Source organism: Bufo bufo, chromosome 2, assembly GCF_905171765.1.
Source record: "Bufo bufo chromosome 2, aBufBuf1.1, whole genome shotgun sequence".
In the NCBI taxonomy this organism is placed as follows: Eukaryota; Metazoa; Chordata; class Amphibia; order Anura; family Bufonidae; genus Bufo; species Bufo bufo.
In genome coordinates, this window is record NC_053390.1 from 214,609,537 (window position 1) to 214,681,625 (window position 72,089).

Here is a 72,089-nt window from a genome sequence, read left to right on the forward strand (position 1 = left end):
TGAAATCATTGTGTAAAACTTACATAAATAAATAAAAAGTATACATATTAGGTATCGCCGCATCCGTGACAACTTGGTCTATAAAAATATCACATGATCTAACCTGTCAGATGAATGTTGTAAATAACAAAAAAAAAAAAAACGGTGCCAAAACAGCTATTTCTTGTTATCTTGCCTCACAAAAAGTGTAATATACAGCAACCAAAAATCATATGTACCCTAAACTAGTACAAACAATACTGCCACCCTATCCCGTAGTTTCTAAAATGGGGCCACTTTTTTGGAGTTTCTACTCTAGGGGTGCATCAGGGGGTCTTCAAATGGGACATGGTGTAAAAAAAAAACAAAAAAAAAAAACAGTCCAGCAAAATCTGCCTTCCAAAAACAGTATGGCATTCCTTTCCTTCTGCGCCCTGCCGTGTCCCCGTACAGCTGTTTACGACCACATATGGGGTGTTTCTGTAAACTATAGAATCAGGACCATAAATATTGAGTTTGGTTTGGCTGTTAACCCTTGCTTTGTAACTGGAAAAAAATTATTATAAAAAAAAATGGAAAATCTGCCAAAAAAAAAATTAAATTGTATCTCTATTTTCCATTAATTCTTGTGGAACACCTAAAGGGTTAACAAAGTTTGTAAAATCTGTTTTGAATACCTTGAGGGGTGTAGTTTATAGAATGGGGTCATTTTTGGGTGGTTTCTATTATGTAAGCCTCGCAAAGTGACTTCAGACCTGAACTGGTCCCTAAAAATTGGGTTTTTGAAAATTTCTGAAAAATGTCAAGATTTGCATCTAAACTTCTAAGCCTTGTAACATCCCCAAAAAATAAAATATCATTCCCAAAATGATCCAAACATGAAGTAGACATATGGGGAATGTAAAGTAATAACTATTTTTGGAGGTATTACTATGTATTATAGAAGTAGAGAAATTTTAATTAATTTCTTACAAATTTTTGGTAAATTTGGTATTTTTTTTAATAAATAAAAATGAACTTTTTTTTACTTCATTTTACCAGTGTCATGAAGTACAATATGTGACGAAAAAAAACTATCTCAGAATGGCCTGGATAAGTCAAAGCGTTTTAAAGTTATCAGCACTTAAAGTGACACTGGTCAGATTTGCAAAAAATGGCCTGGTCCTTAAGGTGAAATAGGGCTGAGTCCTTAAGGGGTTAGTGCGAATTTCACTCTTTTCAATACAACCGCATCAAATACCGCAAGTAGCGCATGGACAGGGCACATGGGGGAAGATTTATCAAGCCCACCTGTTTTTAGGTGTAAAATTAGACAGGTGTATTTGCTTAATCTGTCTTTTGGCAAGTATTTATAAAAACTCCCACAGCACTTTATGAATTAGACTAGGCGTATTATTAGTCTGACCTCTAGTGGTTCTTTTTCAGTACGACAGGTTCATATTCACCAAGACTGGTCTAATTCGTATATGCATGAAAATGTTGCGCAAGTGAGCTGAAAGCAGGTGTACGTCTCCATGAAAGGACGGCTTTTTAGGTAAAATGTTGCTCAACTCACCATTCAAAACAGATAAAGAAAAGTATGCAAGCCCTGGAGTGAAGTAGAAATTTGACTGTTTTTGAGACTAAACTAGGCACAAAAAAGGCGCACCTGCATAAAAAGGGACAGAAAATAAGCACATTTCAGAAAACTTCTGAATTAAAAAAAAAAAGAAAAACACAACAGTTGAACGAGATGCAAATACCTCCAAAAACAGGCACATTTTCAGTAGTAAATGCAACTAAAACAGCTAAGACACTACAGTATCATGGCCTCCTCTCTACTGGGGTTAGGGGGGGGGGGGCTGTCCTTGGTGCTGAACGAACAACCCCTGCTTCTTGATTGACAAGGCTGGGTATCTCACTCAGTCCTGACAATCTCACATCTGCACCACTGTTCCAAACAGCAGTGTAAGCGAGGTGGTGCTACTTCCAGAGCAGCAACTGTACATGTGCTGCTTACCAGTGGAGCCACTGCACTTGCACCACCACCCAGAGCAGTGGCACTGGCATAAGATTGTCAAGGCTAGGGTTGCACCAGGTATCAAATTATCGATACTTTTGTACCGGTATTTACCTTTTACCGATACTAGACTGTGTGCTATGCACAGCCTAGTATCAGAGAACATGGCGTGCACTGCTCTCAGTGTGCACCATGTTCTCCTCAGCAGCACAGGGGGCCACTGTGCCACTAATGAAGATAACTAACCAATGAATACAAATACAAGAGGCGGGTGCTGGCTACAGAATCACTTAGCTGGCACCCGGCCTCTATGACAGGGCGCTGTAATCTGTGGCAATTACCCCTCAGATGCCACATCTAGGTAACAATACTATTACCGGTATTTCCTTTGGTGTCTTGATTACAGAGGCAGCGTGAAGACAATTACTGTTAATATTGCTGTTACTATCTTACGTATTTTCGAAACCCTACAGCAAGTCCTATGCATCATGGTTTTATATATTTTTTTCCCCCCCATTTCAACCACTGGAAAAGATCATGGCATTCAAAACCAGTACAGTTTTCCATAAAACTGCTTGTTTTAGTAAACCACAGCTGTCCATCACTGAAAACTCAGCAAACATATTTACATGTGGATTTTGCAGAGGGGCTGTGGTAGCGCTCCTACTGTCGCTGTTACTTGCTTGGAGCTAAAAAGTAGTAAGAGAACTGTATAAGGTCTCTTTCACACCAGTGTCCTATATTTCCAGTCTTCTTGACCAGAACAAAGAAAATAATGGAAGTGCCAGATTCAGCACATAACTGACGGGACTAGTCAAACAGATCCATTGACTACAACAGAATCCATTCAGTTTCCATCTGGGAGGAAGTCTTTTATTTTTATTTTTTTAACACTCCGCTAAAAAAAAGTTCTGCATGCAGGACTTCTCTCCGCTGTTCACATCTGTTATGGAGGTCCTGAATAGAGGCCCCAATGCAGATGGGAACATAGCCCTAAGATCTTTTCATATTTTCAGGCATGCAGTAAAATGAATCATTCGTTACAATCATCAGCACAAGAAAATATTAATGAAATGAAAATAATCCACTCCACACTGACTGTACAGATTCTATAATAAGCTCTACAGATATTTCACATACACCGAGTATTACATATAATGGCTGGTCACATGAGGAGTACTCACAGGTACCTGTGAAACCGGCTAAATAACAGAATTACCAATTAAGGCCTCATGCACACGACCACATCCATTTTGAAGTCCGCAAAAAGACTGAACATATCCTATACTTGGCCACAAAATGCAGACCACAGATCCACTTAAATCAATGAGTCTGCAAGAAAACAATGTGGATGCAACACGGACGGTATCAGTGTTTTGTGGATCCGCAATTTGCAGACCACAAAATGCGTACAGTCGTGTGCGTAAGGCCTAAGAATAATGAAAGAGTATTATGACCGAAGACATTTATATCTTATCCACTGACGTGCCATAAATGTCTGACAGGTGAGAGTCCCAACCCTGGGATCCTCAACTCTCAGTAAGGCTGAATTCACAGTACAGTACAATAATACACTCGAGTGTATCACTGTACAGCAGCGGCGCCACAAAGCGCACCGCGTCATAGCAACCAATGACGCCGTGCGCTCCTGCACAAAGCAGGATGTCTGTCCGTGAGATACCGGACTGTGTTCCACGGACGTGTGAATTCAGCCTAACAGAGCAGTCCCGTGACTCATTTTGCTTTCATTGCTGACCACCTAGTATTGCAAAATGGGGGAACTGGACCCCCACCTATCAGACATTTATGGCATATACTATGGATTTGCCTTACAAAAGGTATCTAATATGTATTTTCCATGAATCTATAGTGCATGCAATGTTAAAAACTTTGATGTTTTGTTAAGAAAAAGGCTTTTTCTCATGAAACTCTGCACTCACTGAAAAATGTGAGGGGAAAGAGACCGTTCTACTGAACAGATTTACTTCTAGTAATGATCAGACCTCATACCAGAGTGTGATTGAGAGGAGCGCTATATAGTCTTTCCACTGTAAAATCTTATTTCTAATGTCATAAATAATGAAAGGGGCATAAAGAGCTCACCCAGGATACTAACCAGAACCATCAGCTAGTTTATTAGAAGCAGATGCATAATTGGACTAGTGGACTAGGTGCGGTGCTCTCGCATGTGCAAAGATATAGCAGATAGTGGCCACCCAGTTATCTTAAAGGGGCTATCCTGGAAAAGATAATGATGACTTATCCTCAAGGTATGGTCATCATTATCACATCGGTGGGGGGTCCAAGTCCCTGCATCTCAGCGGTTTCAGAGAGGTGCTTCACTCACAGGAGCTCTGGTGAGTGATGTAGGCTCCTGACTAGGGATGAGTGAACTTGTGTTTTCAAGTTCAGTGTCCAAGGTTAGGATTCGGGTTATGCAAGAATTCCGTTATGGAATGCGCTACCACGGACGATATCTTGTGGTCCATGGTAGCGGAATCCATAACAGAATTCTTAGATAACCCAAACCTTGGACGCCGAACTTAAAACACAAGTTCGCTCAACACTACTCCTGACAGCTTTCCGGATCACCTATCCTGAGGATAAGTCATAAATATCTGGATAACCCCTATAACAATTTGAGATAAGTCTACAGAATTGGAAAGGTGAAGAAAAGTTAGGGTATGACTACATGCAATTTTAGGAGCGACACTTGCCTCAAGCCCAAGTATTGCAGTGTAGCAGGGCAGCGATAGAAAAGAATTGGGTCAGACTTGCGTGTTTGCTGCGACCGTGACACTGAGCCCAAAATTGCCATACCTTAGGAGTCAAAAATACTGTTATTACTCAAGTACATACATGAGAATATATTCTGAAGGTTTATTTAAACTGATAGGCACTTTTTAAATGTCTTCGGTCTTAATGTCCTTTAACCCTTTCATGACTGGAGGAGCCATAATTTTTTTATTTTTCTGTTCACATATGAGAGCTTTTCTTTTGTGGGACAAATTGTACTTTCTAATGGCACCATTTCATATTGCAGACGATGTAGTGGGATGCTAGAAAAAAGAAATCCAAATGGGGTGGGAAAAAAAAATAATAATTCAATTCTGCCATAGTTTTATGGGTTTTGTTTTTATAGAATTCCCTACACGGTAAAATTGACCTGTTCTCTTCATTTGCCAGGTCAGCACAATTACAGCGATACCACATTTATATAGTTTTTTCTGGTGTATAATTTTTTACATCTGTGTTAAAGGGCTCATATTTTACGAGGCAGTCTGTACTGTTTACCATTTTGGAGTGTAGGTCACTTTTTGATAACTTTTTATTACAGTTTTTGGGATGTGAAATATTGGCCATTTCGATTTTGTTTTCCAGTACAGCATTCGCAGTATAGGATAAATAGGTTTATATTTAAACAGTTTGGTGTTTTGGGACTTGGCAGTGCAAATTATCTTTATTTTTAATGAGAAAAGTGAGCGATTTGAATGTAAATATTTTTTTTTTACTTTTTTTTCTTCCCCTAACAAACTTTAACATGCGATCATCTGATCACTTCTCCCATAGAGTGCAATGAATTACCATTACAGCCTAAGGCAGTTCCATTATGTTCCTAGGTAATATTGCTGTGGTAGCCTCTGATCCTTCAGAGGGACTGAGGCTACCAAAGCAAACCAATGGCTCCCCGATCAACGCTCTGGGGGAGCTGTTCAGGCCCAAGGAGTGTAGTGCTCCCAGAAAAAGTGGCATCTGATGCAGTGGTCACAACTATCCACTGCATCGGAGGGTTTAAATATCTGTGATCAGTTTTTTTTTTTTGCCAATCATATACATTAGCTCTAGGTTTCTGCTGTGTAAAATACCAGACGGTAATGACGCCCACGCTCCAGAGCGGGCTTCATCTTTAACCACCTGACCAGCACTGTACATGTACTGTACACCATCACAATATCTTTGTTTCTAAGTTTCACTGTAGGCTGTAGACAAGTTACAGGTTATTTACAGCATGGAATCGTGTGTAATCCACTTCTCCTACCATTGAGGCTACCACCTAAGATAACTTTTGCATCAGTCTTTGGAACCATTTCCAAATTTTAGCACTTTGTTTTAGTGGGATGTCCTGTTGCATTTCCCAGACAATGGGACTTGGATTTAAAAAGGTGGTGGCTCAAGCTTTTCCATTAGAGATTTAATCCATGTAGTTCCATTGATCAGTTTGGTAGTAGCAATTATGTATTCGGTTCCACCGTCCTCCAGTTGAGAAAGGAAACGCAAGGCAGCAATTTCTGCAAAGGTCACTCCACCAAGGAAAAAGATCAGCATCACCTTGTTCTCCCCTTGTTGACCTGGAAGCGTGAATAAATCTTTTTAAACAATTATCAAATTCCACACTAAACATACTGTAAATATACACACAACCCGAGAAATTCACAAATATTACAACATCTTGATAGGTTTTATAGGTCTTGTATAGTAAAAAACGGTTAGTAACAGGATAGTGCTCTAAGGTTGTTGGTTCAATCAATACTATTTAACCTAAAAATGAATCATTCTCCTGTGTATAGCAGTACCAATAGATATGTACTGGGACGTGTGCTGTTGATATAGCACTAGGGTTATACATGTACCTGGTGCTGTTGGTTTGAGGAGATGTGCACATTTTTTTTATGATTTTCCCTAGATTGTACCATAAGTATTTATGAATGCATTTATTTATTTTACAGTACTGATGCTCAGGGTAGCAGTGTAGTGCTGGGGGGCCAAGGATGGTTTATCATATGGGTGCATTTTTCACATCGGCTATTGTTAGTCTATAAATGGTCACCAGTCTCATATTCTTGTCAGCACACATTCTTGGTTGAAATCAGAATGAGTGAAGTGTGGTGGCTGCTTTAACAACCTGCAATGGTGGAAGGTTTGACTCATCGTATTCCTTGTCCCAGACAGGTAAAATTAAAGGGAACCTGTCACCGGGATTTTGGGTATAGAGCTGAGGACATGGGCTGCTAGATGGCCGCTAGCACATCCGCAATACCCAGTCCCCATAGCTCTGTGTGCTTTTATGGTGTATAAAAACCGATTTGATACATATGCAAATTACCCTGAGATGAGTCAGAGCTTGAAAATATGACTTCTCTGGTCACACAAGTAAGATATGACTCTTATGTTAATTTGCATAAAAGGCGGGAAGTACAAAAATGCATAATACTTAGGGTAACACAATGAACATTTAGAAACGCTCAGTGAGGGTAGCATAGTAGAGGTGACAGGTTCCCTTTAAATGCGAATGAACTGATTGAATTATTAAGTGTTGTATACATCAATAGTACAAGTTAAAGGGACTCTCTGGGAATTACATATTGATGTCCTATATGATCGGAAGCCATGGTACACACCTGAGCTCTAGTGAGCGTCATGGCCTCCTTGCAGCTTACGAAGCACGATCCATTTGATAAAGGCTGTGCTTGGTCATTGGCCATCAATATGTAAATCACAGGAACTCCTTTAATATAAGGAACTTAGTAATACATCTTTTCAGCATAATAGGCTTCTTTCTCCCCTCACCCCCAAAACTAACATTGTCTGCTCAATCTGTCTTGAGAGACAAGACAGGCTGCCAGCTCATTGATGGATCAGATTACATGCTGCCTATAGAAGTCTATGGAGAGGGGAGGGGTGAGGTGGAGGTTTTTTTAGATTTACTAGTAGTACTGATTTGTGCAAAGTTTGTTGGAAGTACAGTGACCATTTAACTTATGGATTCTTACTCTAATCAGACATATCTGTACTTTTAGGTATGTCCGTACTGATAGAGATTATATATATATCTATCTAAACAGGTCACTTACGTTTCTTCAGAAGCCCAGCCGGTAGGGACTGCCGTTCTTCAAATTGAGGACCAGGAAGGATTTTAAGAACCTCTTCAATACTTCTCCAACCTGGACGGACCAGAACCTGTGCCAGACGAACACTGAGAGGAGCATAGCCACTGTACACATAGGAGATGTCATTAGGATTCTAGGTGGGTGAAAGCAGAGGGAACAAATGTCAGAGATGCTCATTCTCTAACATTTTACACAAATAATCCTCAATGTTAGATATCATGGCCACAATGACTAGTGATCCTCTCTGGTAATAGCTTTGAGGGAACAAAAAAAGTAAGCTACGCTCTGCAAATGTATAAGCAAAGTGAAGACAGAATGGCTGTTCTGCACGGCCTTAGTTTATCACGTATCTAACAGTGGAAATTAGTTAATCTTATGAAATAGATTAGAGGTAAATATCCCACAGAAAGTTGGGCAGTCACCTTTCATTTAGTTAGGGGTAGACGTACAAAATTAGACACTTATTATTGACTGAAATTGACCACTGTATGATTTATTGGATGTTTGACTGTATTTTTCAAAAATCAATGAAGAAATATCTGAATAAAAATAAGACACTTATTATCCAGCTAGTAAAACTGGTCATACAGATTAGATGTGTATCAACCAAATATGCAGATTATAGCTGGTTGCCGAACATCTAAAGTGCATGGGGCCTCCAGACTCTCCTCTAACAGCTGATGTCTGGTGAGAAGTATTGGGCAAAATGGTCGATCATCCAGTTAGAAAGGAGATAAGCCGCTGTCAGAGGACTCTGGAGGTAGCTTCCTCCCCTCTCCCATTCACTACATATGCATGCTTGGCTGAACCGACAGGATCGGGAGAGATGGCTGTTGGCCAAACAAGCATTTTGCTGAAAACAATTTTGTGTGTAGGGTCAGCTTAAGGAATGAAGGTGATGGAGAGATATGCACAGAGTCATCAGCAGTGGTTTTCTAAGTGCACCCATTTCTGCAAAAGTGCAAAGACTCTATATAAAAAACAAAACAAAAGATGGATAGCTGGCTGTACAGAAGGATAAGCAAAGTTGAAGCGTATTTCTAAGAGCAGATGAGAGAACAAGTCCACCTGAGTGAGGTATATGCAGAGCCTTGAGTATCTGAAGTCCATAAGGGCTGTTTCACACGAGCGGATGCCGTGCGTGACATCCGCTCCGTGAATGACAGCCAAGACCCGATGCAGACTGCAGAAGCACGGAGCATTAACATGATTGATAATGCTCCGTACCTCTCTGTGATCTCTTTATCTCACTGTGATTTCATAGTAAAGAGATCACAGAGAGGCACAGAGCATTATCAATCATGTTACTGCTCCGTGCTTCTGCAGTCTGCATCGGGTCATGGCTGTCATTCACGGAGCGGATGTCACGCACGGCATCCGCTCGTGTGAAACAGCCCTAATAGTTTTGTTCTGAATACATTCTTTTTACTGGTATTCACCTGCTCATTGACATCGTCCATCCAGAGGCGCAGGGTTTTCCTGATGGTTGGGTAATTATTTCTACTGCCCGATTGTGCTTTTAAAAGCCCAGCCTTTTCCAGATTGTGCAGGGTCAGTATGTGCTCATAACCATAAGTCTGCCAAGCAAACAGTACACCGCATTTTAGAATGTAAACAATTTTAGGGGAAAAAAAATTAAATCTGGTTCTTCAAAAGATAGAAATGTCAACTCTTCATGGTCGTTGAGAATTTCATTGTTTAAACTAAGGGGTGATAAAAGTTCTCAGTTTACTAGTTAGTTTGACTTTGCTTTTTTGTTGTTCTGAAAACCAAGTATAAACCCTAAAGAGTGGCGACCCACCAGATCCAAATAAGAGAAGAATAATTCAATCACAGCTTTGACTATTAGTAAATTAGGTGCACCAAAATGGAGAGAGTGGACTTTGCCTATGGTACCAACATTCATGGGAGACGAAGCTATATACACAGTGCCTAGCATGCAGCCTCAAGTGTCACTGTACTTTGAAAAAAAAAAATTGATATGTCATAGTTACGTATCAAACGTTGTGATCAGTGGAGGTCAGAGTGCCGAGAATGTGACCCCCACATAGAATGAGGACAGAGAAGGGCTCACATAGCACGCTCAGTCCCCTCACTGTATGAGGCAGACTCAATTGGAGTCTATGGGAGGGGGATTTCTCAAAGGTTTTATGCCACTATTGTGGCATAAGAGTCACCATCATTTGTGACTTTTAGAGGTTCTTTCCATTTTTCAAAGGTTGCAAGGGTCGTGCTTAAAGGGAATCTGTCACTAGCAATTTACCCAAATTTTTTTTTCATGAATCCATGTTTAACAGAGTACCTTTTTTCCATCTGTCTTATTCTTTTGATTGTCCGTCTTGTCATTTCTTCAAAAAATCGATTCTTATGATATGTAAATGACGCTGTAAGGAGCCCAGAGGGGCGTTCTTCTTTCTCCACGGTGCCCAGGAACGCCCCTCTGAAGTGCCGTGCCCGGCTAAATTTGAAAACTAATAACGCCTCCAAGTTCATCTAAATCGCCTCCCAGAGGCGCGGCTAAGTGCTCAACACCCCCCCTCCTCAGCGCCGTGCTCTGCGGCAAACACCCCGATCCTCCTCTCGCCGGCATCCCAAATCCCGCGCAGGCGCAGTGCCGGCGATTTCCTGGGCTATGATAAGATGACTGTCGGCACTGCGCCTGCGCGGGATTTGGGATGCCGGCGAGAGGAGGATCGGGGTGTTTGCCGCAGAGCGCGGCGCTGAGGAGGGGGGGGTGTTGAGCACTTAGCCGCGCCTCTGGGAGGCGATTTAGATGAACTTGGAGGCGTTATTAGATTTCAAATTTAGCCGGGCACGGCACTTCAGAGGGGCGTTCCTGGGCACCGTGGAGAAAGAAGAACGCCCCTCTGGGCTCCTTACAGCGTCATTTACATATCATAAGAATCGATTTTTTGAAGAAATGACAAGACGGACAATCAAAAGAATCAGACAGATGGAAAAAAGGTACTCTGTTAAACATGGATTCATGAAAAAAAAAAAATTGGTAAATTGCTAGTGACAGATTCCCTTTAAGCAGAAAGGGTGGGGCTTAGCTGGGCCCACCGAACTTACTACAACTTAAAGAGGACCTTTCACCGATTATTACACTATGAACTAACTATACAGACATGTAGAGCGGCGCCCGGGGATCTCACTGCACTTACTATTATCCCCGGGCGCCGCTCCGTTCTCCCGATATGCCCTCCGGTATCTCCGCTCACTAAGTTATGGAAGGAGGAGTCAGCCCTTGTTCTGCTGTAGCGCTGGCCAATCGCATTGCAGAGCTCACAGCCTGGGAGAAAATAACCTCCCAGGCTGTGAGCTCTGCGCTGCGATTGGCCAGCGCTACAGCAGAACAAGGGCTGACTCCGCCTACCATAACTTAGTGACTGGAATCTCCGCCTACTATAACTTAGTGAGCGGAGATACCGGAGGGCATAGCGGGAGAACGGAGCGGCGCCCAGGGATAATAGTAAGTGCAGTGAGATCCCCGGGCGCCGCTCTACATATCTGTATAGTTAGTTCATAGTGTAATAATCAGTGAAAGGTCCTCTTTAAGTTATAGCTCAAGTCTGCGTCAGCTCCTAGCTGGTGTAGACTTAAGTTTCTGGAGCAAGGAGTGCAACAGATGCACGTAATTTACAGGCATGTGCATCTTACTCCAGCATAGGGAGATCAAGACTGGTGTATGGGAACATCCAATCTTGATAAATCTCCCCATGAGTCTGTCATGAGTCTCCTGCAGTGAAGAGCAAGTACTCTGTGTGAGAGCTTCTCTCTTCTTGTTCTAGCAAATGTTGGGGGTCTCAGCACTTAGACCTCCACTGATCCAAATCTTTGATACAAGTACACAGTCCAGGTACAGTTTAAAGGGAATGTGTCACTGTCGTTTGGAACGCTATATTACTGTTAAAACTAATATTTTATTGATTCAACACAAGAAAAAGGGAAAGGGAACTACCTATATTAAAATACTAGAGCACCATCTAACCAGTGTACGGTCGATGATATGGACCTATAGAGCCGCAGATTGCGGTACATGCGGCTATAGATGGGGTCACTAGAAGTGCCGCAACTAGTGCTATACTACAAGCTGGATCATAAGGCCATGGGGCCGTGCTAGATCCAATCCACCAGAAGTAGGCACTGTGGCGCGGTCAAAAGTGCTCTGAACCAATCCCAGCTAATAGTGCCCTAAACTAAATTTAAGATGGACTAATCCATTGATAAACATCTGCCTGCAGAAGCCGACCTCACTGGAGACCATCCGTTCAGGGTGAATCAGATGTCTGAGTGTCGGCTCTGCAGGCACGAATCAAGGGACACTAGGCTAAGCTGGGTGGAACAGAAAGCTTGATTGCATTTGCTCATCAGCTGCAGAGGGCTGAGAACCGCAGACCTCAACTGCAGTGTGAGCACAAACAAGCAGTAAGATCATTGATTTATCCCCACACCACGCTCGACGCGTTTCACCATATTTGGCTCGTCAGGAGCATAATTCTGTGGTTACATGGACAAATGGTCAAAGCTGCTAAGCCTCCGTGACAGAGGCTGCAGCTGTCAGTACGAGGTGGCCGAACGCGGCCGCTCAAGTGCACGGAATATAAGGAGAGTCCTCCTCCCCTCTACTGAGTCACGCCTTCAGGGCGGCCAATGAGATTGCAGGAGGCGCGGCACCGCCGCATCATCCGTCCCGCCCCCATTGTACCGCCCCCTCTATGAGGCGGGCCCAGATGAATGTCACAACATTCATACATTAAAGATAGAGCTGATGCATACGGCGGCTCACTGATCCAGCGGCACAGTACAGCAGCGATCGGGATGAGGACTGCTGAGTGGTCATCAGTTCCTCCTGTTGAGGACATCAATCGGTAACGGACAACACAATACCACAGGGTCACCTCTTACAGGGACCATGCAGTCTTATTGATCTCAGGTGGTGACACAAAAGTGAGTCAAATATTAATTTATTAATGATAAGCTGTCTAATGCATAATACTCCTGAGACACAGGGATCTACTTATACCCCTGCTGCACTCTCTTGTCATGGAGGTTAGAGAAAACACGCAAAGGAGTTATATTCATTCAATCCATGAGGTTGGAGCGCATACAGGCGGTAGATCCACTGTGTCTCTTTTTGCAACAGACGCCTATCAAAGTCGCCTCCTCTTGGCGATCTTCTAACCACCTCCACAGCCTGAAATTTAATGGCATCCGCATCACCGTTATGTACAGTTGACATATGTCTGGCGATAGGGGTATCAGCCCCATTGCGGATGTCATTTAGGTGTTCTGCTACTCTTCTGCGGAATTCCCTTGTGGTTTTACCCACATATTGTTTTCCGCATACACAGGTGGCCAAGTATACCAGGCCTCTCGTCTTACAATTTACAAAAGATCTAATAGTAAATCTCCGTTCAGTGACGCTACAAGTAAATGTTGCGCCAGTCCGAATTGCAGGGCAAGCCACGCACCCGCCACAACGGAAGGTCCCTTTAAGGCTGGTACTCAGCCAAGTAGATGTAATAGGACCCTGAAAGAAGCTGTGGACCAAGCGATCTCTCAAACTGCGTCCACGCCTGTATGTAATCAATGGCGCGTCGCCTATCATATCTCCAATATCTGGGTCTGATTTTAAAATACCCCAATAGGTCTTCAACAGCTCTCTCACTGTGTTATGCGCTTCATCATATGTGGCTATGATGCGCAACTGCTCTGTTCCCAATGATCCTGGCCTAGGGGTAAGAAGGGCATCCCGATTTTGGGCCAGCGAGTGATGGTATGCCTTGGCTAATACATGTTGCGGGTACCCCCTACTCCTAAACCTGGTTTGTAGCTCACTAGATGCCGTTCTGAAATCCGACATACTAGAGCAGTTGCGCCGTACCCGAAGGTATTGCCCTTTTGGAATTCCCCTCCTCAGGGGCAGGGGGTGGCAACTGTCCCATCTAAGGAGGCTGTTGGTCGCAGTCTCCTTGCGGAACAAACGTGCCAATGTTACCCATCCTGTCCCTGAAGACGGTCAAATCCAAAAAATTGATTTGCGATTTCTGGATTTCTGATGTGAAGAATAGTCCCATAGAATTTACATTCAGGTCTGAAACGAACCGATTGAAGTCCTCCACAGTCCCCGACCATAAAATCAGCACATCATCTAAGAAGCGTAACCACAAATTAATGTGGTCAGCCCATCTCTGATTATCCGCGAACACAACCTCCCGTTCCCACCAGCCCAGGTAGAGATTGGCGAAGGTCGGTGCACAAGGGCTCCCCATCGCCACTCCCCTGAGCTGGTGGTACCGCGCCACAGTGCCTACTTCTGGTGGATTGGATCTAGCACGGCCCCATGGCCTTATGATCCAGCTTGTAGTATAGCACTAGTTGCGGCACTTCTAGCACTTCTAGTGACCCCATCTATAGCCGCATGTACCGCAATCTGCGGCTCTATAGGTCCATATCATCGACCGTACACTGGTTAGATGGTGCTCTAGTATTTTAATATAGGTAGTTCCCTTTCCCTTTTTCTTGTGTTGAATCAATAAAATATTAGTTTTAACAGTAATATAGCGTTCCAAACGACAGTGATATAATTTTGATAGGTGGAACGTATACCTCATACCAGTTGTATCAGTGAAATTTTAAAGGGAATGTGTCATCAGAAAATTACCTATGGCTTAAATGAAGTTTTATGTTAAATACATTTTTTCTGAATTTGTGATTTATTTATTTTTCATTTTCCATGTCAATATTTATATAAAAAAATAAAATAAAAAAATTCTTAAATCCTGCGGTTTACACACTGGCCACTAAGCCTAGAATATGTTAAGGCTTCCTGTCTTTTGAGAGCAGCTACATGGGCCATAGACAAAATGGACAGGAGGGGACCCCACTGACTTATATGCGAGTTTTCTAGGCGTCCACTGTGTCCTGTGCAGGTCAGGAGGGAGTTAATAAGCTGTGATATCACCTATTGTGAATGGTGGATCCGGTGTTATCTATACAGAGGTGTTACTTGCAATTGTAATTCTGCCTGTGATGATAAAAAAAAAAACAAGAAAAAAAAACAAAAAAACACTAAATTCTAAAAAAATAAATAAATATGATCATAAAAGGAAATTTATAAGGAGAACGTTGAGCTGCTTTCGGTCATCGGTTTTCTACCAACAAGCATTGCCAATTGGCTGAGAACAGATGATAGGTGCTCTTGTCACAATGCTGGATGTGATGCTTGTTTATAACAACTTACAATATCTGAATACATTCAAGCAAGTCTATATCTATGCGTTGTAGTCATTTTTACGGGAAAACCCAGAGCTATTCTTTCAGTCAAAAAGGAAGGAATCGGTGACTGATCCAGAACTAATGGTAAAATGATATATACATATTCTGAGGGGTAAAGACTTTACTCATACAACACATCCTTACCTGTAAAATCTCTTTCTTGTAGAAGTCCAGCACCTTTTGCTTGAGACCCGTGTTGCACACAGATTGAAGGCAGACCAGTCTTAAGATCTGTATTAAGGGTTCTTTTTTCGCAATACAATCCTCTATGTATGGATTAACCTATTAAAATAATGAACAACTGAACTGCATGACTAGTGTCACACAATATCATAATCAAGCTCGCTATACATATGAGACAATGATCAGCAATGGGATCACTCAAAAATAAAAATAAATTAATAAAAAAATAATAATAATAAACCAGAATCCACTGACTCCCTGGTCCTTGAGCACAATGGCAAATCAATGGCTGATGATGCCATACATATGTAGTTTCGGCTGATCATGGCCAACATTCTTCAACCTGATCAATCACATTTTCTTCTGTTGTCTGCCATAGTTTCAGCCGGCTTTAATCCCATGTGTATGGCCAGCATTAAACACTGGTAAGCAAGTTAGAAAAATCACATTTTCTTAAGGTAACCATACATGCTCAATAACTGTCAGCTAATAAAAAAGCCGAAAAAGAATCTACCATCTGGTCACATCTGTGTGGCCACAATTTTACAGGGAATATGTAGCAAATACTTATGTAATAATAATGATTTTTAAATTAAATAGAATCCTTTAAATTCAGCACATTTAAAGAGGACCTTTCACCACTCCTGACATCCCTATTTTAATAGCTTCATGCATTCCCCATGTGATAACAGTTCTGGTGCATCTATTCTTATGTCTGTATGTTGTGCCATTCCTTTATTTTTTTCTACTATAAATTGCTAGCAGTCTGCAGTAAGGGTACAGAGGGTGGTAACTAGGTGGGGTGTGTCCCAGCACAGTTTGACAATGGCAGCGCTGACAGGTTAGAGTCGGACTGTGCAGGTACACACCTCCAACTGGTTACCACCCCACTGTACCCTTACTGCAGACTGCTAGCAATTTAGTCATAAATAAAATAAAGGAATGGCACAACATCGAGCCATAAGAATAGATGCTCCAGCATTACAAGGGGAATGCATGAAGCGAATTAAACAGGCATGTCAGGAGTTGTGACAGGTCCTCTTTAAAAGCTTGGGGATTATGGAGAAAGGTAATTATTATAAAAGACAAATAAACGACAAGATGCAGGTTCTATAGGTTTCACCTTATGCTGGTTTGGCAGTAAACTTCTACACAAAGTCCAATAATGATATGCCAAAATTTCAACAGAATTGTTACTACAGTAACTTTAGGATCCCGTATTCTGTTATGCTGGAACAAATGCCCTTTGTAAACTACAGTATAATAGCACAGGGATAGTATTATAATATGTCCTTCGAAAGACCTTAAAGGGTTTCTGTCACCCCACAAAACTCATTTTTTTTTTTTGGGCTAGTTAGATTCCTTATAGGGCGATATAGGAGAATATAATAGTCTTACTTACTTTCATGCGGCCGATTCTTTATAAAACGAAGTTTTATAATATGTAAATGAGGGCTCTACCAGCAAGTAGGGCGTCTACTTGCTGGTAGCCGCAGCAGCAATCCGCCCCCTCGCCGTGTTGATTGACAGGGCCAGCCGTGATCTCCTCCTCCGGCCGGCCCTGTCAGTAATTCAAAGATCGCGCGCCTCTGGTCATTCGGCGCAGGCGCTCTGAGATGAGGAGGCTCGTCTCCTCAGCACTCCCTCAGTGCGCCTGCGCCGATGACGTCTTCTCTTTCGGTGATGTCATCGGCGCAGGCGCACTGAGGAGACGAGCCTCCTCATCTCAGAGCGCCTGCGCCGAATGACCAGAGGCGCGCGATTTTTGAATTACTGACAGGGCCGGCCGGAGGAGGAGATCCCGGCTGGCCCTGTCAATCAACACGGCGAGGGGGCGGATTGCTGCTGCGGCTACCAGCAAGTAGACGCCCTACTTGCTGGTAGAGCCCTCATTTACATATTATAAAACTTCGTTTTATAAAGAATCGGCCGCATGAAAGTAAGTAAGACTATTATATTCTCCTATATCGCCCTATAAGGAATCTAACTATCCCAAAAAAAAAAAATGAGTTTTGTGGGGTGACAGAAACCCTTTAAAGGGGTAATCCCATCTGGGACATTGCTCAGATATGCCATCAATGTCAATGCCAGTGACTGAGCATGCATGGGTTACTCTCCATTCACTGCTATGGGACTCTCTCAGTTATTTTCAGAACTCTCATGAGAGTGAAGGGAGGGTGGCCATGCATGTGCAACTGCTCTGAATTCTGAATATGGTGGTAAAGCAAAGTTATACATATGGCATTTTTTACATTTGTGTATTAGAGGAGCTGGCAAAAATGGCCCACTGAATTGTGTTCACCGCAAGAAGTACAACTTCTGGGCTCCTAGTGGGAATATGGTGATATATATATCACACACAATCACAGAACATTATGCACTGCACTAGGAGATATGATTCCATATTGCAGCCCGTAATGTGGTAAAAAAGGCAAAGCTAATGCTTATATATATATATATATATATATATATATATATATATATATTAATTATACACACACACACACACACACACACACACACACACACTGCTCATAGAAATAAAGGGAACACTAAAATACAACATCCTAGATCTCAATAAATATATGTTGAAAAAAAAGGGCAGCACTCCAGGATAAAAAATTAAATCACTCTTTATTCACCCAAGTGGCAATGGCGACATTTCGGCTCTGCACTGGAGCCTTTTTCAAGCCTGAAAAAGGCTCCAGTGCAGAGCCGAAACGTCGCCATTGCCACTTGGGTGAATAAAGAGTGATTTAATTTTTTATCCTGGAGTGCTGCCCTTTTTTCAACCTGTATCTGTGGGATTGGCTTTTCCCTGCGGGCTGTGCACCCATATTTGTTTGCAGGCTGTGCTGCATATATATATATTATATAAAAAAAAATTAATTATTATTTTTATATTAATCCGGCTTCCTGGAAGTCTCCATGACAGCACACTCGGAGACAGACTTCCTCCGATAGTACAGGAACAAAAAAAACAAACAAACATACAACACAGGGTAAAAACCCCACCCCTTCCCCTTTAACGGAAACCAGGATAAGGGTAGAACCAAAAAGATTATAGGATATAGAATGGCGGGAAATATGTGCTGTCATGGAGACTTCCAGGAAACCGGATTACCGGTGAGTGCAATACTCATTTCCCCAGTCGTCTCCACGACAGCACACTTGGAGAACAATTCAGGGAGGGACTACAGCACCCATGACCTTGCGTCCAAAGGATATATCCTCATTGGCAAATACATCCAGCCTATAAGGTTTAGTAAAAGTATGGGCCCTCTTCCAAGTGGCCGCCCTGCAAATCTGCTCCAGAGAGGCAGAGGCCCTTTCGGCCCAGGAGGTGGATACTGCTCTTACTGAATGGGCTCTGAGAGAAGCAGGAGGCTCTTTACCAGAGGCTCTATATGCTTCCGTAATAGCACTCCTTATCCAACGGGATATGGAGCTCTTAGCTGCTTTCCTACCTCTATTAGGGCCAAAAAACTGAGCAAATTAATTTTTGTCTATCCTCCATTCTCTGGTAGCATCTATATAACAAACAACTGCCCTTCTTACATCTAAGTTATGGAATTTCGCTTCCTGCTGATTCCTGGGATTGGCACAGAACGAGGGAATGACAATATCTTGGGACCTGTGAAACAGGGTTGTTTCGGGTATCGAACTTTCCATACCCAATCAATACTTTTAAGCCAGTATCGATTCGGTATCAGGATGTTAATTTTTTTCAATACTAGACTCTCCTCTTATGGTGCTCGGCGCGCGCGCAGACAGTGGAGAAGGAGGGAGGGAGGGAGGGAGTCGCCCCCCCCCTATGACGCGGCCACGCTGAGCCTAATGAAGTGAGCGGGCTCTGAAGCTGCCCGCACCACTGAATGTGCTGCTATTAAAGCAGGAGGCGGGATGGGGGGAGTGAATACACTGCTGTGCCGTCTGAGCTAGTGAGCTCGGCGAACAGTAGCCTTCTCCTGAGTGTCCTCCCCAGAGTCAAGCAGCCAGCATAGCAGGTGCCTGGCCACGGTGCCACCAATGATAATTAACCTTTAATACAAATACAGGAGGCAGGTGTTGGCGGTACCCGCCTCCTGTATCTGTACTAAAGGTTAATTATCATTGCCGACGCAGTGCGCCCTCCCCCAAATCAAAATTTTGGTATCGAAACAACTGTGAAAGGTGGATGCTATTCAGGTTCCACGGAGCTACCAAACTCTTAATTCTAGGTCTTAGCCTATCTGCAGCCTTCAAAAATCTAGAAACCCAGGGGACATCATGAAGACTAGTGTTGTAGAGGGCACCTAGGGCAGACACCTGTACCCTTAGAGTGTTTGGCGAGAGACCCATATCCATCCCATCCTGAAGGAAATCCAGAATGAAATGGATATTGGGAGAGGACTGGTTAAACCTGTCCCCACCCCAAGAGGCGAACTGTTTCCACACCTTAAGATATGCCCTACAGGTATTGGACTTTCTGCTGAGCATAAGGGTACCCACCACTCTCTGAGATAAACCCAGACCTAGTAGGATGAACTGCTCAGTAACCAGGCTGATAGTTTGAGAAGCCTGGGGTTCGGATGGTTTATTGGGCCTTGCGTTAGGAGGTCCTCCATCGGGCCAAACAGGATTGGATCCTCCCGGCTGAGGGATCTCAGAAGACCGAACCAACCCCTTCTTGGCCAAAAGGGGATGGCCAGGATTAGGGTACACTTCTCTGTCTGGAATTTCTGCAGGACCTTCGGAATCATCGGAATTGGCAGAAAGGCATAGAGGAGACCAGACGTCCAATCCTGAGTGAAGGCATCTACCGCCACGCAGGGATCCCTTGGGTTGAGGGAGAAGTAATGAGGAACTTTGTGTTTTTTCTTTGAGGCAAACAAATCCCGACCCGGACTGCCCCATTGAACCTGGATCCTCCGAAAGGCTGTCTGAGACCATTCGCCTGGATCTAGTCTCTGCCGACTGAGAAAATCTGCCCTTAGATTGATGGAGCCCTTTAGGTGAACCGCTGCAAGAGATTTTAGATTCTTCTCTGCCCCCGAGAATATCTGTCTTGAGAGATTCTGAAGATGACAGTGCCTTGTTCCTCCACGGTTTCTTGACTGGGTCTGTTTCTTTTAAGCCTTCCCATATTGCCCAAAGCTCCTTGTAATTGGAGGACATCCCCCTCTGAGGTTCGGACCAAGTCCCCTGAAAGGAATGTTCGACTGCAAGGGTGCCCCAGCCCCAGAAGAAAACATCTACCGGTTTCCAGAAGACGCCGGGTCTGTAGATTCTTATCTGTGAGCCACCACTGTAAAGAGATTTTTACTTCCCTGGTTAGATACATCTTCTGGTCCAGGGTTAGCTGTGACCTGTTCCATTTCCTGAGGGCCAGGTCCTGCAGGGGTCTCATGTGGTATTGAGCCCAGGCAACCGCAGGGATGCAGAACGAGACACGTCCCAGCAAACCGGACTCCTCAGGAATTGCTGGATTCTGATCTTCAGATCCTGGACCTTTGTGGAAGGTAGGAAAGATTTCTGGGGGACGGAATCTAGATGGATGCCCAAAAAACAGATTGGCTGGAAGGAGGTTGGACTTCTCCCAATTGACTATCCAGCCGAGATCCTGAAGATGAGAAAGGACCAACTAAATAGGTGACTGAAGTAGATCTGTACTTTCTGCTTCGACTAACAGATCGTGCAGATATGGAACTATTAGTATCCCCTTCCGGCTTAAGGAGGCTACTACCTCTGCCATGACTTGAGAAGATGCGAGGGGCAGACTATATTCCGAAAGGAAGGAAGTTGAACTGATCAGGATGGACCCTTCCTTCCAGCTGTACTGCGAATCTTAGATACTTCCTGGATTGAGGATGGATCGGGATGTGGAAGTAAGCATCCTTGAGGTGTATCGTGGCCATCATAGCCCCCTTCACTGCAGACCTCACCGTTTCCAGCAGATATGTTTGTTCAGCAGCTTCAAATTTATTATAGTCCTGAACTTGCCGCTTGGTTTTTTAACAAAAAATTAAACTGGAATAGTGACCCCTTCCTACTTCCCAGTGGAGAACACATTCTATTGCCCCTAGGCATAATAACTCTCTTATGCCGTCGAGCAGAAGAGACATTTGAGATAAGGGGAGCCGGGTTAAGGTGAATTTTTGTGGGGGAGGAGAGAGAGATTCTAGCTCTATCGCATAACCTTCTCTTATAATATTGACAATAAAAGGGTCTGCAATGACACACTCCCAGGTATCTATGAAGGAGCCGAGTCTTCCTCCAACCCTAATGGCATCATTGCTTGGAGGAGGAAGGGAAAGGATCCAATTTTTTTGGGATTGAAGAGAAAATTTCTCCCTTTTTCCCCTTTTGTATAGCTCCACCTCCCCGATTTTCCTCTCTGTTTTAGTATCCTAAAGTTGTGTTTTGTTACGAAAAGTGCCTCCTGTTTTTTTAAATCTGTCTTCAGGAAAACTTTTTTTGCGATCAGTGGTGTTTTCTAAGATTCTATCCAAGTCGGGACCAAAGACATACTGGCCATGGAACGGCAGGGAAATCAACTTGTTCTTGGACGTCATATCCCCCGACCAGGCTTTCAGCCAAAGGACTCTTCTAATTGTATTAGACAGGACCGCCATACGGACAGATAGTTTTACATACTCCGCTGAGGCGTCTGGTAGGAAGCTAGTGGCCATCTTTAGTAGGGGAAGGCTGTCCAAGATCTGTTACCTCTGAGTTTTATTAACTAAATGTAACTCTAGCTGCTCCAGCCATACTTTTAAAGGTACGGGCCACACATGTCACAGCTACACCCAGTTTTAAAAGGGCTGCCATGGTTTCCTATGTCTTCTTAAGAAGGCTCTCCGCCTTCCTGTCTATAGGGTCCTTCAACTGTGCGGCATCCTCGAAAGGAAAGACCGTTCGTTTCGCGACCTTGGTCATAGGAGCATCGACTCTAGGAATGGACTCCCACACTGTGCACTCTGCTTCGTCAAACGGATACCGCCTCTTAATACCCCAAGGAATGAAGGAACCCTTTTCAGGTTTATCCCATTCTGCTTTAATCAGCTTCTGTACGTTATCCGGCACCGGAAACAGACCTCTGCCTTTCCCCCAGACCCCCAAATATCTCCTCATGAACTGTTCTGGTCTTCCTGGGAATTTCCATCCTGATCATGGCCCTTATAGCTCTGATTAACTCTTCAATATCTGCAGGGTTAAACAGAAATCTCCTGTATTCGTTATCTTTATCAGACTCCTGGGTCATACCTAAGATTTCAGGATCCGAAAGATCAGGATTTACTGAATCGGAATCACTTCCCACACTAATAAGTAGAGATGAGCGAACTTCTGTTTTAAGTTCGGCTTCCGGTTAGTGGAGGATCCCGATATGGATTCCGAATTCCGTTGTGGTCCGTGGTAGCGGAATCAATAATGGCCATTATTGATTCCGCTACGATGGACCACAACTGAATTCGGAATCCATATCGGGATCCTCCGCTAACCGGAAGCCGAACTTTAGACGCCGAACTTAAAACAGAAGTTCGCTCATCTCTACTAATAAGAGCTCTAGAAATTCCCGGTCTAGGGGGAGGGGGCAGGGGAAGCTTTCCTTTTTTGTGAGGCCAGGGCTGATTGTACCTCTTCCCTAACCATGGACTTGATATATTCGAGCAGGCTAGAGGACTCGGATTTAACGACCGATGCTGTACACTCTTTACACAGTGGTTTAGACCCAGAAGAGAGCAGACGCTTCAAACACAAGCCGCACCTGGCCTTAACCTTAACAGATGAGGAAGACTCCTTTTCTCCTGGAACCTGGGTAGTGGGAGGCTTCAATCCTGAGCCTGGTGTGGTAGAGGCACTCATGTTCAGCAGGTCCCATCCACCAAAATCGCCAGAGGCACAAGCATGGGTGCCATCTTCAGTCGGCATTCTGCCCCTTTTATTCCACTGGGCATGTGCCGGAACGAGCATCGGCGTGACGTCATGACGCAAAGCCACGCCCCCTCTGCGTCTGACATCCCCCAGCGGCTGGAGGGAATCGTGTCCTAGCGTCGCTCCAGCTGCCATACCACTCCGCATATAGCCCTCCTGGACCGCCGCAGGAGGGAACTTCGCCGGGGCCACCAACACCAACAGGAGCCCAGGCACAGACCTTAGCAGGAGGAGGGAGAGCCGAACCTCCGGTCTGTATAGAAGATGCACAAGATGCGCAAAGAAACGATACTGCCAGGAAACCATAGAGCTCCCAGCACCTCTCTGGTCTTCCTTCCCTGGCAGGACAGGAAAAACACTGGCGATGAGGGGAAGGGGTGGGAGTTTTAACCTCTGTTTTTTCCTGTCCTATCAGAGGAAGTCAGTCTCCGAGTATGCGGTCATGGAGACGACTGGGGAAATATAATTATATATTGATAGCAAATAAGTACGGTACATCTATAGTATAATACTAACCTTATCAGTGTCAAAGCCAGACATGAATTCTTGCTCCACTGTTAAATTATCAAAAAATGCTTCTGAAGCTGAAGAGAAAGATATAGTATAATATACAGTAAAAGTCACTAGACAACATGCAGAATAAAAGGTGTTATTAGTGATGCTGAACATTGGCAGGTACAGTTTACCTGCCAGTTTGGAAGTATTTTAATGGATACAGCCAGCTAGATTGGGGTTTTAGTATTTAATACAAAAGTGATTGGACACATCATACATCTATAAAAGCTGGGCATCAATGGGTACATTAAATAGGAACCTTTTTTGAAATGGCCAGCATAAACTGCATATGTTCCCCTGCCAATCTGTGCTTAAAGGGAACCTGTCACCTCTACTATGCTACCCTCACTGAGCGTTTCTAAATGTTCATTGTGTTACCCCAAACATATAAATTACACTTTTAATTTCCTTTGCAGACTAATTCAATAAGTATTATGCATTTTTGTGCTTCCCACCTTATGCAAATTAACATAAGAGTCATATCTTACTTGTGTGACCAGAGAAGAGTCATATTTTCAAGCTCTGACTCATCTCAGGTTAATTTACATATGTATCAAATCAGGTTTTTTACACCATAAAAGCACACAGAGCTATGGGGACTGGGTATTGCGGATGTTATAGCGGCCATCTAGCAACCCATGTCCTCAGCTGTATACACAAAATCCCGGTGACAGGTTCCCTTTAATAGACTTTAGAGATTAAATCACTGGTGTGGGGGCGACTGGCTGCCGCGATCACGTGTTGAATACAACCATCATCACTGAGATCTAGCACTATGAAACGGTCTGCATGGCAGCAGCAATTTATACTGTACTAGGCTTGCCAAATGTTGGAAATTCCCTAGAATGCCAATAAAGTTACCCAAAGTCCGTGTGAGGATTGGACAGATTTGTTGTATGTAAATAACGATACAAAACACCCTGCTTAACCATTTCGTAGCATTGTTGCTACAATCTACATGACGTGCAACCTATTCCAACAGATGATAGGTCATCCATATCATGACACCGCACAACCGCCTTAATTCATATTGAACAATAAGTGATTACGACTATTATCTTACTGGTTATATCCTTTATGAGTTCAGCAATGGATGTGTGATTTGCTAACGATGCCCGTTCAGCTTGCATATGCGGCAGTTGTGAGACGAATTGCTTGATTTCACCCACCGTCTTGGCGTTGTGTCTCCCCTTCATTTGAAAAAAAAATATATATTTTATACAGAATTTGTTTAATAGTAAGGATACTGAAAATGTTGAGAAACTGAAAAGAGCAAGTTAAATAACTTTTCTGATTAAACTGTATTTCTTTAAAGAACAGCAAATGATGCGAATTTATCATAGTGGTATAAATGATGTTCCATAGATAAACTGATCCAGGCAACAAACACACTTCCATGGTTTCAGTATTTAAGAGGTTGAAAAAACACAACTGGCAATCACATGCAGAATGCTCAATGTTGGGCATGTCCTGGCATGAGGTGGGTAATGATGCCTGGCTCTTTGCCGCAGGGCACCCAATCTCATTATCACCTTTTACAGACAAGTCTTTTGTTCAGGGTAAGTAGTTAAATTGGATAAGAGGAGATGGAGTTAACCTTGTCATCAAGTCACACCAGCAAACCTAAAATAACCTAGACCAAGTTGTCTTACATGTAATTTGGAACATTCAAACACATAAAAGCCGGCCGCACACTATAGCTAAATGAGCCTACTGAGTTATTTGTCCTGACCAAGCCTTCTTCTCCCCCTTCCCCAAACATTTGTCATCAGGAGAGAGATGGGGCAACCCCTTACACATTAGATGGTTGTCGGCTCCTGACTACTTTCACATGACTCTGGTCAGCACGGGAAATGCAGTCTGTGTGTCAGCTGCATATCATGGTTCAACTTTGGTACCCCAACCTGAACTGTCAATATCCGATCATATCTGATCGTGAGGCTATTGTACAGTACTTACAAGATCATGTTCATATAATGCGTTTAGACACCTACAGACAATGCCCAAGCTGAATGGATATCAGTGACGACCCACTTTACATTTAAAGGGGTATTCCAGTTAGATTAAATCATCCCCTATCCACTATTAGTTTGGTGGTGGTCATAACGCTGGGATCCCCACCGATCAGGAGAACGGGGGGCCCAGTACCCGCAGCAGCCCGCTGAAATGAAAAGAGCGCCCGGCTGGGCAAGTGTATGGCCATTCCATTCATTTCTATGGGAGTTCCGGAGATAGCAGAGCACTTAATCTAACCGAAATACCCCTTTAAGGCTCAAGGTCTATTGTACTCTCCCCCTTCCCCTCCAACTAGCTCATAAACAATACCAGCATGTTACTGCAATAGAACAGGGAGATAAATGACAGCTAAAGTATTACACTGGAGCACCCAGAGTGAGCAGTGCACCAGTAGCTTTCCCTAGTGCAGTATGCTCCAGAGTGATTACATGACACTGTCCCTGAGCTCACAGAATCAAGGAGTAGTGTTCTGTTGGATCCACGTCAGAAGCTGCAGCACAGCCAGCTATGTAAAGCAACTGCACAGCCTCACCAGCAGCAAAACGGCAGGACATTTTTTAATGGAGACTATTTAAAATCTTACTTAATTTTTAATTCAGAAAGCAAATAAACAATAAAAAAAATACAAATAAAAGATTTTTTCAATAGGGATCATCTAACTGTGGCTAAAAGACAAACTGAAATAGGAACCACAGCCGTAATCCTAACCTAACTTCACAGTAGGGATCGACCGATTATCAGTTTTACCGATATTAAGGATTTTGAACGTTATCGGTATTGGCATCTATTTTGCCGATATACCGATAACGTATTGGGAACAAGGATTGCGGTGCTGTCAGCGCTCTCCGTGTTCGGAAGCAGTGTCTCCCTCCCCCTGTGCTGCCGCCAATGAAGATAAGTCTCATTAATTAATATACAGGAGGCGGGAGCTGGCTGCAGAATCACATAGCCAACTCCCGACCTCTATGAGCGGTAGCTGCGATCCTCGGTAGTTAACCCCTCAGGTGCCGCGGATCGCAGCTACTGCTCATAGAGGTCGGGAGCCGGCTATGTGATTCTGCAGCCAGTTCCCGCCTCCTGTATATGAATTAATGAGACTTATCTTCATTGGTGGCGCAGTGCTCCCCCCCCCCCCCCCAACATTAGACATTGGTGGAGCAGTGCGCCCCCCTTCCCCCCCCAAGTATTATCATTGGTGGCAGTGGTCCCCTCTCCCCTCCTCAGTGGCAGTTGCGATCGGAGCCCCAGCAGTGTAAGCCTGGGGCTCCGATCGGTTACCATGGCAGCCAGGACGCTACTGAAGCCCTGGCTGCCATGGTAAGCTCCATGCTGCTGTGTGCACAAAGCACAGAGCAGCAGGGACAGTGTGAGGTCCTATTTACCCGGATAGAGATCTATCAGGGTGAATAGGACAAGGGTTCTAGTCCCTGAGGGGGCTAATAGTTAGTTAAAAAAAAACAAAAAAAAAAACAAAAAAAAAAAACCACACACACCAAAATATTCATTATGAATGAAAAAGAAAGATTTACAAAAAATAACTACACGTTAACAACAAATATTCATTTTCAGCAGATTTGATTAGGAATTTTTTTTTTTTCAAAAATGAAAATTCACTGAATATCGGTATAAATTATCGGCCGGAAAGTTCACAGATTATCGGTACTAAAAAATCAATATTGGTCGATCCCTACTTCACAGAATATGGACATACAGTTTGTTGTTAGGTAAGACACCGGTCCTACTTTACCTCAAAAGCTGCAGATATAATTTTGGCCTTCTTACTCAGTACTGAGCCTACAGCGTTGAAGTTTTTGTCCCTGATCTCGGCATATAACTCCTCAGCAGAGTTCAGCAGCAGTTTCTTCGGTTCTGTAGGGAGATCTTTCCCACTCTCCCCCTGTTTCTTGGGGGCAAATTTTTCTGGGGGAAGTTTCACATTGCCTGTTGTGATTACATAAAAGAGAGATTTGGACTATCTGCAATATACAGTCACAGGCTTGATGCTCTTCTGCTGGAATTACTACTGCTTAACTCCTAGAATATAATGGGATGTAAGCCTGATGTCTACAGTGTAACCTGCCCAAAAGTACCTATACACACTTACTATTTTGAATGCCATAGACTTCATCGATAAGTCCCTCATATGTGAGCTGGGTTGCTAGTGGTGTCAACAAGTCAACATTACGATCCAGCAACAAAAGTGTGTCAAACACTGGCGTTATCTGGTTGTTGCTTCCACCCAATTCTCGCTTCATCCTGATCATCATATTGGCGACATGCTAGAACACACAAAGAAGTTATGTAGATAACATTCAATGAAATAGTAACAGTAGAACAACAGCATGCATTCTTTTCATCTAGTAGTTACCCGTTTGTTACTACAGGATAAGATGCCCAAGTGACTCATAGCTTACTGCAATTATGGAGGACAGCTAGCTATAGTATATAATATGGCTCCAATATCTTTATTATTTCATGCAGAAAACACTGGAGCAGGCAGTAGCTTAAAGGGGTTTTCCAGAATTTTACTACTGAAGACCGATCCTCAGGATAGGTCATTATTATCTGATTGGATTTTTACAGGAGACTAGTGACTGACAGACATCTCTAACAATTCTATCAGAATCCATCCAAACTATCTAATACTTGCTTATTTTGGTAATCAATAGTCAATCCTGGCACCATCAGGTGGTAAACGCAGAGAGAGGTATCAAAAGGCGCCGGGTTACTATTTTAAAGGCAATCATACAGACTAGAAATCCATTGGCACATCTAGACAATGTTGGTGAGATTTGCTGAGAATCTAATGTATATGTCTATGGCCGCCTTCCCCATATAAAAAGAAGAAGAGAAACTATGCCTCACAGAAGTACAGACCCATGCAGGTTATGAACTTCTTACATGGCGGAAAGAATGTATTCTACAATATCCCGAACAATAAGTGCCAGAAATTAGCTTCAAGTTCCAGACATCTATGACAATTAGAGTGAAAGGAGAACCATTTTTTAAAGTCGAGTAGGGGATAGATTGCTATGATGCCGAATATATAACTGGATTAGTCTATTAGTAGAGGGAGAGACATAAATGGAGATTCCATTGCTTCCAACCAATCCTCTGCCAATAAGGAAAGTATGTATTCTCTTCATTTAAGGTCTCTTTACACTGGCCAATTCAGCACGCAATTGTTGGGAAAGGGTTAATTACTCTTACTGGTAATTGGATTTTCCATTAGCCTCCCCAACGGCACTGACAGGAGGGTATCCCCGCCCCCTAGACAGGAAACAACACTGGAGCTCCAGATTAAAAAGGCCTCCTCTCCTTACCTAAGCCAGTTAAAAACAAAGGACACGGAAAATGGTGCAAGAATTTTTTTTATTATTAATTCAACATAATACAATCCACCAAGGTAAATATACTTTTACCAAAAACAAACAAGGATGCCCAGTGCCATTGGGGAGGCTAATGGAAAATCCAATTACCGGTAAGAGTAATTAACCCTTTTCCCTGTTGCCTCCCCAACGGCACTGACAGGAGGATTAACAGAGAATGAACATATTTCAGGGAGGGACTACTGTAGAAAGAATTCTACGCCCAAAGGACGAGTCCCGATTATGGGTCACATCCAGCCTGTAGTGCTTAAAAAGGTCATAGGATTAGCCCAGACAGCCGCTTTGCAGATCTGTTCAATTGATATAGCGGTGTTTTCTGCATAGGAGGCTGACATAGCCCGAGTCGAGTGGGCCTTGATTTCTGCTGGGGAAACAAGATTCTTGTTGCTATAACAAAGCGACAGAGCATCTCTTATCCACCGAGCGATCATAGACTTCATGGCTGCTAGACCCTTATTAGGACCCTGGAATTGGATAAAGAGGTGGTCCAACTGTCTGATCTGCTTTGTGCTCTCCAGATAACATAGTAGGCAACGTCTTACATCCAGATTGTGGAACTTCCTCTCTTGGTCCTTGGTAGAATCACAGACGACAGAACTTCCAGATTAGAATAGAATTTTGAAACTACTTTTCTAAGGAACGCAGGACAATGTTTAAGGATTATACTGTCATCTAAAATTTTAAGATACAGTGTACGACAAGAGAAGGCCTGGATCTCACCACCCTTCTAGCAGTTGTTATGGCTATAAGAAAGGAGGTCTTAAGTGATAAAAGCTTCATGGAGATACTATCAATGGGTTCGAAAGGCAACTCCATTAAGACTGAAAGAACTAAATTTAAGTCCCATGTTGGAATGGTAGAGCGTACGGTTGGTGAGATTCTGACTTCACCTCTAAAAATATTGCTTGACTAAAAGGTTGTTCTGCCAATTTTGCATCCAGAAAAATACTCAAGGCAGATATCTGCACTTTGAGGGTAGAGGGTTTGAGAATTGTTCTGAGTGCCCCCCTGTCTGTTTATGTTTGCAACCGTGGTTGTGTTGTCAGATACGATTTTTACATGGCGAAGAGGAATCTTTGTATGGAGTGCTAGAAGAACCTCGAAAACTGCCGAAAGTTCCTTTTGATTTGACAAGGCAGTCGCCATGGAGTTGTTCCTAACTCCTTGAACCATCAGGTCTGCTGCATGACCACCCCAGTTGCTGGCATCTGTAGTGACTACTAGCAGATTTTTCTGACGCCAGCAGACTCCAGTCTGCAAATAATTTTTTATTTTCCACCAGGATAGGGACTGTAATACTCTTGATGGAAGGTCTACCTTTCTTTCTAAGGAGGTTAGAGTACCGTCCCAGGAATCTAGAAGAAAGGATTGTAGAATCCTTGTATGGTTCTGCGCCCATCTGACTGCAGGTATAGAGGAGGTTAGCTGACCTAAAACAGTCATGTTTCTGATGGTGGAAGTTTTTAACTTCCAAAATTGAGAGATCTTTTGATATATGGTCAACTGCTTTTCTTCTGGGAGGAAGGACATCTGAAGGCATGAATCCAGTAGAACGACTAAGAAGATTTTTTGTTGATTTGGGATGAAGTCTGATTTTTTGTGATTTATAATCCATCCTAAAGAAAGGAAGACTTCCTTTACTTGGTCTAGATGAAGTAGCAGCTCGTGTTCTGTTTCGGCTGCAATTAGGAAGTCGTTTAGAATAGGGTATTATGAGAATACCCTGTAGATGGAGGTAACTTGTCACCTCAGATATAACCTTTGAGAAGATTATCAGAGCAGAGGATAGCCCAAAGGGTAGGGCCTGGAATTGAAAAAATGACAAAGGCGGGTTCCTATGTGAACAACAATTCTCAGGTATTTCTGAGGATTGGCACATGATAATAGGCATCTTGTAAATCCATAATTTCCATATAGCAACTCTGAGGAAGGAGGTTTATTGTCAAACTATATGGTTTCCAATTTATTTATTTTTTTATTAAAATAAAATTGTTCAACTTCCTTAGATTTATAATAAGTCTGAATGAACCCTCCAGTTTCTTGATCAGAAATACTGGAGAGTAGAATTTTGTTGGTGGTCAGGAACCCGAATCAATACTTGCTTCTGGAGAAGAACGGATATTTCTACCTCCAGGGATAGCCGTTTCTCCCTCTGAGGCAGTGGTTTGATGATTACTATGTAATCTTCTGGACAGGTATCGAACTCTAGGCTGAACCTTCTGTGGATGGAATTTAGAATCCAATGGGAGGTTCCTATTTTTTCCCACTCTGGAGAAAATGTTTTTAACCTTTCATCTGGCGTCATTGAGTGGATTTTGCCGGCTTGCCTGGATTTAAAGAGGAATCCTCTCCCTCTCGAGGACTGCCAATTCCCTGAGTAATCATTTCTCTTATAATCCGTCTTCTGTCTGTTCCTCTGGTTCCGAAAGGACCGCCTCTGCTGAAAAAAAATAAAAAAAATAATCTACTCTCTGTAGGGAATTATTTCTTCCTATCAGAGGCCTTTTCAAGGATATCGTCAAGAACTGACCCAAAGAGACGGTCTCCTTCACAGGGGATAGAACACAGGCGATTTTTTTATGCCGTATCCCTTGACCAAGAACAGAGCCAAATGTCCCTTCTTGTTGCATTGGAGATGGCGGCTGATCTGGCTGACAGTCTCACCAAATCAGCTGAAGCATCGGCTAAAAGGCTTCCTTGTTTCAACTTTGGTAGAGATGCCAAGATCTCCTCTCTAGGAGTTCCAGCTGCTAGGTGATCTTCCTAGCCGTGCAGGTGGAGAAAATACTGGGTCTAAACATCGCAGTATTGGTCTCCCATGCTTTTTTAAGCAGGCTTTTGCATTTTTTGTCCATGGGGTCACATAGTAGTAAGCCCATATCCTCAAACAGAAGGTAGGATTTCTTTGATATATGGGCTACCGGTGGGTCAATCTTAGGAGTTTTATTCCAAAGTCACATCAGAATCCGCAAAAGGATACTTCCTTTTAAAAGGGCTTGTAACCGGGGCTCTTTTTTCCATATCTCTCCATTCCTTAGAGATTAGATCTTTAATACTATTATGTACTGGGAAGACGCGTTTTCTTCTCTCTCCCAGACCCTGAAACATTTGATCCTGTACCGACTGGCTCTCTTTAGGGTCTTCTATATCCATAGTAGCCCTTATTGTTTTCAGAAGACCCTGCGATTCCTCTGGAAGGAATAACGGTCTTCCGTAACAGTCTTCCGAGGAGACAGCTGTCATCAAGGATCTCACCTTCATCAACCGCAAATTCGTATAATTGGGAACTATGGGACTTCTGAGAGTGGAAGCTTGTGAAGATAAGGGAGGCAGCCTCTATTCCACTGCCGCATTTACTTCCTCTCTAATCATATTCCTCATGGAGTCCAGAAAAGTGGGAGACTCTTCTGATACTACTTTTTCTGTGCATTTTACACATAGTGACTTGGATTTTGAGACAAAGGACCTCCTGCATATAGCACACTTTTTGCATCCCGAGTCTCCTCCTTGTGTTCTGGAAGTGGAGGTTTCTCTGCCCTAAAACAATCAGATGATTTAAAAAAGGGCTAGTAATTTTATATCTATTAACCTCCACCAGACACCTATAAGTGCATTTGTAAAAAGAGGAGAGCCCCACATCCAAGAAAACAGCTGCATAAGCTTACAGGAGAGGAGGCTTACCGGGCTGAGGGCGCTGGAACCAGGCTCCACAGGCTTGCGGACCGCATCCTCCAGAGGAGTCGACATGCTGGAGCAGGGAACACATCAGTGGCCATGTATATTTAAAATTTCATTTCAGCTTCCGGAACTTCCTCCGCCCTAGAGAAGGCCCCGCCTGCATAGACGCCTGTCGGGTTGTATCCATAACCCCTGGAGAAGGGGTAAGAAGCCCGGCGCTGCCTTCCACAGAAGGACTTATGCCAAAAGGTCGGAGAAGGGGGCCAGAGCATCCAGGAGCCTCTGACCTCTGCAGCAGCCCTCCCAATGCAGGGGAAACAGCAAGGCTGTGCGGAATCTTCATAGTACTGGCAGGAGCATCAGCGCTGTCTGTGGACAGGAAATAACACTGGCTTAGGTAAGGAGAGGAGACCTTTTTAATCTGGAGCTCCAGTGTGGTTTCCTGTCCAGGGGGCGGAGATACCTGCCTGTCAGTGCCGTTGGGGAGGCACCAGGGAAAGATAGCATTCCTTCCCTGCAAGTGCATGCTCGTCAGTGAAGGAGACTCCACAGAGAGGAGTGATCGCTAATGGCATCGCTTGCCCCCATATATAATTACTGTTTGCCAGCAGCCAGGGCTTAGGAGTCAGAGGCAATTTTGGGTACCCGGAGTCGGCAAAAATGAACCGACTCCGAGTCCTACTAAATTTTAATTGGAATAAAAAATAAAAAAGCACGTTTAAATGTCCCAATTCACAAAAAGTTATAATTAAAGGGAATCTGTCACCTGCTTTTAGCATTTTAAGCTTTCAACATTGCCATGTTCAATAAAGTACCTTATTTCCTGCAGTGGTCTTCTTACTTTATTTCGTTTTGTCATTTTGATTAAAAAAAAGCTCTTTTTCTGATATGCTAATTAAGCTCCAAGGTGCCCAGAGGGGCGTTTTTTTTCCTCTCTGGAGCCCAGTGACGCCCCCCTGCAGTGCCCAGCCCGCCTTAATTTGAAGCCCAAGAATGCCTCCTGATCCTAAAATAAGCTCCCACAGCTTGTGTTCCGCTGTTACAGGGAACGCAGCGCCCATGGTTAACCTAGCCTCTCGCTGATAACTGATTAAGTAAATATGTTTTTTGCAGGACTAGAGACACTTGTATAAGTGAAGGGAATGGATAGTCAATAGCTCAAGACTGAAGCTGTAAACCATTTGAAAAACTGCTGTCATTCAGCTAAGGCTATAAAAACTTGTAAACTCAGATTGTAAACTTAAACTTTAAACATGACTATGGGATTCTACTAGGGAAATCATGTTTTACAATAAATGCCCCTTCCCCTGCCCCTTCCTGGATCCTCCCACTGCCCGATCTTCAGCAGAAGATCAGCACACAAAGGAGAAGGCAGCAGCTTCTGCCCAACTACCTCTCTCTGCTATAAAAGCTTAGAAGAACTTGGTGGAACAGCTGTATGTTGCCTTTCTTTCCTTTAAGGAATGTATAAAATACATTTGCATATTAAATACAGAGGAGTCGGAAGTACCGAAAACTGAGGAGTCGGAGCATTTATCTACCGACTCCACAGCCCTGCCAGCAGCAGAGGCCGCTTACACAGCATGATCTGCTGCCGGCAAACAACGATTTAGTTGCCTACACAACTTTAGGTAGCTGCTTCCCGATGCTGGCTCCCAGCTCCTACACTGTCCAGCCTCTGCTGCTCCACACGGGTCCCTAGATGTAATGAGTATTCCTCGAAGCCAAACATCTAGGGATGAAACCCAATCGGTCCCCAAGTATGACTATTGTTATAACTTTGCTGGGATGTTAGTAAGTACTTTGTAGTTGATAATCAGAGAAAATGGGTCTACAAGATCCACAAGGCAGATTTTTGCCATGTGAATATACCCTAAGCAATTCATTAGGAAGTACACTTCTTAGCTTAGTCATATGACATTCCTCACTACCAGTACTACATCTACAATTTAAATGGTTATTCCCATCTTAGCCTATTTTGGCCAAGATCAGAATAACCCTTGTAAGCGGTGGCTAGTGAGTGGTCAAACCGCTGAGTGAACTGTTTGCGTTAGGCCTCATGCACACAAACGTATTTTCTTTCTGTGTCCATTCAGTTGTTTTTGCGGACCATATACGGAACCATTCATTTCAATGTGTCCGCAAAAAAAAAGTTACTCCGTGTGCATTCCGCTTCCGTATGTCCGTATTACCGTTCCGCAAAAAAAATACAACATGTCCCATTATTGTCCGCATCACAAACAAGGATCGGATTGTTCCATTAGGGGCCAGCTGTTCTGTTCCGCAAAATATGGAATGCACATGGACTTTATCCGTATTTTTTGCGGATCCGTTTTTTGCAGACTTCAAAATACATACAGTCGTGTGCAAGAGGCCTTATTTGTGCAGCTCAATTTCACTTCTATGGGAATTATGGAAACTGCATAGCACAGCCAGTTTGGCTATTCTACAACTCTGGCCACCCCCTGGCTTCCTTTATGAGGCTTATTCTGATCTCAGCAATGAAAGGTTGAGATGGGAATAACCCTTTAAAGGGGTTACCCCATAAAAAGTCTTACTATGCAATGAATAGGGTGTTTCAAATGGAATATACAGTATTTTTCGCTTTATAACACACTTTTTTCCCCCCAAAAGTGGTGGGAAAGTGGCCGTTCGTCTTATAAAGCGAATACTAGTAAGCGCTTCCATTATGGAAGTGCTCACTAGTATGCATTAGGTGCTGGGAGCGGGGAAGAAGTGCTGCAAGCGCTTCCGGTATACGCCCTCCCTGGTCTTCTTTGCTGGGGCTGGCGCTGCCCTGTCCTGACTACGTACAGCGTCAGGACGTAGTGCGCGCACTATGACCTGATGCTGCACGCTGTCAGGTGACAGTGCACCGCGGGCTGGAGAAGACAGGGGAGCAGGACTTCTGAATGAGATGTAGAGGAGCCACGGCGCAGGAGAGGTAAGAGGAGTTTTTTTTTATTTTATTCTGATCTGAGGTCTGATGGGGGGCAGAAACAAATGGCTGACCTGAGGTCTGATGCGGGTATGACATTAAGGGCTGATCTTGAGGTCTGATGGGGGTGAGAAATTGTGTGTGGATTAACATCAAGACTGCAAAGTTACGTGCCGTTTTGTGCAATTGCCTCAAGTGTGAATAAACACTGACGTTTTGAGTCAAGAACTTGTATTTTGCCTCTGTACTGAGCGAAACCCCACAAATATGGAAACTATGGAGGGCCATTTTCTCTGCAGGGGAGGAAAGAGTTAACAAGAGCATATTGAAAAGCATCACAGGAGATGCAGATGTTTGACTGTTTCAGGTGAGGTGCTGTCCAACACAGAAAGGGAAGAAAGTCCTCCAGACATGTGATTTAAAAAAAAAAAAAAAAAAAAAAAAAAAAATAAATGAAGTTTTTAAATTTGTAAGATAAACCCCTTTAAGATTTAACTTTACCCAAATAGTAAGCGAATAACTTACTTATATATGAACATGCCATCCACACTTACCCTCGCACATTCTCCTTTCCCACAAATCTGAGGAATGGTCCCATACAAGGCCTGCAAAGTGGTGAGTCCCTTAGCTACATGATAAAGTGTTGTCTGATCATTCTCCAGGTAGCATTCCTGTTGGAAAGCAGCAATAACAGCATTTACTTAATGCATTTTAAAATACCAAGGTCTGAGTATAATGGGAACAACAATCAGGCTTAATTCATACAGATTTAGTGATCCAGCCCTTAGCATTGCAAATGTAATCAGAAAGGCAAATATTCAACCAGCCATTCAAAAAGGGCTTCAAGTCTGGGAGACTAGTGATCCTTCAACCAGACCGCAATAATGGGCAACTTCAAATCATCCGTGCCTTGCTGACCACCTCCTTACTCCATTATATAATGGCTGGTGTGGACTAAGTGATACTAGTTCATATAAGACAAACTGTCGTTGGTCCCTATTTAATCATGTCAGCCAAGACTTCACGTTCATCTTCCTCAGCAGAGCCAGACTGTACCTTAAAAGCATTATCAGATTCCATGGACAACAGGTCACCGTCAAAAGGGATTAGATTTAGGCGGTATTCCTCACGATGATGAAAAGAGCCAAGAACACCCAGTTCCTTAAGTCTCTGCTCACACAGCAGGCTACGACGAGGCACAAATAAAATGTGAAAATCCCGTTGAGTAAAGCGACCTTTATCTTCTCTATTAAGAAAAAAAATATAAAAAAAATACATGAGTTCACTAACCAGAATATTAAAATGGCAGACTTATTTTTCAAAAATATCAGCACTATGTTATGTAAAGAAACTGAACTGTTTAAGGGAATCCATCAGGTCCCACAAGCCCTAGTAAGTAAAGTGCGACATGAATGGTGCTGCTGCCACCGACCTTGGATCACCAATTTGTATTTCCATACTCAACCACGTTCTCCCTGCTGTGCGCCCGCAAACTGACTTTGGAACACACTGAGAGGACTCCTCTCGATTATATACATGGGCTCACGAGTCCTCTCAAATGTATCTCAGAGCCATTTTGCGGGTGCACAGCGGGGGAACGTGGGCGAGTATATACAAACTAGTGTAGTAGTCAGTAGCAGCAGTACTATTCGTGTAGTACTGTACTAAATAGGGCTTGTGGGACTTGACAGATTCCCTTTAACAGGAGAATTGAAGAAATAACTTCTGCAACTATATCAACCTTCCCTCTTTCTTATTATAACCGTCCTGAAGCACATGGAGGGAGGAAGGGGGGGGGGGGGGGGGGGGAGAAAAACGCACCGCTGTCCTGGATGCTCATAGGTTAACGGACCATTCATTATGTCATCTCCATGTGACTAGTAACATTCACTTGTGACTGGTATTATGGCGATGACATCACCACGGGTCCTTTATCCTTCAACATCCAGGAGGATCTTGCTGCAGGGGAAGTTTCTTGCAGTTTTTACAGGTATGTGCTTCATGCTGTATGCCTGTATTAACGTAAGGCACATGGTCTTATTACTTTAGTACCTCCATGTGCTTCACATTAATAGTAACAGTGACCCCATCGTCTACCTCATAACGGGCAACATATGAGACACATGGAGGTTCAAAATGAATAACACCATTTGCCTCACATTAATAGTAACCCCATCCATAACCTCCTCACATAATGGGCAACATGGGGTTAATGTAAGGTACATGATGGGGTTATTCACTAATAATGCGAGACACAGAGGTCCAAATTGATAAAACCATGGGCCTCACATTAACAATAAGTAATCTCAACATGTACCTCACATTAACCCCATATTGGCTATTATGTGAGAAGTAGTTGACGGGGTATTATTACTTTAGTTAATGACCCCACCAAGGACCTCCTCACATAATGAGCAATCGATACTTCACAAAAAAAAAAAAAAACACACAACACATTGACCCCATGTTGGCCAATGTGTGGACATTTTGCTTTTGTTTTGTTTTTTGCTTGGAATCAAATATCGTAATACTTTTTCTGCGAATCAACATTCTGGTATCGTGACAACTCTAGTTCCCTAAGCCTTTTACAATCCCAAAAAAAGAAGTAATCCAGAAGAAATTAACATGTATGATACTGCTAGAAATACTACATGGGAGGCTGAAAACACCATGGGCAGGTTCTTCTACCATTAATGAAGCAATGAGTGCAAATGTAAAATGTTGAGCTCTATTTAATGTAAGATGATAACCAATAGTCAGAATCTTCTTGGAACTCTGTGCCTGTGGACTGTCTTTGGATTCAAAAGACAGTGAGGGTCCTCAGGCTTTAACTCCACCAACACCCGGATTCTAGAAGTGCAACTATTTGCCTTTGGAAAGAACAACACTATTAGATGGGAGCTTTTTTAAAGCGGTTGTCCTGTATAAGGCTAGGGCTACACGATGACATTTTGTTGCAGTTTTTTTCTAACTTTCTAAAAGTGTGGCCTGCCACTCTTGATTTATTATACCAAACAACTTATTCAAGTTTTTTTTCTGTTTACTTCTGTCATTAATTTCGTTAAAACCTGGAAAGTGTTTATTTCTACAGATTACGGTCTTGACTTTTATCACAGATATATTAAAACCTGAAAGTAACATTTAAAACTACAGGTGGCCATACACCTCACAAAGCTGTCGGCCACTCATGTAATCTGTATTACATGAGTTCCTAATATAGTTTGATTTACGCTGGGTTCACACCTGAGCGTTTTACAGCGCGTTCCTACGCGCTGTAAAACGCTCAACAGGCAAGAACCAATGCTTCCCTATGGGCATGGTTCTCACCTGAGCGTTTTACAGCGCGTACGAACGCGCTGTAAAACGCCATACGCCCCAAGAAGTACTGGAGCTTCTTTGGGGCGTATGGTCGCGCGTTCCCGTACATAGACTTCCGGGAACGCGCGACTATGTGCGTTGCTTGTTGCCGGAGCCGCGCCTGTAAACGCGCGATACAATCGCGCATACAGAGCGCTCCTTCGGTACGCTCAGGTCTGAACCCAGCGTGAGACGTTAAATAAGGAATAGAATCATGTGGGCATCTACAGAACTGAGTCTTCAGAATGCACTCACTCATTTCATTTAATAGAGAATGTAATTAGCAATTTTGTAAATCACTTCATTTAAAAAAATATGCCCGCATCCACCTGAAAAAAAAAGCTGTAAAGTCATGGCCAGTAGGCGTCTCACTTCCACCTAATTTGCAGTCTACTGCCTGTTGTCAGGCAAGATCTGTCCCTGGAAACAGAGACTCAGGAGCCGGCTGAGAGGAAAAGGGCGCGTGTCAGAGCTGACAGAGATTGTGAGACTGATAAAACAACTGCTTCTACATTGCTTCTGAATTCACAGGAGTTTCCTGCTTTTCTGTAAGTGTCATTTATCCCTCCTTATCTGTTCTGTGAGCGCCAGAGCTGGAAAAAAACATAATAGGAAGTAAGGGAAAGGACTTCACAGCAGGACAGTGCTGGCAGATTTCCCAGGTATACTTCCCCTGCTTCTGAGTGAAATGCATTTAGCTGTGCAGCTGAAACAGGGAATAATATGGATGAAAAAACTCAAAACACCAGTTCCTTCACAGTTATGATTGTACAAAGAAGCGCAGCCATTATGCAAACTTTTAATTTTTTTGGGAAAACTCAGGTACGCTTTAAAGTCTTTGGACACCATTGGGGACATGTATTTTTTCAGAAATCCATGCATTTGTCTAAAAGTCATCTTTGCAATTGGGTTTCATTAAAAATTTCCAACAGATTGTCTTCTGCAGCCTGTGTGTATTCTCACAAATTGCAGGCTGCCATAAAATATGTCAGACAACCTCTCTGATGGCTTGGTTTGTAGCCCCTTTCGGCTCTACTAAAGTTTTATAAAGCCTACATCTATTTTGATATCAGTTTATTTTATTTGTCTGTAAAGATGTCAGCTTACAGTATTCATGAGATCAGAGACAAGGGCTACAGACCGTCAGAGAGATGTCTGATAGATTTCACTGTGAGCAACATTCTGCAGCTTGCCATGTTCTTTGATACATAAATGCTGCAGAAGACAAGTAGTTAAGCATTTTTTATAAATCCCAATGACAAATATTTTTTGCCCAAAATACATGTATTTCCGTAATAAAATGCCTCCAAGTGCCCATGGCCTTTAAAACCTAGTTCAAGCTACAGGAGTTTTAAATGTGGCTAGGTAGCAATCTGTAGATTAAGTGGCATATTCTCCAGATTGCATCTAATGGAAGATGTGTCAGACATATAGCCAGGACTACAGGACCCCCACACTTTACAAAAGCAAAACACATAGAAGATTAAGAATAAAAAATACCTCCGAATGTTCTCAGCAATTATGTCCATTAGTTCCAGCTTGGGTCTGACAAAAAATATGATGTTTTTAACATCAGATGATGGTAACGGGCCCGCCTTAAGCGTAAACATTTTTTCCACTTCATGTTCCTAAAAAAAAAAACGTGACAGTCAACTTTCAACAAACCTGTACAAAAATAGGATTAGGATTTGGGCTGCAACTACAAATGAACAATACCTTTAAGAGCGAATACTGGGCAATTAATCCAAAAGGGCCCGTCAGATACTCATCCCATACAATAGCCTGCACAGAACGAAAAAAATAATTAGTCCAATAGTACACTCATTATAAATCTATTTAAATGTGTTTTAGGAGTAATGTTGTTGGAGTATTTTAAGTGCAATCATTTTACAAACTTAAAGGGGTTGTCTCATTTTAGGCTACATTCACATCTGTGCTATTACAAAAGTGCTGGATTCGCTTTGTAACTGACACGGACTATTATGGGACCAGTTTGATTTCCATTCTGGAGAACTTAGCAGAGAAACGTTTTTGGGACGTTTTTCTCTGTTATTTCCGTGACGGAAGTCCCTAACTGAGCCTAAGACGCAGATGTGAAAGGAGCCTTAGACATTGGTGGCATACAAGTAGGATATGCCACCAACGTCAGACAGGCGTCAGTCCAAGAGGTTGGACACGCACCTATCTCAAGATCCCAGAAGTGAGAGGAGAGCAGCCATGCATGTGCAGCCACCCGAACGCTGGCTCAGCTTTCTCCGGCAGTCCCACAAAAGTGAATGGAGCGGTGGCAGCGCTTATGCAGTGTACTCTCCATTCATTTCTATATAGCTAAGCGTTCGACTATTTTCTGAACTACCATATAAATTAATGGAGAGCATTCCGTCAAAGCGCTGTATGCTCTCCTTCACTTTTTGGAGCCTGTTCTGAAGATAGAGGGGAGACCAACACCTATCTGAGTTTTTTATAGCATATCCTAGAGGCATAAAAGCTTAAGATGACACAACCCCTTTAAAAGGGGATGTCCATGCTCTAGATATTGATGGCCTATTCCTAGGATAGGTCATCAATATCAGATCCATGGTAGTCCAACACCCAACTGAATAGAGGTCCTCAGCAGCCTCTGGCACCAGAAATAACAATGGATGGAGCCGGAATAAAAAAAAACTACATCCACTATATAGTGGTTGTGCCGGGTTCCTGCAGCTCAGCTCCAATGAAGCAGACTGTTCTATCAAATGACAGTTGAGCTGCAGAAACTCGATGTGGCCCCCATACACTGGATGATAGTGGAGCTGCAGAAACTCAATGTGGCCCCCATACACTGGATGATAGTGGAGCTGCAGAAACTCGATGTGGCCCCCATACACTGGATGATAGTGGAGCTGCAGAAACTCAATGTGGCCCCCATACACTGGATGATAGTGGAGCTGCAGAAACTCGATGTGGCCCCCATACACTGGATGATAGTGGAGCTGCAGAAACTCAATGTGGCCCCCATACACTGGATGATAGTTGAGCTGCAGAAACTCGATGTGGCCCCCATACACTGGATGATAGTGGAGCTGCAGAAACTCAATGTGGCCCCCATACACTGGATGATAGTTGAGCTGCAGAAACTCGATGTGGCCCCCATACACTGGATGATAGTGGAGCTGCAGAAACTCAATGTGGCCCCCATACACTGGATGATAGTTGAGCTGCAGAAACTCGATGTGGCCCCCATACACTGGATGATAGTGGAGCTGCAGAAACTCAATGTGGCCCCCATACACTGGATGATAGTGGAGCTGCAGAAACTCGATGTGGCCCCCATACACTGGATGATAGTGGAGCTGCAGAAACTCAATGTGGCCCCCATACACTGGATGATAGTTGAGCTGCAGAAACTCGATGTGGCCCCCATACACTGGATGATAGTGGAGCTGCAGAAACTCGATGTGGCCCCCATACACTGGATGATAGTGGAGCTGCAGAAACTCAATGTGGCCCCCATACACTGGATGATAGTGGAGCTGCAGAAACTCAATGTGGCCCCCATACACTGGATGATAGTGGAGCTGCAGAAACTCGATGTGGCCCCCATACACTGGATGATAGTGGAGCTGCAGAAACTCAATGTGGCCCCCATACACTGGATGATAGTGGAGCTGCAGAAACTCAATGTGGCCCCCATACACTGGATGATAGTTGAGCTGCAGAAACTCGATGTGGCCCCCATACACTGGATGATAGTGGAACTGCAGAAACTCAATGTGGCCCCCATACACTGGATGATAGTTGAGCTGCAGAAACTCGATGTGGCCTCCATACACTGGATGATAGTGGAGCTGCAGAAACTCAATGTGGCCTCCATACACTGGATGATAGTGGAGCTGCAGAAACTCAATGTGGCCTCCATACACTGGATGATAGTGGAGCTGCAGAAACTCAATGTGGCCCCCATACACTGGATGATCGTTGAGCTGCAGAAACCCGACACACGTAGCTTTCCGATTCCGTCTCCGTCCACTGTGATATTTCTGGTACCAGTAGCTGCGAAGAACAGTTGATTGGTGGGGGTGCTGACAAGTTGTCAGACCTAACCAACGATATTGCTGAACTATCCTGAAGAAATATCAATATCTAGAGCCCCGAGAACTCTGTTAAAGGGCAATTTCGGCAAGGGATTGTCCAGTGGGGGAAAGGGCTCAAAGCCAATGTTTATTGGGACTCTGCTGATCCCCAGTTATTGGCTCAACACAGGAAAAGCCTGAAGATGCCTACGCAGCCAAATCATTGCCACAGCAGTGACCCACTTCAGCCATTGACCGGCTGATCAGGCAAATCCTGGGATTTCCTGCATGTTGAGCCATGACCAGCAACAAGAGGGACATAGTAAGCACAGGGAACTGGTGAGGGGGACTATCCATTCTTTTATTTTTTTAATCCCATCTTTAAACTTTCTAAAGAATTTAGGTCTCTAATATGACAAAAGATGATTTTGTGTTAAATCTCAGTGTTTTATCCTTGAAAATATACACAGCATTTAACACTTTTGCTTCTAAGACAATTCTCTCACTTTCGACAAACACAAATAAAACCTAAAATTATAAAATAAGAAAATCGTATTGCTCCCACCAACATACCCATATATTTTAAGCAACTAAACACCTGGCACATTATAAAAATGCCACCAAACACTTTATACACATGGGCACCTCTGTGCAATTTTGCATCAAAGCATAACAAAAAAATAAGGTCTACATACACATCATCACTAGACATGAACAGACCCAAAATACCCATGATCCAGATGCTGGTAAACATGCGAGTTAGTGTTTACAAACGGTCCGATTAGGCACAAGTGATGATTGTATTTTCAAATGCAAAATCATCAGTGAACACACATGTTCTCCAACTGGTAAAGGGTGCAATAACATGGTGGGGGGAGGGGGTCACTGGAGGCTGCAAAGGAGGGAAGGTGATCGGCTGCATCCACAGGATATGCCATAAATGTCTGATAGTTGTGGGTCCCATCTCTGGGACTCACACCTATGTACAGAATGGAGGTCTCACAACTGCTGGGAATAAAGAGGTGGCACTGCATGTATGACTCACCATTCACTTCTATAGTAGTTCTGAAAATAACAAAATAGAACATAGTTCAGTGACGTCACACTGCTCTCGATACTAGCGAATTAAACTTAAAGCATTGCCACCGGCCGGAGCAAGCACGCTGTGTAGTAAGAGCATAGGGCTCTTCATCCCACTCTCATATACACCTACTTATATAGCAAGAGGTTTAGCACATGCAAGAGAAAGACTGCCAGATTGAAGCAGGTATGCATATACATATTTGAAATATTTCTGTTTATGGTGTTGTAAAAAGAGTGGGGGATATTATCACGCGGAACCATATCAGTTATATCAGTTTGTGTTCTTTTGGCGCTACTACTGCGGTACCACAGCGTGAGTGACAGAATTTAGAGGATTAAGCGCCAGTGTAAAAAACAGTGTTTCAGTATAGTATATTTATATTTATTACAGACATCCTTGGCAGTAAAAGGGTTAAAGGGAACTCATCACCTGATTTGGGGCCATTAAACTGCCAGAATGCAATTCCACAGCGGAGGTTTACAGTCCCAATCCTGCATCCGTCCCTGGAAAGTATAGTAAGGCTACAACGACACAATGCAGGTCTGCATTGTTAATGGCCGCACAGGAATGGCAAGTGAATGCTAAGCCGCTGCATATTTACATCAGAGGAATCAATGAAATAAAGTCAGAGGCTAACAGTCAATTTTCCGCTGTGGATTTGCAGATTCCCAAACAAATTTACCTACATTCAATGAGGCCAATTTGCATGAACCCACAGCAAGACTTGAAATGCAAATTCTGTTTTCCAAGTCTCACAAAGTATGCATAATGGCTGTGCGTCATAACTGTAAAGGAACAGGTTTTTTGGGCTGGCCTAATGTCTTTCTCAGCCATATTATTCCTTGTTTCACTTGCACAGCTAAATGCATTTCTCTCACAAGCAGGGAGTGTCTCCCTTCTGTGCAATCTGCCAGTACTGTATGCAGTGACCTTACTTCCCACTAAGTTTGTTTTCTTCTCTGGAACTCAGAAAGCTGATAAGGAGGGAGAGATCAGACTTAGACACACAGGAGCTTCTCTGTTCCTCTATCAGGCTCTGGATCTCAGCGAGCACTTCCTCTCTGCTGTCTCCTGGGTCTCCGTTACTAGAGATGGCTCTTGCCTGACAACAGGCAGTGGACAGCAAATTAGGCAGAAGTAAGACCCCTAGCGGCCATGACTTTACAGCTTTTGTGCAGGTAAATGCAGGCAGATTTTGCTAATTGCACCAATCTCTATTAAATTAAATTGTGTGAAAGTACAGTGACTCTGAGGCAGTGAAATCCCACACCGCATAGACTTTACATTGAAATCACTGGAGCACAGTTTTTAGTCCTGAAAACTGCATGAAAGTTCCACGGTGTAAACATGCCCAAACTGAATCACTTCTTAGGCTTCCTACACACAACCGTAGGTGTCCCGTTGCCGTATTGCAGACCGCATATGCGGATCCGCAATACACGGGCACCGTTCCGCGGGCATTGCGCATCACGGATGCGGACCCATTGACTTAAACGCTACGGATCAGGAGATCAGGTATAATGGAAAGATCTGCACCTGTTCTGTGTTTTGACCAGGACAGATCCGCAAAACATGGACAGTGGCAATGTGCGTTCTGCATTTTGCGGACCGCACATCGCCGGAACTAATAGAAATGCCTATTCTTGTCTGCAATTGCGGACAAGAATAGGACATGTTCTATTTTTTTGGGGGAATGGAAAAGCGGACCCGGAAGTGCGGGTCTGCATTTCCAGAGCCGGGCCGCACATCGCGCGGGCGCCATAGAAATGAATGGGTCCGCAATTCGGTTCGGCAAAATGCAGAACAAAATTGCGGACGTGTGAATGGGGCCTTACTGATAAAAATAACTGAAGTGTGAACCAGAGTTATCAAGGGCTGGTCCAAAAAACATTACATGTAAATGAGATTTGTCATGAATGTGCGATTAGTAGAGGTCTCAACGCTGGGGGCCCCACTGTTACCAATGGAGAGGTCACGACGTTCATGTGCGGAGGTCAGGCGGGAATGACACCGAGCAGTTTTCTAGTCAAACACAAAAGTAGATATGAAAGGAACGACACAGATCAATCTTTCCTTTTTGGATCGACTTCTGTGATTAGCTCAACCGCTCTCTTTAAGGGCTGCTCCAGAAATAGAAGAAAACATTATGAGGTGACAAAGATGAACCTGTGATTATTAGCAGCTTGGAGCCGCAGAGGATGTGTGCCGATGTTCTGGGAAGGTGAGGCCAGTTCTATGCTATGACTGCACTGGACCTATAGCCAGAGAGTGAGAACAGAACAGGGATAAAGGAGGCTCTATGGCTACATCCATCAGACACACGCACGATCCCCACCTTACTCCCCGCACATTTATCCAGGAACTCCCGCAGCTCAATGCGCATCGCCTCCCTCAAAACGTTTAGGTTCACCCGGCCGCAGGAAAGATGAGCCGCCATCTTGAGACTCCTGGTGACAGCCGGATTCATGTGACAGAGTGTGTGTGTGTCACGTGATAGGAAAGAACGCGTCCAGGCAGCACTAGTGGCTCGCCGAGCGCTTTTCTTACAGCGTCCTGACCTCGATCTGCAACCATTGGTTTAGAGGGGTCATGTAACCGGTGGTACGTGGCAAGGCAAATAAATGATGGAGGCTAGGGGGAGAATAGCAGGGGCGCGCTGTAATGTGGATGTTATTTAGATGTGAGCTCTGCAAGAGCGCTACAGCCAGGGAGAAGGAACGCCCAGGGAGAAACAGGGCAGACTCCTCCCTGGTGAACCGATAGTAGCAATTACCATACAGTGCGGGAGACGGTAACAGGGCCACAGCGGGCGAATGCTCTACATGTCCAGATAGTTATCTTAAAATGTTCGGACCCATGAAAGGTCCTTTTTAAGGACTATAGTTGTATCTGGCACCAATATATATTTTTTGCGCAACCTGCGCTAAATAGCTTGCAATTGTTTGGCCGCTGCAGACAGCGACATTATCTTCGCTACATCTCCTGTCTAACGGGTGTGCAACCTAAAAATATCCGTGACATCCAGTGTACTTTTTTCCTAGACGGTGTGCTCTGCGGACAGTTACATTACCTGCGCTACATCTCCTGTATAACGTTTGCGTATCCGAAATATCATTAAAAAAATGTTTGCTGCTGGTGGCAGCGACATTACCTGGGGTGCATAGGACAAGGGATTAAAAGATCCCAGGTTCTAGCCCCTAAGGGCAATATTTATTAAATAAAAAAAGTAAAATAAAAAACACCAAAATATTAAGTATAATTCACCCCCTTTGCCAATTTTACATATAAAATATATAAACAATAAATAAACATATTACATATTGCCACGTATAAAAAGTCTTTTAGTCACCTTGCCCCCCCCAAAAAAAAATAGGATAGGATTCTTCAATTACAGTGGGATGTGAAAGTTTGGGCAACCTTGTTAATCGTTATGATTTTCCTGTATAAATCGTTGGTTGTTACGATAAAAAATGTCAGTTAAATATATCATATAGGCGACACACACTGTGATATTTGAGAAGTGAAATGAAGTTTATTGGATTTACAGAAAGTGTGCTATACTTGTTTAAACAAAATTAGGCAGGTGCATAAATTTGGGCACCACAAAAAAGAAATGAAATCAATATTTAGTAGATCCTCCTTTTGCAGAAATTACAGCCTCTAAACGCTTCCTGTAGGTTCCAATGAGAGTCTGGATTCTGGTTGAAGGTATTTTGGACCATTCCTCTTTACAAAACATCTTTAGTTCATTCAGGTTTGATGGCTTCCGAGCATGGACAGCTCTCTTTAAGTCACACCACAGATTTTCAATTATATTCAGGTCTGGGGACGGAGATGGCCATTCCAGAACGTTGTACTTGTTCCTCTGTATAAATGCCTTAGTGGATTTTGAGCAGTGTTTAGGGTCGTTGTCTTGTTGAAAGATCCAGCCCCGGCGCAGCTTCAGCTTTGTCACTGATTCCTGGACATTGGTCTCCAGAATCTGCTGATACTGAGTGGAATCCATGCGTCCCTCAACTTTGACAAGATTCCCAGTCCCTGCACTGGCCACACAGCCCCACAGCATGATGGAACCACCACCATATTTTACTGTAGGTAGCAGGTGTTTTTCTTGGAATGCTGTGTTCTTTTTCCTCCATGCATAACGCCCCTTGTTATGGCCAAATAACTCAATTTTTGTTTCATCAGTCCACAGCACCTTATTCCAAAATGAAGCTGGCTTGTCCAAATGTGCTTTAGCCCACCTCAAGCGGCACTTTTTGTGCTGTGGGCGGAGAAAAGGCTTCCTCTGCATCACTCTCGCATACAGCATCTCCTTGTGTAAAGAGCGCCGAATGGTTGAACGATGCACAGTGACTCCATCTGCAGCAAGATGATGTTGTAGGTCTTTGGTGCTGGTCTGTGGGTTGACTCTGACTGTTCTCTCCATTTGTTGCTTCTGTCTATCCGAGATTTTTCTTGGTCTGCCACTTCGAGCCTTAACTTGAACTGAGCCTGTGGTCTTCCATTTCCTCAATATGTTCCTAACTGTGGAAACAGATAGCTGAAATCTCTGAGACAGCTTTCTGTATCCTTCCCCTAAACCATGATGGTGAACAATCTTTGTCTTCAGGTCATTTGAGAGTTGTTTTGAGACCCCCATGTTGCTACTCTTCAGAGAAAATTAAAAGAGGAGGGAAACTTACAATTGACCCCCTTAAATACTCTTTCTCATAATTGGATTCACCTGTGTATGTAGGTCAGGGGTCACTGAGCTTACCAAGCCAATTTGAGTTCCAATAATTAGTTCTAAAGGTTTTGGAATCAATAAAATGACAACAGTGCCCAAATTTATGCACCTGCCTAATTTTGTTTAAACAATTATAGCACACTTTCTGTAAATCCAATAAACTTCATTTCACTTCTCAAATATCACTGTGTGTGTCTCCTATATGATATATTTAACTGACATTTTTTATCCTAACAACCAACGGTTTATACAGGAAAATCATGACGATTAACAAGGTTGCCCAAACTTTCGCATCCCACTGTATGGACCGGACGTTCCCTAAAATGCGGAATGCACGCGTTTTTTTTGGTGTTTATTTTTTTCGCGTGGTATCGAGTATTGCAATACTTTTTTATGGTATCGAAACTGAATAAAAATTTTGGTATCAAAACAACCCTACATTCAGTGTAATTTTTTTCGCAGCTGGTGACAGCGACATTATCTGCGCTATATCTTCTGTGTAACGTGTGCGCAGCCTAAAAATATCTGTGACATCCAGTGTACTTTTTCGGTAGACGGTGTCCACTGCGGACAGTTACATTACCTGCGCTACATCTCCTGTATAATGTTTGCTTATCCAAAATATCAGTGACATTCAGTCGAATTTTTTTGCTGCTGGTGGCAGCGACATTACCTGCGCTACATGTCCTGTATAACGTTAGCACATCTGAAATATCAGTGACATTCAGTCTGATTTTTTTGCTGCTGGTGGCAGCGAGATTACCTGTGCTACATCTCCTGTATAATGTTAGCACATCCGAAATATCAGTGGACATTCAGTGTAATTTTTTTTGCCGCTGGTGACAGCGACATTATCTGCGCTACATCTCCTGTGTAACGTGTGCGTAGCCTAAAAATATCTGTGACATCAAGTGTACTTTTTCTGTAGACGGTGTCCGCTGCGAACAGTTATAACTGAGGTTCTTGTTAGGTCAACAAGTCAGGAGGATGACCAGAGTGAGGAAATGGAAGAGGAGGTGCTGGACGATGAAGTCACTGACCCAACCTAGGAAGGTGGCAAGCCGAGCGAGGACAGCAGTACAGAGGGGGAGGGATCCGCAGCACCGCAACAGGCTGGAAGAGGCAGGGGGGTGGCAAAAGGGAGAAGGTGAGCCACACCATCCAGGCCCACAATTGTTTCCCCAGAGCACCCCCTTGCGGCAATCTCCCTTGCCAAGGGGTAGGTGTTAAAGGGCTTCTGTCACCCCACAAAAGTCTTTTTTTTTTTTTTGGATAGTTACATTCCTTATAGCGCGATATAGGAGAATATAATCTTGTCACTTACTTTCATGCGGCCGTTTCTTTAGAAAACGAAGTTTTATAATATGTAAATCCGGTCTCTACCAGCAAGTAGGGCGTCTACTTGCTGGTAGCCGCAGCAGAAAACCGCCCCCTCGCCGTGTTGATTGACAGGGCCAGCCGTGATCTCCTCCTCCGGCCGGCCCTGTCAGTATTTCAAAAATCGCGCGCCTCTGTTCATTCGGCGCAGGCGCTCTGAGATGAGGAGGCTCGTCTCCTCAGAACTCCCTCAGTGCGCCTGCGCCGATGACATCACCGAAAGAGAAGACGTCATCGGCGCAGGCGCACTGAGGGAGTTCTGAGGAGACGAGCCTCCTCATCTCAGAGCGCCTGCGCCGAATGAACAGAGGCGCGCGATTTTTTAAATACTGACAGGGCCGGCCGGAGGAGGAGATCACGGCTGGCCCTGTCAATCAACACGGCGAGGGGGCGGTTTTCTGCAGCAGCTACCAGCAAGTAGACGCCCTACTTGCTGGTAGAGACCGGATTTACATATTATAAAACTTCGTTTTCTAAAGAAACGGCCGCATGAAAGTAAGTGACAAGATTATATTCTCCTATATCGCGCTATAAGGAATGTAACTATCCAAAAAAAAAAATATGACTTTTGTGGGGTGACAGAAGCCCTTTAACCACCTCTGGACCGCTGTACGCACAGACGCGTCCTGGAGGTGGTTGTTTCATTCCGAGTGGACGCGCCGGCGCGTCCTCTCGCGAGACGCGAGGTTTCGGTCACAGCCGGCCCGCGCATGCTCATCGCGGGCCGGCAAAAGTTCGAGGAGAATTGCATCAGCAACCTGCCAGCCAATGATCGTCGCTGGCAGGTTGCTGATTTTTAAAAAATCGAATCACAAGCCATATAACAGATCATATTAGTAAATATGATCTGTTATATGGCTTCTCTGCTTCTGTGCTGGTCCTTTTCGTCGGTTGGATCCAGCACAGGAGCAGACTGAACTGTGAGTAGCACCAACACTACACCTTAGCCCCAGATCACCCCCCTGCACCCCAATTAACCCTTTGATCGCCCCTGTCAATCACTAGTGAAAGACAAAAAGTGATCAGTGTAAACTGTCACTTTTTTTTTTCACTAGTATTGGCTGTTAGGTTTTAGGGATAGTTTAGGCCCCTTGGTTAGGTAGTTAGCGTCAGTTAGCGTCCAACCCACCGCACCGGAGTCACTTTTATTTGCTGATTAGCGTATCGCTAATCAGCATTTGTACTTTTATAGTATCTGTAAGTGATCAAAACTGATCACAGTCAGATCTATAATAGTATTAGTGTCACCTTAGCTCGCCCTCCACCCAAAACGCAGTGTTTGCCCGATCAGGCCTGATCGGTCGCCCACACGTGCGTTCACCCACGCCCGCCCCACCGCAGTGACAAAAAATTATTATTTTTTGATCACTGCACATTCACTTTACACGCACTGCGGCGATAAAAAAAATCAGTTTTGATATTTTTTATCAACCGCAGCGGCCTCCGGTACTTCGCTAGCCTCCCCTTTGTAAGACAGGTTTGCTTTTTTTCTTGGGTAGTCTCAGGGAATACCCCTAAATTTAGTAGTCCAAAATGTCAAACAGGGGGTATTCTTCTGAAGAGGCCTACAGGATTCTGACCCAGTCGGATGAGGAATGGGAACCCTCATCTGACGAATCTAGCAGGTCAGAATATGAACCTGTAGAAAGCAGTGGCTCTCTGACCCAAAGTTCGGACGAGGAGGTTGAGGTCCCTGGCAGCACCAGGCGTACCCGGCCCCGTGTCGCTAGACCACAGGTTACGCAGGATCCGCTTCAAGAGCAGCAGAGTGGGGCTGTCGCTGCCGGATCACGTGGTGAGGCATACACCAGCAGCGCAGCCCTTCCTGGACCTAGTACCAGCACTGCCGTACAACCTGGTGAAGTAGCGAGCACCAGAAGGGCAGTTGAAGCTGGTACGGTGGCACGTGCAGTAGTTACCCCGTCGCAGCCACCGCGCAGACAGGCCCGTAGAGCCCCTAGAATCCCTGAGGTGCTGGCAAACCCTGATTGGCAGTCACCAACTTCAGCCGCACCTGTAGTTCCCCCTTTCACCGCCCAGTTTGGAGTTCGGGTTGAGACGGCTCAAATCGGTTCGGCCCTGGGATTTTTTGAGCTGTTCTTGACTGCGGAGCTCTTGGACTTAGTCGTGGCAGAGACAAACCGGTATGCCACACAATTTATAACCGCAAACCCGGGAAGCTATTATGCCCAGCCTTTCCGGTGGAAACCAGTCCAAGTTTCCGAACTTAAAATTTTTCTGGGCCTTCTCCTCAACATGGGCCTGACAAAAAAGCATATTGGTCCACGAACCCGATTCATCACATGCCCATGTTCTCTGCTGCTATGTCCAGGACACGATTTGAGGCCATCCTGCGTTTTCTGCATTTTAGCGACAACACCACCTCCCGTCCCAGAGGCCACCCAGCTTTTGACCGGCTCCACAAAATTCGGCCCCTCATAGACCATTTCAACCAGAAATTTGCAGATTTGTATACCCCTGAGCAAAACATCTGCGTAGACGAGTCCCTAATACATTTTACCGGGCGCCTTGGCTTCAAACAATACATCCCAAGCAAGCGTGCCCGGTATGGGGTCAAATTGTATAAGCTCTGTGAAAGGGCCACAGGCTATACCCACAAATTTCGGATCTATGAGGGAAAAGATCAGACCCTGGAGCCGGTCGGTTGCCCTGACTACCTGGGGAGCAGTGGGAAGACAGTCTGGGACTTGGTGTCACCCTTATTCGGCAAGGGGTACCATCTTTATGTGGACAATTTTTACACAAGTGTGGCCCTCTTTAGGCATTTGTTTCTAGAACGGATTTGCGCCTGTGGCACCGCGCGAACTAGTCGCGTGGGCTTCCCCCAACGACTTGTAACCACCCGTCTTGCAAGGGGGGAGAGGGCTGCCTTGTGTAACGAAGAACTGCTCGCGGTGAAATGGAGAGACAAGCGTGACGTTTACATGCTCTCCTCCATTCACGCAGACACGACAATCCAAATTGAAAGGGCAACCCGTGTCATTGAAAAGCCCCTCTCAGTCCACGACTATAATGCGCTCATGGGAGGGGTGGACTTCAATGACCAGATGTTGGCTCCCTATTTAGTTTCCCGCAGAACCAGACGCTGGTATAAGAAGGTGTCTGTATATTTAATTCAATTGGCGCTGTATAATAGTTTTGTTCTCTTCAGTAAGGCTGGGAGAACAGGATCCTTCCTCAAATTCCAGGAAGAGATCATCGAGAACCTCCTTTACCCAGGAGGTTCCGTGGCCCCATCCACCAGTGTAGTTAGCCGTCTACACGAGCGACATTTCCCCAGTGTCGTTGTTGGTACCTCAACCCAACCGCCACCCCGAAAAAAATGTCGTGTCTGTAGCAGGAGTGGAATAAGGCATGACACCCGCTATTTCTGTCCTGACTGCCCTGACCACCCTGCCCTATGCTTAGGAGAGTGTTTCCGGAAGTACCACACACAGGTACACCTAGCATAGGGATTGCATCTCACAGGACAGGCACACAGGGCTATTAGGGCCCTTTTACTCACAGCTGCTGCAAACCTCTCCTTTCACCTGGGATAAAGTGCATAACGTACTTTGCCACATCTTTGGGCGATTTGCGCTTTGCACATTGTCCCATGGGGAAGGAGAGGTTTGTTCTATAAAGGTAAAAAAAACTAAACAAAAAAAAAATTACCGGTAAGTAAAAAAGTTAAAAAAGTAAAAAAAAAGTTAATATGTTTTGTTCTAAAGTTAATAAAGTTATTGCGTTGCGGCCTGGTTTTTTCTTTTTTGTTTTGTTTTCTTTACCTTTCAGGTGGACCAACCGATCGACTAGCTGCAGCACTGATGTGCATTCGGACAGAAGCATTGCGCTGCTGTCAGATTACACGCAAGTCGGTGTATGCGGCGCTGCAAGACGAGATTTCTCCTCTGCAGTAAAAGATACGTTTGCCGAGGCATATGAGCTGAGGAGGTGGCGGTGTTCATATACTTTGGCAAACACTTTGTATATATAAAAAAAAAAATCCCGGCAATGATTTATTCATCCACATCGATTGATGTGAATGGAGAAATCGGGTTTGCCAGGGCATACGAGCTAAGTGGGTATGGATGTTGGGCGGAGCTCCTATGTCCTGGCAGACGCCTTTCCCCTCCTTTTTCTTTTTTTGGCAGAGATTTTTTCATCCACATTGATCGATGCGAATGAAGAAATCTGTGCCGTTCATTTTTTTCTTTCAGCCCAGAGGCTGAACGGAAAAAAAAAATCTCATTACCTGTATGCTCAATATAAGGAGAATAGCAGAAACTCCTAATGCTGGGCATACATGTAATGATTGCGGAGACCCTCAAATGCCAGGGCAGTACAAACACCCCACAAATAACACCATTTTGGAAAGAAGACACCCCAAGGTATTCGCTGAGAGGCATATTGAGTCCATGAAAGATTGAAATTTTTGTCCCAAGTTAGCGGAAAGGGAGACTTTGTGAGAACAAAATCAAAAAAATCAATTTCCGCTAACTCGTGCCCAAAATTTTTTTTTTATATGAACTCGCCATGCCCCTCATTGAATACCTTGGGGTGTCTTCTTTCCAAAATGGGGTCACATGTGGGGTATTTATACTGCCCTGGCATTTTAGGGGCCCCAAAGCGTGAGAAGAAGTCTGGTATCCAAATGTCTAAAAATGCCCTCCTAAAAGGAATTTGGGCACCTTTGCCCACCTAGGCTGCAAAAAAGTGTCACACATGTGGTATCTCCGTATTCAGGAGAAGTTGGGGAATATGTTTTGGGGTGTCATTTTACATATACCCATGCTGGGTGAGATAAATATCTTGGTCAAATGCCAACTTTGTATAAAAAAAGGGGAAAAGTTGTCTTTTGCCAAGATATTTCTCTCACCCAGCATGGGTATATGTAAAATGACACCACAAAACACATTCCCCAACTTCTCCTGAATACGGCGATACCACATGTGTGACACTTTTTTGCAGCCTAGGTGGGCAAAGGGGCCCACATTCCAAAGAGCACCTTTCGGATTTCACAGGTCATTTACCTACTTACCACACATTAGGGCCCCTGGAAAATGCCAGGGCAGTATAACTACCCCACAAGTGACCCCATTTTGGAAAGAAGACACCCCAAGGTATTCCGTGAGGGGCATGGCAAGTTCCTAGAATTTTTTATTTTTTGTCACAAGTTAGTGGAAAATGATGATTTTTTTTTTTTTTTTTTTTTTCCATACAAAGTCTCATATTCCACTAACTTGTGACAAAAAATAAAAACTTCCATGAACTCACTATGCCCATCAGCGAATACCTTGGGGTCTCTTCTTTCCAAAATGGGGTCACTTGTGGGGTAGTTATACTGCCCTGGCATTCTAGGGGCCCAAATGTGTGGTAAGGAGTTTGAAATCAAATTCTGTAAAAACTGACCAGTGAAATCCGAAAGGTGCTCTTTGGAATATGGGCCCCTTTGCCCACCTAGGCTGCAAAAAAGTGTCACACATCTGGTATCTCTGTATTCAGGAGAAGTTGAGGAATGTGTTTTGGGGTGTCTTTTTACATATACCCATGCTGGGTGAGATAAATATCTTGGTCAAATGCCAACTTTGTATAAAAAAATGGGAAAAGTTGTCTTTTGCCAAGATATTTCTCTCACCCAGCATGGGTATATGTAAAATGACACCCCAAAACACATTCCCCAACTTCTCCTGAGTACGGAGATACCAGATGTGTGACACTTTTTTGCAGCCTAGGTGGGCAAAGGGGCCCATATTCCAAATAGCACCTTTCGGATTTCACTGGTCAGTTTTTACAGAATTTGATTTCAAACTCCTTACCACACATTTGGGCCCCTAGAATGCCAGGGCAGTATAACTACCTCACAAGTGACCCCATTTTGGAAAGAAGACACCCCAAGGTATTCCGTGAGGGGCATGGCGAGTTCCTAGAATTTTTTATTTTTTGTCACAAGTTAGTGGAAAATGATGATTTTATTTTTTTTTATTTTTTTTCATACAAAGTCTCATATTCCACTAACTTGTGACAAAAAATAAAAACTTCCATGAACTCACTATGCCCATCAGCGAATACCTTGGGGTCTCTTCTTTCAAAAATGGGGTCACTTGTGGGGTAGTTATACTGCCCTGGCATTCTAGGGGCCCAAATGTGTGGTAAGGAGTTTGAAATCAAATTCTGTAAAAACTGACCAGTGAAATCCGAAAGGTGCTCTTTGTAATATGGGCCCCTTTGCCCACCTAGGCTGCAAAAAAGTGTCACACATCTGGTATCTCCGTACTCAGGAGAAGTTGGGGAATGTGTTTTGGGGTGTCATTTTACATATACCCATGCTGGGTGAGAGAAATATCTTGGCAAAAGACAACTTTTCCCATTTTTTTATACAAAGTTGGCATTTGACCAAGATATTTATCTCACCCAGCATGGGTATATGTAAAAAGACACCCCAAAACACATTCCTCAACTTCTCCTGAATACAGAGATACCAGATGTGTGACACTTTTTTGCAGCCTAGGTGGGCGAAGGGGCCCATATTCCAAAGAGCACCTTTCGGATTTCACTGGTCATTTTTTACAGAATTTGATTTCAAACTCCTTACCACACATTTGGGCCCCTAGAATGCCAGGGCAGTATAACTACCCCACAAGTGACCCCATTTTGGAAAGAAGACACCCCAAGGTATTCCGTGAGGGGCATGGCGAGTTCCTAGAATTTTTTATTTTTTGTCACAAGTTAGTGGAAAATGATGATTTTTTATTTTATTTTTTTTTTCATACAAAGTCTCATATTCCACTAACTTGTGACAAAAAATAAAAACTTCCATGAACTCACTATGCCCATCAGCGAATACCTTGGGGTTTCTTCTTTCCAAAATGGGGTCACTTGTGGGGTAGTTATACTGCCCTGGCATTCTAGGGGCCCAAATGTGTGGTAAGGAGTTTGAAATCAAATTCTGTAAAAACTGACCAGTAAAATCCGAAAGGTGCTCTTTGGAATATGGGCCCCTTTGCCCACCTAGGCTGCAAAAAAGTGTCACACATCTGGTATCTCTGTATTCAAGAGAAGTTGAGGAATGTGTTTTGGGGTGTCTTTTTACATATACCCATGCTGGGTGAGATAAATATCTTGGTCAAGTGCCAACTTTGTATAAAAAAATGGGAAAAGTTGTCTTTTGCCAAGATATTTCTCTCACCCAGCATGGGTATATGTAAAATGACACCCCAAAACACATTCCCCAACTTTTCCTGAGTACGGAGATACCAGATGTGTGACACTTTTTTGCAGCCTAGGTGGGCAAAGGGGCCCATACTACAAAGAGCACCTTTCGGATTTCACTGGTCAGTTTTTACAGAATTTGATTTCAAACTCCTTACCACACATTTGGGCCCCTAGAATGCCAGGACAGTATAACTACCCCACAAGTGACCCCATTTTGGAAAGAAGAGACCCCAAGGTATTTCGTGATGGGCATAGTGAGTTCATAGAACTTTTTATTTTTTGTCACAAGTTAGTGGAATATGAGACTTTGTAAGAAAAAAAAAAAAATCATCATTTTCCGCTAACTTGTGACAAAAAATAAAAAGTTCTATGAACTCACTATGCCCATCAGCGAATACCTTAGGGTGTGTACTTTCCGAAATGGGGTCATTTGTGGGGTGTTTGTACTGTCTGGGCATTGTAGAACCTCAGGAAACATGACAGGTGCTCAGAAAGTCAGAGCTGCTTCAAAAAGCGGAAATTCACATTTTTGTACCATAGTTTGCAAACGCTATAACTTTTACCCAAACCATTTTTTTTTTACCCAAACATTTTTTTTTAATCAAAGACATGTAGAACAATAAATTTAGAGCAAAATTTCTATATGGATCTCGTTTTTTTTGCAAAATTTTACAACTGAAAGTGAAAAATGTCATTTTTTTGCAAAAAAATCGTTAAATTTCGATTAATAACAAAAAAAGTTAAAATGTCAACAGCAATGAAATACCACCAAATGAAAGCTCTATTAGTGAGAAGAAAAGGAGGTAAAATTCATTTGGGTGGTAAGTTGCATGACCGAGCAATAAACGGTGAAAGTAGTGTAGGTCAGAAGTGTAAAAAGTGGCCTGGTCTTTCAGGGTGCTTAAGCACTGGGGGCTGAGGTGGTTAAGCAGTGTAGCGCTTTTTTGAGGAAAGTGCGGAAGATAAAAGAATTGTCATTTGCAACCTGTGCCGAGCCAAAATGAGCAGGGGCGTGAACACTAGCAACCTCACCACCACCAGCATAATCTGCCACATGGCATCAAAGTAGACCTTATTGGGAAGGTCTACTTAAATACTGACACATGGATAAGTGCTTTTGGCCAGGGACGCTACATTTCCCTGACGGCACACTGGGACAACGTTGTGGAGGCCAGGAGTGAGTCGTACCCTGGAATGGCACAGGTGCTACCGACGCCAAGGATTGCGGGCCCTACTTCCATCAGGGTTTCCGCCACCTACGTTAGTGGCTGCAACTTCCCCTTCCCCTCCTCCACTTCCACCTCTGAATTATCATCTTGCAGCACCAGTCAGCCATCAGTCAGTAGCTGAAAGCAGTGGGGAAGCGGCAACAGGCCGTACTTAAACTGATCTGCTTAGGTGACAAACAGCACACCACCGCAGAGCTGTGGCAGGGGATAAGGGACCAGACTGAGCTGTGGCTCTCGCCACTCAACCTAGAACCAGGCACAGTTGTGTCTGATAATGGTCGTAACTTGGTGGCGGCTTTGGAGCTCGGCAAGCTCACACACATACCATTCCTAGCCCAAGTGTGGTTCAGCGGTTTCTCAAAACCTACCCCAATTTGCCTCCGCAAGTCATCGACAGCTTCCGACGGTCTGGTTCCACATGTTGGCCAGGCTTTGTGAGCAGCAGAGGGCAAAAGTGGAATACAAGCTGCAACATAGTCGTCGCCTTTCCAGTCAGTTTCCGCTCTTCACAAGCGACGAGTGAGCAATGATGTCTGATCTCTGTGAGGTTTTACGCAACTTTAAGGAATCAACACAGATGGTGAGCAGCGATAACGCTATTATCAGCGTAACCATCCCACTTCTGTGTCTACTCAAACGCTCGCTGCTCACAATTAAGGCGGACGCTCTGCATGTGGAAGAGGTGGAAATGGGGGAAGAGAGTACACAGGGTGATGGCCAGATCACCCTTAGTTCGTCTTCTCAGCGCAAATTGGATGAGGAGGAGAAGCAGGAGACAGTTGCCTCTGCTACAGAGGGTAGTACCCATGGAAGTTTTATTCCATCTGTTCAGCGTGGATGGGTAGAACAGGAGGAAGAGGATGAGGAGATTGAGAGTCATCCTCCTGATGAGGACAGCGAAGTCTTGTCTGTTGGGACTCTGGCACACATGGCTGACTTTATGTTAGTCTGCCTTTCTCGTGACACTCGCGTTGTACGCATTTTGGCCAACACCGATTACTGGTTGTTCGCCCTTCTCGACCCCCGCTACAAAGAAAACTTCTCATCTCTCATTCCTGTGGTGGAGAGGACGAGTAAAATGGTGCAATACCAGAAGTTCCTTGTGGAAAAATTACTCCAAAAATTTGCAGCTGACAAGGCTGGCTGCATAGTACGTAGTTCCTTGGCCAACCTAGGAGGGGAAACGAGGGGAACACACAGCCGTTCCAACAGAGGCAGGGAAACACTCTCCAAGGCCTGGGACAGTTTTATGACACCCCACCAGCACCCTCAACCTGATGCGCGGCCTAGTGTCACAAGGAGGGAAACATTTTGGAAGATGGTGAAGGAGTACGTAGCAGACCGTGTCAGCGTCCTCAGTGATCCCTGTGTGCCTTACAACTATTGGGTGTCCAAGCTGGACACGTGGCACGAACTGGCGCTGTACACCCTGGAGGTGCTGCTTGCTCCACCGCCAACGTTTTGTCAGAGCCTGTATTTAGTGCTGCTGGGGGCATAATAACTGATAAGCGCATCCGCATGTCAACTGAAAATGCTGACCGGTTGAATCTAAAAATTAACAAGGTCTGGATTGCCCCTGACTTCTCTACTCCACCAGAGGAAAGCGGCTGAACATAAAGGCACTCTAAATGTGGCTTTTATGGTGTATTGAATACACTGTATTCCCATGCACCTCTTCCACCACTAAAAGGGTATATGGTTCAATCTCCCTTTTCTCGTCCTGCTCCTCCTCCTCCATCATATCAACATGCTTATTAGGCTGCCCTCGCTCCTAATGTTTTAGATGGTCAGTTCGGCAGCAGGCCCTCGCCCACAAAATGTTTTAGATGGTCAGCTTGGCAGCAGGCCCTCGCCCACATAATTTTTTAGATGGTCAGCTCGGCAGCAGGCCCTCGTCCACATAATTTTTTAGATGGTCAACTCGGCAGCAGGCCCTCGCCCACAATTTTTTTTTAGATGGTCAGCTCGGCAGCAGGCCCTCGCCCCTAATGTTTTAGAGGGTCACCAGCAGGCCCTTGCTCCTAATGTTTTTGAGGGTCACCAGCAGGCCAGCAATCATAATTTTTCAAGGGTGTGTAATTGTGTATGATGCCCTCCTTTATGTGTAATAAAGGGTGTATTGGAGTGCCGGTTCCTTGTAATTTTTGGCAGCCCTTTCCCTTAGTGCATAGGATTTATGAGTGTAACAATGTAAATAAGGCCCTCCTTCATGTGATATACAGGTTGTATCGGAGTGCTTCTTCCTTGTAATTTTTGGCAGCACTTGCACTTTATATACAATAGATAATGGCCAAGGAGAGAAAAAGGCGCTCATAGGGTAAATAGAGCCGAGCCTCCAGAGCAACAGGAAGAGTGGTACTGCTCATCTGTTGTTGATGCATCTATTGTTTGGTGCAACTGGACTAGAGGTGGATAGGACTGATTATGTCTCACTGGTGGATGCTGCCGATTCCGTCCACGTTCCCCTTTGGCGGGGGCCAAGCCGCCGTCTGGGTCGATGAATAGGATATATTTCCACTGGACCGGGGGTCGAGTGGAGGGGTGGATCGTAGGCGCAAACGCAACCAGAGTATTTTTAGAAACCAATGTTTTTTTTATTATTGTTAAAGTGACAACGCATTTCAGCCTCCAGACGCCACACGTGCCAGGAGCTAGAAGCAGCGCTCTCTCCACCAGCGGTTTCCACCCACCGACTTGAAAAAGGGGTCCGCAGAACCCCGAAACGCGTTGTCACTTTAACAATAATAAAAAAAACATTGGTTTCTAAAAATACTCTGGTTGCGTTTTGCGCCTACGGTCCACTCGACCCCCGTTCCAGTGGAAATTTTTCCTACTTTATATACAAGTAAATATACAGGAAAGAATGTTTCCTAACAATTTTTCCTCTAAAATCGATTTTATCTTCGGTTTGGTGCGTATTATTGTCAGTCTGTAAAAGTGGCGTACTACTCGGACAGCATCGTTCCCAGCAGCGACCTGGAAGTCCAAGATGCATCCAAACATCCTCCCCATGCTGTTCCCGAACCATTTCAGTGGTGTTTCCATTAATTTCTGACCTTTTCCTGTGAACCAGACACCCTCCCCTCTTCAGAGCAGGGGGTGCCTGGTTTAATGCTCGGGTTCTCCCATTGACTTCCATTGTGTTCGGTAGAGCACCAAAGCATCCCGAGGTGTTCTACTCGAGCACCCGAGCACTTTGGTGCTCGACCAACAGTAGTTGCTGATTTTCATGCGTTGTTTTTTTTTTGTGTCTTCTCCTTTAGTTTGGCGTTTTTCCTGCCATAGAAACTGCGGGTATAGTATCACACTAGCGCTAAAAATGTACAGCAGGCCATTCCGGCAGAGGGACAACCTACCAGAGTTCATTGTGTCCACTTTTCCCCCGCTGGAGCCCATTGACTATAATGACACTCGTCGGGGTTCTGGCCTGTTTCCTGTGCTAGCGCTGAAATTTGCCTGGACAAAAACTGCTTCCAGATATCTGGATATGATGAACTCCGGCAAGTTGTTCCTCTGCAAGTTCGTGGCGTCCCACGAACTAAGCGCAACTATCCGAACACTTTACCACCTCTACAAACAGTGAGTACTTGCCATATTGTATCACAGTGCAATAGTGGAGCTATAACTGTGAGACGAAGTTACCTCTACAAAAAGGAATGCTTGTACTTATATGCTAAGGACAGTCCATTGTTCTTATATTGAAGGACTAAGGGCTCTTTCACACTTGCGTTATTGTCTTCCGGCATAGAGTTCCGTCGTCGGGACTCTATGCCGGAAGAATACTGATCAGGATTATCCTAATGCATTCTGAATGGAGAGTAATCCGTTCAGGATGCATCAGGATGTCTTCAGTTCCGGTACGGAACGTTTTTTGGCCGGAGAAAATACCGCAGCATGCTGCGCTTTTTGCTCCGGCCAAAAATCCTGAAGACTTGCCGCAAGGCCGGATCCGGGATCAATGCCCATTGAAAGGCATTGATCCGGATCCGGCCTTAAGCTAAACGTCGTTTCGGCGCATTGCCGGACCCGACGTTTAGCTTTTTCTGAATAGTTACCATGGCTACCGGGACGCTAAAGTCCTGACAGCCATGGTAAGTGTAGCGGGGAGCAGGGGAGCAGCATACTTACCGTCCGTGCGGCTCCCCGGGCGCTCCAGAGTGACGTCAGGGCGCCCCAAGCGCATGGATCATGTGATCACATGGATCACGTCATCCATGCGCATGGGGCGCTCTGACGTCATTCTGGAGCGCCCGGGGAGCCGCACGGACTGTAAGTATACCGCTCCCCCGCTCCCCGCTACTACTATGGCAACCAGGACTTTAATAGCGTCCTGGGTGCCATAGTAACACTGAAAGCATTTGGAAGACGGTTCCGTCTTCAAATGCTTTCAGTACACTTGCGTTGTTACGGATCCGGCAGGCACCTCCGGCAACGGAAGTGCATGCCGGATCCCAACAACGCAAGTGTGAAAGAGGCCTAACGCATTCATTTATTTTTTCCTGCTTGGAAAAATCGCATATTGCGGACCAATATAGTGACTGTTTTCTTATCCTGTACTTCAGCGATCCTACTAGAGACATTCACTATTAACCATCTGATGCATGATGTCAATAACCCTTAGTATTATCACATATTATCTGTATTGATATATATTTATTCATTGATATATATTTATTCATTTATTTATTCACAGTATAGATTTACGTATTTTAGGTGTATTATTAATTTATCAGGTACCGTATGTATATTTAATAAATTGTTTTAACATAATACTGTGTAGTGGTCGATGTGAACTAGATGTAGGTGTGCCCCTCTTATTCTATGTAATAGCTTAAGAGTATGTTCACACAAAAGTTTTAGGAAAAACCCCTACAAAATTCAACGTGTAATCAGCCCATGCTTTGTTTTTCTTTTTTTTTTAAATCAGATTGTTTTTTATTAATTGCCATCATTATTACAAGAAATAAAACAGTGCACTGTGAAATTACAGCAATATAGGAATCTTACATATCAATATCAGATGCAAATACACATATTCTAAAGGCATGAAATATCAACTTCTAAACCCTAAACTTCCACCCTTTCCCCAACCCCCCCCCATTCCGGTATCAGCTGCACCTCACTCTATGATATTATTCAAACATGTAAACGTCTGCTACGGCCCCCACAATTTCTCATATTTATTGGGACATCCTCTCTTCTGGAAGATAGCCTTCTCTTGTGTGCATGCTATTCACCTTATACATAAATTCTCTAAGTACCGGAGGATCAGCCTGTATCCAGTGTAGAGCTATCAACTTCCTAGCCACATATAACAAACGACCTAGAGCCACTTTGGGCATGTTTTGCGTTCCTAGTTCGGACACATAACCCAGAATGCACGCCTTGGGATCTCGTGGTATTTGCACTGTGTAGGCTTTCTGTATGACATCCAGTACCTGAACCCAGAACCCTGGTAATGCCGTACATTTCCATAGCATGTGTATCAAGTCCGCAGATTCCATAGAACATCGAGGACAATTAGCATCAGATCTATAGCCCAGCCGATGTAAGAAAACCGGTGTCTTTTACACTTTGAAATTACCCCCACGTCTTGTTCCCATTTATGCATCCTGGTCAATGGGTGAGATTCCAGGTTTTTGTCAAGTAAGTCGGTATATCATGGATATCAATCCTCTACTTTCCCCTTTTGAAACTATAAGATGAAGTGCCGTGTCCCGCTGAGACATCTCTGAACCATTCTTGATCATGGTATTATATGCATGTCTCATTTGCAGGTATTGATAGAAATACCGTCTAGAGATGCCATACACTTCCTGCAATCTGGTAAAGGATCTAAACACCCCACCCTCTAATAGTTGCTCCATTCTTGATACCCCTTTCTCCTTCCATTCGTCAAACCCTTCCAGTGAGCTAAATTCAGTCAAGGTCAGATTTCGCCATAATGGGGCATATTCCGTGATCCCGTTAACCCCTCTCAGCTGTTTGATCTTGTTCCAAACTTTATACATTGTGCGTCGTAGGGAAATGTCCGATCTCTCCAATCTCACATCTTCTAATATCATCATTAAATCCTGTCCTTTTAGGTGGGATTTAAGGATCCGGCTAGTCATATCCGTGGTCCCTAATTCCAACCATCCTTTAAAGTGCTGACTTTGATCTGCCAAATAGTATATCCAAGGCAGGGGCGTAACTAGAAGTGACTGGGCCCTACAGCAAATATTTGTAAGGGCCCCCCCAGCGCGCTTCGCACCTCCCTTCTCCTGTGTAAACCCCACTCCTTTGGCACAGACAATGGCCGGGGGCACAGGCCAGGGCCAGGGGGGCGCAGATAAGGGCCAGGGGCTGCACTGAAAGGGCCAGGGAGGTGCACACAGGGGCCAGGGGTGCAGACAAAGGCAGGGGGGCACAGATAAGGGCCAGGGCCCAGGGGTACAGACAGTGGCCAGGGAGGCGCAGACAGTGGCTAGAAATGTATGGGCCCCAGCCAGAGCAAGATTATGAATGCCCAGAGCAACTTCCCCACAACCCCTCCCTCAGCAGCGGCTTGTAAGACGCCTACACTCACCACACAACGTCGGACGTCCCACTCACTCACTAGGTATGCCCCTTAGTGCCCCCAAACAGTAGTTATGCTCCATTATTTCCCCTTCACAGTAGTTATGCTCCCTTATTGCTACAAAGTAGTTACTAGCTACCAGTACCACACCCTGCGCTGGGCTGGGCGCTGGACCTGACGTGCTGCTGCTCTGCCTCTTCTCTACTGCTGCTCCTGTCCTGTGCAGTGGCGTTGCTAGGGCTGGTGTCACCCGGTGCGGTAGAAAATGGTGTCACACCCCCATCCCCCCCCCGAAGCAATAATTTTTTTGCCATATATGGGGGCTATGGTGGTGCTACTGCCATAGGGGGCATCCGTTAGCTCAACAGACCACCCCTAGCAGTCAGAGCCTGGTCTCGGGAGGGGCACTTCCAGATTATTTTCTGTCCGCCACCACAAAACAATAGTGCTTATAGAACAGACTACACAGTGTAGAGGTATACTGTGTATTTTATATGTGTATAACATAAACATATTTCATATGAAAACTTACAATTACTTGACTTGGCCCTTGGGGATCTTGGACACCACTTCAACACTTTGGTCGGGGGCTCGGCAGAGCTGATGTGTTTTATCCTAATGAGAAAGATTTCATAATAAGGATTTGGAGAAGGGGCAGATGGATAGCAGAGCAGGGAGAGGCTGGTGCTGCTACTAGGAGGTCATACCATGGGGGAGTAATAAAGCCCACCATAATGCTCCCCCCAGTAGAAATAATTCTCCTTATAATGTGACAGGGCAAAAATACCCCCTTGTAATGCCCCCAGTTGAGCTAATGTCCCCATAGTTCACCCATAATGTCCCAGTATAAAATACCCCTATATAGTGCCCCCAGTAAATTCCCCCATAGTGCTACTCTTCCCCCTTCCTGCTAGTGCCCCCCATAATGTACTAGTATAAAATGCCCCATATATAGTGCCCCAGTAGATGCCCTCAGTGTCCGGCCTCTGATAGGCTGCCGGCCTAGTGTCCCCCATAATGCACCCCAATAATGGGCCAGTAAGTGTCCCCATAGATACCCCCCCATCATGTGCCAGTAACAAGTGCCTCTCTCCTCCCCCCCACATGTCCCAGTATCATAGTGCCATCTCCACCCCCCAATGTGCAAGTATCAAGTGCCTCTCTCCTTCCCACCCCCCATGTGCCAGTATCATAGTGCCAAACCCCCCATGTGCCAGTATCAAGTGCCTCTCTCTTCCCCCCCATGTCCCAGTATCATAGTGCCATCTCCCCCCCCAAAAAAGTGCCAGTATCAAGTGCCTCTCTCCCCCCCTTCATGTGCCAGTATCATAGTGCCAAACCCACCCATGTGCCAGTATCAAGTGCCAAACCCCCCCCCCACGTGCCAGTATCAAGTGCCTCTCTCCCCCCCCCCATGTGCCAGTATCAAGAGCCTCTTTCTCCCCCCCCATGTCCCAGTATCATAGTGCCATCTCCCCCCCCCCCCCAAAAAAAAGTGCCAGTATCAAGTGCCTCCCCCCCCATGTGCCAGTATCAGGTGCCAACTAGGGGTGGGCGATATGGCCTAAAATCTATATTGCAATATAATTTTAAGCATGTGCGATATGCGATATATATCGCAATATATTGTTTTCTATATTTAGGGGGAGAGGGTGTTTAAACTTTTTTTTTTTTACTTTTTATTTAATAACTAATAGCTTCCTTAAGGGCTAGAACCCTTGTCATATTCACCCTAATAGAGCTCTATTAGGGTGAATAGGACTTTACACTCTCCCTGCTGCCCTGTGCTTTGTGCACACAACAGCAGGGAGCTGACCATGGCAGCCAGCCTCTCATGTGCCCCCCAGCCTCTCATGTGCCCCCCAGCCTCTGATCAGCCCCTGATCAGCCCCCGTGTGCCCCCCAGCCTCTGATCAGCCCCCCGTGTGCCCCCCAGCCTCTGATCAGCCCCTCCAGCCTCACATGTGCCCCCCCCGCCTCTGATCAGCCCCCCAGCCTCTCATGTGCCCCCCCCCTCTGATCAGCCACCCAGCCTCTCCCTCTTATCAGCCCCCTCTGGTAACAAACCCACCCCCCCTCCCCAGTATTAATCATTGGTGGCAGTGGCCACAGGGTCCCCCCCCCATCATTGGTGGCAGTGGGCAGTTCCAATCGGAGTCCCAGCAGTGTAATGCTGGGGCTCCGATCGGTAACCATGGCAGCCAGGACGCTACTGAAGTCCTGGCTGCGATGGTATGTTAGTGAGCAGCATTATACTCACGTGCGCCGTGGCCGCCGGGCGCTCCTTCTTCTCATAGGTCTGTGCGGCGCATTGCTAATGCTATAAGCATTAGCAATGCGCCGCACAGACAGAAGAAGGAGCGACCGGCGGCCACGGCGCACGTGAGTATAATGCTGCTCACTAACATACCATCACAGCCAGGACTTCAGTAGCGTGACTCCTGGCTGCCATGGTAACCGATCGGAGCCCCAGCATTACACTGCTGGGACTCCGATCGGAACTGCCCACTGCCACCAATGCAGACAAACATTCCCGGCACCCGACCTCTGACAGGACGCTGTGATCTGCGTGATTAACCCCTCAACTGAGGGGTTAATCGCGCGGATCACAGCGTGCAGTCATAGGGGCTGGGATATGGCCGGCACATTGGTATTCAGGCATTCATTGGTGGCGCAGTGGCCACAGTCCCTCCCCTCCTCCTCCTACTCTGTTCTTAGTGGCCAGCGGCAGCCGCGCACAGTGGGGAGGGAGGGACTCCCTCCTTCTCCACTGTGCCGGCTCAGGAAACCATGGTGCACGCCAAGAGCAAAATTCATATCGTGGCACAAATTTATATCGCATATCTCCTATATCGCCCACCCCTAGTGCCAGTATGCCAGTATCAGGTGCCAACCCCCCTCCCCCATGTGCCAGTATCAAGTGCCTCCCGCTCCCCCCATGGCAGTAAGTCGGGTATTAAAAAAAATATATAAACACTTATACTTACCTCCATGTCAGCGATGCGATGCAGCGTCTTCCTGTGTCCCGCCCTGTATGTCCATATATGGAGTCATTGCTTGTGTATTATAATTTAGCCTGTATTTCAGAAAAGTTTCTGCTGGGATTCGAACCCACGACCTTCTGTATCAGAGGTAAAGCACTTACCCACACAGCCATATGAGCTGCATTGCCACTGATTGAAAAAATATGAGACTTCTACTGTTATAGCTGGCTAAGTGTACATCTATACACATGACAGCTGCCCTAACACGCCCAGCACTGCTATATCTCTATATGACAGCTGTCCCAGCACACTCAGCTCTGCTATATCTCTATATATGATAGCTGCCCCAGCACACCCAGCTCTGCTACATCTAAAACACATGACAGCTGCACCAGCACACTCAGCTCTACTATATGTAGAGTGCGATCACATTTGCATTTTCCAGCTCTACTATATCTCTATATATGACAGCTGCCCCAGCAGACCCAGCTCTGCTACATCTATATATCTCTAAGTATTGCTATACAGTAGATAGATATATAGAGATATAGAAAAGCTGAGTGTGCTGGGGCAGCTGTCATGTGTATAGATGTAGCAGAGCTGGGTGTGTTTGGGCAGCTGTCATGTGTATAGATGTAGCAGAGCTGGGTTTGCTGGGGCAGCTGTCATATATAGAGATATAGTAGGGCTGAGTGTGCTGGTGCAGCTGTCATGTGTATTAGATGTAGCAGATGGTATGGAAACAATGGTATGGAAACCTGTAGTGTGATGAGAAAGCGCACTATGGTGTAGTAAGCCCCAAACACCTAACGCACCATGTGAATAGGCTATACTCACAAGACTCCGCTAGTGAACACGTGTAGAAATCTTGATAGTGTCTCCTTTCGGAACTCTGTTACAAAGAAGAACACTATAGTGTAGTATGTAGCAACACTTTACACGCCTTGCGAACAGATTGTACTCACAGGACTTCACTGGTAAGGTGCGTGAATGAAGATCTTATTGGAGTCTTCAAAAGGAGGTTGGTGGATGAAGCAGCCGTGGGTCGGAAACCGTCGGTTTAAATGATCTCATACCCGAAAAACCGGTCCAACAGGTTGAATGCCGCTACACCTGAATAACACCAGACCCCAGCTTCCAAGGATCTCATAGGAAGGAAGTCGCAAGTATGGTGAAGTACGCACCAGTGGGTCAGATAAAAATTATTTAATATACTCACAAGGATACAGCTTAAAAACGTATTAAAATATATCTCTATAGTGCCCGACCCGGGTTTCACCGTGATGCTTCGTCTGAGTATAGCCTATTCACATGGTGCGTTAGGTGTTTGGGGCTTACTACACCATAGTGTGCTTTCTCTCCCATTCTTGTCTAATACAGGCCTCTAACTGTTCAATCGTCTTGGGCCTTCTTTGTTGCACCTTCCTCTTTATGATGCGCCAAATGTTCTCTATAGGTGAAAGATCTGGACTGCAGACTGGCCATTTCAGTACCCGGATCCTTCTCCTACGCAGCCATGATGTTGTGATTGATGCAGAATGTGGTCTGGCATTATCTTGTTGAAAAATGCAGGGTCTTCCCTGAAAGAGATGACGTCTGGATAGGAGCATATGTTGTTCTAGAACCTGAATATATTTTTCTGCATTGATGCCTTTCCAGACATGCAAGCTGCCCATGCCACACGCACTCATGCAACCCCATACCATCAGAGATGCAGGCTTCTGAACTGAGCGTTGATAACAACTTGGGTTGTCCTTGTCCTCTTTGGTCCGGATGACATGGCGTCCCAGATTTCCAAAAAGAACTTCGAATCGTGACTTGTCTGACCACAGAACAGTCTTCCATTTTAAATGATCCCTGGCCCAGTGAAAACGCCTGAGCTTGTGGATCTTGCTTAGAAATGGCTTCTTCTTTGCACTGTAGAGTTTCAGCTGGCAACGGCGGATGGCACGGTGGATTGTGTTCACTGACAATGGTTTCTGGAAGTATTCCTGAGCCCATTCTGTGATTTCCTTTACAGTAGCATTCCTGTTTGTGGTGCAGTGTCGTTTAAGGGCCCGGAGATCACGGGCATCCAGTATGGTTTTACGGCCTTGACCCTTACGCACAGAGATTGTTCCAGGTTCTCTGAATCTTCGGATGATGTTATGCACAGTTGATGATGATAGATGCAAAGTCTTTGCAATTTTTCGCTGGGTAACACCTTTCTGATATTGCTCCACTATCTTTCTGCGCTACATTGTGGGAATTGGTGATCCCCATCTTGACTTCTGAGAGACACTGCCACTCTGAGAAGCTCTTTTTATACCCAATCATGTTGCCAATTGACCTAATTAGTGTTAATTGGTCTTCCAGCTCTTCGTTATGCTCAAATTTACTTTTTTCCAGCCTCTTATTGCTACTTGTCCCAACTTTTTGGGGATTTGTTGACACCGTGAAAATTGGAATCAACGTATTTTTCCTTTAAAATGATACATTTACTCGGATTAAACGTTTGATCTGTCATCTACGTTCTATTACAAATAAAATATTGACATTTGCCATCTCCACATCATTGCATTCAGTTTTTATTCAGAATTTGTTTAGTGTCCCAACTTTTTTGGAATCCGTTTTGTAGATTTTTGGGGCATGAATCTGGTCTGGTCTGGATTAATAACAGATAGTAATACTTTGGAGAGGCGTGTAGCCAAGACCTAAGCCAGTATCTTGACATCCATGGACAGCAGTGAAATATGTCTATAAGAGTCAGGCAGTTTCGGGTCTTTTCCCGGTTTGGGGAGAACCACTATCGGTGCTTCTTGCATGGAATCAGGTAAGTAATCTACCTCAAGGGAATAATTAAACACTGCCAGCAATTCAGGAAGTAGTTTGTCCACAAGATTTTTATATATCTCAACAGGAGGCCATCCAGTCCCAGGGCCTTATCATTAGCCATGGATCTCACTGCCTCTTTTAATTCCTCTAATTGTAAGGGGGCATCCAGAAACATACAATCCTCATGTGACAACCGAGGGAGATCCGTCCCTTGCAGAAATTCCCCAATTTCTGAGTCAGAGCACGATGTCTTTGAGGTATACAAAGATGAGTAAAACCCTCCCAATATCTCCAAAATGCCACTAGTGTCCTGCCTAAGCATTCTGCTCGAGTCTACTAACCCCGTAATGCAGGAAGATCCCTGTTGTGCTTTAGATATCATAGAGAGCATATGTCCTTCTCTATCCCCCTCTTCAAAAAAACTTCAGCTTATAAAATAGGCATTTCCTCTCTTCCACCTGAAGGAGGTGACACCTCAGTCCCTCTTGCGCAACCCGCAATTTGGTACTATTCTCCACGGACGGATCCCCTGTGAAGGCTTCTTCTGCTGCCTGCATTTCTGCATGCATCTGAACATCTTTTTCCTTAGATCTAGACTTAATCCTACTTATAGACTTGATCATAGCCTCCCATACCGCATGGACTGAAGCCGATCCTGTATTAAACTCAAAATATTCCTTTATTGCAGCTTTTACCTCTACTGTTTCTCCCATGAGGGTCAGCCAAAAGGTGTTAAGACGCCAGATTCTATTCCCCGGTCTGGCTTCCCCGGACAGGTCCAATTCTACACTAAATGGGGAATGATCCGATAGCGTTCTAGATTAATAGTCCGACAATCTCACCAATGGGTACATAAGCGAGTTTGCCAA

General features: G+C 44.5%; 1 protein-coding gene across 1 annotated transcript; it reads right to left on the reverse strand.

Moving 5' to 3' along the window:
- Positions 1–5,513: 5,513 nt before the first annotated feature.
- VPS33A (VPS33A core subunit of CORVET and HOPS complexes) lies at positions 5,514–46,797 on the reverse strand. The gene is made up of 13 exons (XM_040416155.1): positions 46,649–46,797; positions 40,894–40,959; positions 40,678–40,805; positions 36,877–37,066; positions 36,375–36,491; positions 27,920–28,094; positions 27,563–27,756; positions 24,863–24,989; positions 23,761–23,828; positions 15,292–15,429; positions 9,306–9,443; positions 7,831–7,999; positions 5,514–6,327 (listed from the first exon to the last, which is right to left on the reverse strand). Exons 1-13 carry the CDS (start codon positions 46,778–46,780, stop codon positions 6,134–6,136), a joined length of 1,836 nt encoding a protein of 611 aa, XP_040272089.1. The 5' UTR covers positions 46,781–46,797; the 3' UTR covers positions 5,514–6,133.
- Between the last annotated feature and the right edge of the window lie 25,292 nt (positions 46,798–72,089).

What these genes read in the sequence shown, in the direction of transcription:
- VPS33A (XM_040416155.1), bottom strand. Translation starts at nt 46,780, where the DNA reads ATGAATCCGGCTGTCACCAGGAGTCTCAAGATGGCGGCTCATCTTTCC. An exon ending in GGAAAGGAGAATGTGCGAGG is followed by an intron (nt 28,095 to 36,374) that starts GTAAGTGTGGAT and finishes TGTGTGTTCTAG; the next exon opens with CATGTCGCCAATATGATGAT. An exon ending in ACAAGAAAGAGATTTTACAG is followed by an intron (nt 9,444 to 15,291) that starts GTAAGGATGTGT and finishes TTTGCTTGGCAG; the next exon opens with ACTTATGGTTATGAGCACAT.